General features: G+C 46.5%; 4 protein-coding genes, 1 long non-coding RNA gene, 2 other non-coding genes and 2 pseudogenes across 17 annotated transcripts; 8 read left to right on the top strand and 1 right to left on the bottom strand.

Annotated features, from left to right (window-relative positions):
• The first annotated feature begins 31177 nt into the window (after nt 1–31177).
• LOC136465296 (histone deacetylase 5-like) lies at nt 31178–32577 on the top strand. Its single transcript, XM_066464088.1, has 6 exons — nt 31178–31231; nt 31334–31437; nt 31511–31710; nt 31805–31869; nt 32234–32410; nt 32500–32577. The coding sequence occupies exons 1-6, from the start codon at nt 31178–31180 to the stop codon at nt 32575–32577; spliced, it is 678 nt and encodes a 225-aa protein (XP_066320185.1).
• A 2475-nt stretch (nt 32578–35052) lies between these two features.
• Nucleotides 35053–37498, top strand: LOC136465295 (uncharacterized; annotated as a pseudogene).
• Nucleotides 37499–40145: 2647 nt separating this feature from the next.
• Nucleotides 40146–42578, top strand: LOC136462964 (uncharacterized). 3 transcript variants are annotated; one of them, XR_010760857.1, is made up of 2 exons: nt 40146–41150; nt 41970–42578. It is a non-coding gene; the product is annotated as an uncharacterized lncRNA (long non-coding RNA). The 3 variants fall into 3 exon arrangements; XR_010760856.1 differs by having other exon boundaries at nt 41648–42578; XR_010760858.1 differs by having other exon boundaries at nt 40146–41906.
• A 1255-nt stretch (nt 42579–43833) lies between these two features.
• On the top strand, nt 43834–44588 carry LOC136462963 (uncharacterized). Its single transcript, XM_066462021.1, has one exon. It carries the CDS (start codon nt 44013–44015, stop codon nt 44283–44285), a length of 273 nt encoding a protein of 90 aa, XP_066318118.1. The 5' UTR covers nt 43834–44012; the 3' UTR covers nt 44286–44588.
• Nucleotides 44589–45459: 871 nt separating this feature from the next.
• LOC136462962 (uncharacterized) lies at nt 45460–60291 on the top strand. 2 transcript variants are annotated; one of them, XM_066462019.1, is made up of 22 exons: nt 45460–46211; nt 46762–46849; nt 46945–47035; nt 47139–47204; nt 47290–47424; nt 47530–47651; nt 47840–48004; nt 48090–48195; nt 48314–48419; nt 48514–48627; nt 48733–48905; nt 48989–49106; nt 49329–49553; nt 50070–50260; nt 50346–50513; nt 57467–57572; nt 58104–58232; nt 58314–58472; nt 58553–58756; nt 58874–59068; nt 59152–59223; nt 59367–60291. In XM_066462019.1, the coding sequence occupies exons 1-22, from the start codon at nt 45618–45620 to the stop codon at nt 59478–59480; spliced, it is 3441 nt and encodes a 1146-aa protein (XP_066318116.1). In that variant the 5' UTR covers nt 45460–45617; the 3' UTR covers nt 59481–60291. The 2 variants fall into 2 exon arrangements, with proteins under 2 accessions (XP_066318116.1, XP_066318117.1); XM_066462020.1 differs by lacking the exon at nt 47290–47424.
• Nucleotides 60088–62312, top strand: LOC136465294 (uncharacterized; annotated as a pseudogene).
• A 3060-nt stretch (nt 62313–65372) lies between these two features.
• LOC136468303 (small nucleolar RNA R11/Z151) lies at nt 65373–65472 on the top strand. Its single transcript, XR_010761816.1, has one exon. It is a non-coding gene; the product is annotated as a small nucleolar RNA R11/Z151 (small nucleolar RNA).
• A 108-nt stretch (nt 65473–65580) lies between these two features.
• LOC136468305 (small nucleolar RNA Z152/R70/R12) lies at nt 65581–65678 on the top strand. The gene has a single exon (XR_010761817.1). It is a non-coding gene; the product is annotated as a small nucleolar RNA Z152/R70/R12 (small nucleolar RNA).
• Nucleotides 65679–66462: 784 nt separating this feature from the next.
• Nucleotides 66463–69454, bottom strand: LOC136462961 (ADP-ribosylation factor GTPase-activating protein AGD12-like). 8 transcript variants are annotated; one of them, XM_066462013.1, is made up of 10 exons: nt 69234–69454; nt 69028–69121; nt 68874–68936; nt 68487–68571; nt 68083–68158; nt 67669–67832; nt 67348–67465; nt 67139–67255; nt 66971–67066; nt 66463–66801 (listed from the first exon to the last, which is right to left on the bottom strand). In XM_066462013.1, the coding sequence occupies exons 3-10, from the start codon at nt 68884–68886 to the stop codon at nt 66520–66522; spliced, it is 951 nt and encodes a 316-aa protein (XP_066318110.1). In that variant the 5' UTR covers nt 68887–68936; nt 69028–69121; nt 69234–69454; the 3' UTR covers nt 66463–66519. The 8 variants fall into 8 exon arrangements, with proteins under 8 accessions (XP_066318110.1, XP_066318109.1, XP_066318112.1 ...); XM_066462012.1 differs by having other exon boundaries at nt 69044–69121; XM_066462015.1 differs by having other exon boundaries at nt 69028–69107.
• Between the last annotated feature and the right edge of the window lie 659 nt (nt 69455–70113).

Raw genomic sequence — 70113 nt, 5'->3', positions numbered from 1 at the left:
GTTACGATGCCTAGCTACCGCCACCAAATGAGAACATAGAAAGCGGTACTGCCTTAGTTTACCACAAGTGCATGTGAAATCTTGAAGGATTACCACATGCATCCTCGACTCTCGGACCTTGTCGTCGGATGTTGTACCGCCCCTATGCTCGACCTAATAATTTTCTGTGGTGTGGTCAAAACATGTAACCTCATGTGTGCCAGCCCTTTCATTTGCCTTCTCTAGGTGTGCCTTTGGTTTCAGAGCCCATATCTCTCCATCACTCCGCAACTTCAATGCATGGGCGTGTCTATCATTGAACCAGGCAATAAGCTTGTAGAAGGTGAATTGAATGATTGCATTCACAGGCATACCATGTATCCCTAATAGCAATTTATTAAATGACTCTGCCATGTTGCTACACTGAAACTCGTACCTCCATCCACCGGCGTCGTGAGCTCTTGTCTATTTCTCCAAATCCCTCATCAAACCTATGAGCCATTGTCTACCTTGTACATTTGATGCGGTTCTGACCTACTCCAACTTTTTCTGAAAATACTTGTCCTCAAGCTGTCGAGTAGTCTCCTAGAACAGATCAAAGTTATTCTTCACACCATCCTTCCGGAGTAGATTCTCAGCAAGGTGCTGAGTACACCAACGATGGTGCAAAGGTGCATACCCCTTTATCTGCTCTCGCATGGCATTAAGTATGCCCTAGTACCTATCAGATATGATGCCAACCTCCCTGCCAGGCTCAACCACATGTATCCAGACTAGCCTCAAGAACCATCCCCAACTGTCATTGTTCTCCTTCTCAACCAAAGCAAATGCCAAAGGAACCAACTTGTTGTTCGCGTCACAGGATATGGCTATAAGAAGTGCGCCCTGATATTTGCCAATCAAGAATGTACCATCAATGGAGAAGATGGGACGATAGTGCCTAAAGGCCTCGACACACTGAGGGAAGCACCAGAAAGCACAGAAGAATATCTGCCTCCCATCCTTCCATGCATTTTGTTTTGGGATGTACTCATAATGCATGCCTGAATTCACCGCTTTGATTGCATTGAAAAGTACTAGCAGCTGCTCATACCTATCCTCCCAGTCCCCATATATCATCTTCCACGCTTACTACTTAGCCCTCCAAGCTTTACCATAAGTTATCACATAACCTCCATACAAAGCCTCAACGGTCCTGATAATTGTCCTAACCTTCATGTTGGGTTCTCCCTGCAATATTCCCATCAACCACTTGGCAATGAGGGTAGATGTCAACTGCCGATGCTTCAGTGTCAGCACATGGTCAGCACAATTATGTGGCCCGACAACTTTTGTGATCTTCCACTTTTCGGTGACCTTTTGCTTCCTTGCACAAACCCTCCATGGGCAGCATTCCTTGTCACACACAACTGTGTAACAGTGCTCCGCATATGAATGCAAGACCTTGTAAGGTCTCTTTCATATCACTGCAAATGCCTGCAACCACCTCTTCAATGCAGTGAGGTCCTTGAATACCCTACTCTTCTCAATTACCATGTTCGGGCCGGTCTCATGAGCTTCTAGGAGCTCATCATCATGTCCTTCTGCACATACCTGATCGGAATGAGCAAGATCGATGAACTCATGAACTCTTGGATCACGGCGATCGGGAAAGATACGCCTCAGCATCTCAACATCACTCTCTGTCAGCTCTCCAACAGGACGACCATCATTAGAATCAAGAGCCCTTGCCATCTCATATGGTTCCGAATCATTCATAATTTCAACACTATTGGAGCAACGGAATCTATCTCCACAGTGCACTTGCACAGCAATAGTGGGCACATCTATATTGTCAGGAATGTCTCCTGCAACATAAGTAGAAAAATGCAAAAAGAATGAAAAAATGGATGTAAGGAAGGGGGCAAGCTCCCAATAATCATGCGGATAAGACACTTACTCGGATAATTCTGTGTCAAAGGGATCTCATGAGGAGGATCTACCACAACATCATGAGTCTGACAAGCATCTCCAACTAGCTCATTGGGGGCAGATTGAGCATCGAGAACCGTAGGTGCAACCTCCACATCCATATCAGGTTTCGAGACGGGAGGGTCGAAGTGTGCCTACTGACCCATTGGTGGGGAAAACCCATGAGGGATGGGATCAACTAACACCCGACGCACAACCACGTCCAAACTTTGGAACTGGCACTTCATAGCCGATCTCACATAGTTCTCCCACTGGTCTGCACACCCAATTAGGATCATCTTCCTTAGGATGTTGGGAGGCGAACCTAGGTGAAGTACACCCTCCACTGCGATGCCATCATCATCATCATCAGCTCTATGGCAATGTAGCTCCTCCCAAGCCCTTACAACCAACTCACTAAATAAAGGCTTCTCATTGAATAACACAGGCACGCTTTACATCTCAACAAACTCAATATATCCATAGCGATCTCTTTCCACGGTGCCTCCATGATATATGCTCACTAGGTTGTCCATCTAGCAGTTCAAATAAAAATTGAAATATAGTTCGTTTAGTCCAAAGTAGCTGCTATATAGTACCTCTTTAATAGATACTAAACAACTACACCCTAAATAACTATGTCACTAACTATCTAACTATATTTATCTAACTAACTAAATCAACTAGCTATCTAATAACTATATCTATGTACCTATGTCACTAGCTATCTAACTATATTTATCTAACTATATCTATCTCACTAACTAAATCAACTACCTACATCATCAAATATACTAGAAACTACCAAATAATCAAAGTAGCACTACAATTCAAGCTAACTAAGTACCTACATTGCATATTCAAAAATTTTACCTGTCCAAGTCAATGCAACGATGTGACGCGGACGCGGACACCGAGACCGGAGCAGGACGGGATCGACAGCAAGGTCGTGGCGCGCTGGGAGCAGGGGCCGTGTCGCGGCTGGGGTCGCCGAAGGGAGCGCCTATGCGCGTGGTGGGCACGGCGAGCCGGGACGGACGAGGCGGCGCGGGCCAAGAGGGGCGGCGTGCGGCCGGCATGGCGGGGGCTGGCGCGGGCGCGGCGGTGCGGCAGCACTGGCGGTGCCCTGGCTTGGGAGCGGGAGAGAGAGAGGAAGAGAGAAAGGAAGAGAGGGTCCATACGTAAGACAGGGCTTGGCGCCAAGATTTACGGCGCCAAGGTGCCTGCTAAGTCACCGCCACGTCTGCGTCGAGCCCAAGATCTGAGCGCCAAAATCTAAGGCGCGGAGACGTGTAAGCTCGGCGCTACCAACGATGGCGCCGAGCTAGAGGTCCAGATTTTAAAAGCATAAGGGGTATGTTTTTGAAAAAAATTAAAAAAAAGAGAGATAAAAAACAAAAATAAATATTCGGGAAGGCCCACACCTGACGGCGTTAGGATTATTATATTACCTCGCCCTTTCCTCCGTGGCTGCTCTCTTCCAGTCTTCCTTCCGTGCATCCGCTCCGGAAGGGTGTTGGTGAAAGGATGTGTCGGCACAGGCCTTCATCTAAACATGACGTGGAAACTCCTAAACGGATCCGTGAGATAGTTGCAAGACTTGAGCAGAAGGATCTCCTAAGAAGGTTAGTATTTCTGTTATCTTAGTCCTCAGATATAATCCTTTGTGTCTGCTAGTCTGCAGTAGAAGTCAATTTAGACTTTGCTTACATCAGCAGTAGGGGTATATGTTGGCAGACGTGTAGTATTCAAATCTGTATTTACTAGTAGCTGGGTTCACCAACAGAACCTGTCCAGCCCCAGTATTCTGATCGTGCAAAGGTTCATATCCAACTGCAGAAATACCGTGGTATGCCTCTATTTACCCATTTTTCTTTTGTCATTTGGACAGCAATAAAACATTAGTTTACAGAATAGCAATTTTGTATGCAGATGCCATTGTTGATTGTAATAGTACCCTTCTATTAGATAACTCGTGTTGTAAGGCCTATTTACGGAAAGGGTTAGTTCTCACATCATTCTTTGTAATGACATTTTTATTAAAAAAGGAAATTCTGTGAACGTGTTTATAATTTAGCTAACAAGTGTTTTTTATTTTGCAGAATTGCTTGTATAAAAGAAAAGTTTGGGACTTAAAGGCTTTGTTGTTGTTGCTGCTGCTGCTGCTTGTATAAAAGAAAAGAGATATTACAGTGCTAAAGAAGCTCTGAATACGTGTTTGCACTTAGGCTATAATGATTCTACTAAATGCAGTGAACTGATTAAGGAGTGCGATGACCACATGAAAGGTGATAATCATATTTATCATTTAACCTAAATCAATTTCCTCTCCATCCCTTATTTATTATGACTTGTATTTTTCTGTTCGAATGAAGGTGAAATCGCAGAAACTGAGTATAATGGATTTGAGCAGAAAATGAAGGGTGAAGCAAACAAATTGTTCATCATTTATGATGAACATCAGCACCCGCATTAACAAGATGGTGAGGAATTGATGTTTGTGTCATATGATATCTTGCATGATTTTTTTTGTTTTGTAACAATTGCATTTTTTGTAGACCCCTCCACCGCTCTATGATTTTGAGCAATGGATCGACACTGAGATTAAGACTAAAGACAATGAATGGATGTAGAAACTGTTGCGGTGAGAGGCAGAGGACAAGGAGATGATGGAGAAGAGATGCAGAGAGAAGGCTACAAAAAAGGAGCACAAGGAAGAGGAGGAAAGGAGCCATGTTGCTGCATACAGGGAGAGAGGGAGAAGAAGCTTGAGCGTGCACGCCGAGCGAAAGCAAAGATGGAGGAGAATCCTGATGCCCTGAGGAAGGGAAAGTGGCCTCATTGCACTCAGTAGTCTCCATTACTTGCTAGTTCTATGGTTTATTCATGAACAATGTTGTCTATTGTTGGACTTTTCATTGTGTTGTCATGTAATGCACTTTAAGTATGGGCATGCTTAGGTCATGTACTGCGTTATTTAGTTTGTTGGCACATCTTTCTAGTATTATTGTGTTGTTTAATGTGTCATAGTATTGGACTTTTCATTATGTAGTTGTTTTCATTATTTGTGGTCATAATATTCAGTTTAATATTGCGGATGTAGTGAAATATGATCACGTGCTACAAACAAAACCTAACAAAGTAGGGCATTATATAATTCAACACACAAAACACATGAAATGGCATGTGAGAACATGTACCGAACTAGGGTACATAGATCATGAACTAAACCTAACATACCTTAGGTAATTGAAGCGAACAACAAGCACAAGAAATGGCATGTGAGAACATGTACCAAACAAGGGTACATAGTTTCTTCGACTAAATCTAACATGCCTTAGGTAATTAAACCAAACAATAAACACATGGATGTGCCATGTGAATAAGATAGGGTCGACCTAGTAGTGTTGAAAGGTCCTTGTGTGGTTTTGGTAATTGAGTGAGAACCTAGGTGGACTAATGGTGTTTATGTGAGATACACAGGTAATTAGTCCACAGGTACATGTGTGTGAGCAACATATGCCATGAAGGTGGAAATGGCTCGGAGATGTTACAAAGCTCACACATGTGATGATGAAGGAGCTCATTGCACATGAGATATGACATTGAGTCATGTGATCAAGATGGAGAAGATCAAGACATGACTTGGCTTGATGGACCGGTTGCAAGCGTGAAGGGCAAGTTGGAGGCTTTAGAGCGATGGACCATATGGCGGTGAAGCTTGAGCAAGACTTAGCGCCGATGGACGAAGGCAATGGTGAAAAGCAAGTGAAGTCAAGATCGATGAACCAATATGATCACGTGATGATATGAAGTGGATCATATCATTGTTGATCGTGTTGGTGCATGTGTTGCATCAACATTGGAGGAGATGGAATGGAATACGCAAGGCAAAGGTATAACCGAGGGCATTTCATTTCACCGGTTATAAGTGTGTAGAGAAGTTGATGACTGGGTTTAGGATAGATGGCCGTACTATCAAGAGGGGCAAACTTGTTTGCATATCGGTCATCTAGTGTCACTTGAGTGATCTAACTTTGCATCATCGCTAGGATCGAGTGGCATGGCAAGTTGAGTGGCTAATCCTTTGGGAAATGATTGTGAAAATGCTAACACACATACACATGGTGGTGTACACTTGGTGGTGTTGGCACATTTACAAAGGAGAAGAAGTTGGAGTTGATATGGATCAACTCGGTAAAGAAAAGGGTTTAACACTTCACCGGCAGAGTGTCCGCCTATAGAGTGTGGACAGTCCAACAGTGCCACTAGAGCCCTGTTTAGAAAAGACAGGGTTTCATAGAATGCACTGAATGCTAGTCACATAGTGACCGGACGCTAGGGTCCTACGTCCGGTCAGTGGCAGCAGTGAAGGCATAGGCGTCGGTCTTCGATCGGACGCTGTGTCACATTCGTCATTGAACGCTGGGAGAGTGCGTTTGGTCTTGCTAACGTGGTAATGCAGAGAAGAGGAGAAGGACCGGACATTGATGCTATGTCTGATCATGACCGACCGGATGCATCCAGTCATAGTTAAGCGTCTCTAGAACCTTACTGGAAGTGACCGGACAATGGGGTCCTACGTTCGGTCGCGCTCAAACTGACGCATCCGATCGTGAGTGGAACCTTACTAGAAGTGACTGGGTGCTGGGGTCCTGTGTCTAGTCATACACTGTGTTGCGTTCGGTCACAACTTAACCATTGAGATCGGGCGCTCAGTATTTAAGGCTAGGGATGACGTGGCAGCCATCCATTGACCAGACGCTGGTAGGGTGCGTCCGGTTGATCTGACCGGAGCGTCCGGTCACCCTGAGCTGTGCCTAGTGAAGGGGTACAATGGCTCTATTTTAGTGGGGGCTATAAATAGAAGGAGTCTCGGCCTTGGACTAGTTGCTGAGCACCTTGGGGGACTTTGTGTCCATGCTTGAGAGTGCTTGGGAGCCCTCTAACTCACTCTAGCTTGATAGTGTTCATCCGATTGGGTGAGTGAGCGATTCTAGTGCGATTGCATCGTGAGATTACATCTAGTGGCACTAGGTGGTCATCTTGCAAGCCGGTGGTGCTTGTTACTCTTGGAGGTTGCCACCTCCTAGATGGATTGGTGGTGGTCTCCATTGAAACCCGCAAGAAGCTTGTGCGGTGCTCCAGAGAAGAGCTTTGTGAGGGGCATTGTACTCGCCCTGCGGGAGCCATGGAGAGCAACTCTAGTTGAGCGTGTCATTGAGCAACCCTCACTTTTAGGGTACGTTCTTGTGGTGCCCAATGTGCGAGCTTGGCAGGTGATGCCAATTAGCCGCCGAACCACCAAGTGAGTGGTCGACACAACGGGGACGTAGCGTGTTGGCAAGCACGTGAACCTCGAGAGAAAATCACCGTGTCAACATTGTTCTTCCCGTTGGTTTGCAATCCCCTTACACAAGCTTGTAATTATTTTCATATACATTGTGCTTGTGTAGTTGCTCTTGTAATTAGTTAGCTTGTGTAGCTCACTAGTTACCTTCTTGCTTGTGTAGCATAGAAGTAGCTCCCTTGCGTGGCTAATTTGGTTTGTGTAACCTTGTTAGTCACATTGCTTAGTTTGTGTAGCTAAGTATTTGCGCTCTCTAATTTGGCATTGGTTGCCTTGTTATTGAGCATTGCTAGTGAACTTAGTTGGCTTTGTGCTTTTGCTTACTAGCATGTGTAGGAGCTCCCCGTTGTTTAAAGTACTAGTGACATAGGTTTGTGTGACCTTGCTTCTAGAATTGATTAGGTGAGCTCTAGCTAGCCTGGCACCTTAATTACTTAACTAGGATCTTTGTAAGGTGCTAGAGAGCATAGATAGAGGGGTGTAGTCTTGGCTAGACCGATTGTTTTAATTCCGCACTTGTTTTGGTTAGCCGGCGTGATTAGAATTTAGAAACGACTATTCAACCCCCCTCTAGTCGCCATCTCGACCTTACAAGTGTGGCCACATAGCAAATTGTGTTGCACCTTCTCCACAGTAGCCTCCCATTGTTAGTGGTGGTGGTGGGGTGATGGCGAAGGCCCCTTGTTTTTGTGTTTAGGGTAGGTGCAATATGGATCATTGTAGAGTGCCTCCTATGAACTTGCACCATTGTTGTTGTCGTTGTCTTCGTCTTTCTTGTACCCGCTGCTAACTTCCCTTTATAGATCAAAGATTTGGTTCTGCAGGTAGTAGATATACTGCTGATACGAATAAATTAGTCGAGGATCGACCCACCTAGTGAACCTATAGTTTTCTTCAGACTCGAAAGACTATAATAAGTATGTCCTGTGAGTTGAAAGGGTATTCGAGAAACATATTTAACAAACAAAATGTAATAGCAATTACCCATGCTCGTGGGCATTTGAAGAAGCGATGACCTCCGTTGATCCCCTCAGTGAACATCTGCACTAAACAGTCCTCACCATGCATGCATTTTGGCCAATCTTCCTTCCTGTTATCGTATCCTCTGAGAGGACACTCTTTAGTGAAACCACTCTTGCTCTCAGGGGGAAACTGATACACTGGTTCCTTAAAGAAATCAGGCCCAAGAGACCCCTCCCACACAATGGGAGTTCCCTTCATCCCCCATTTCCTCTCCCACTCCCGAAACCCTTTCCTCTAGATGACCCTCCAGACATTCATACTCCAACAAAACTGAATACTAGTTTGGTTTTCCTTTTGGTTAGCAATGCATCCTAGAACACATATATATAGGAGGAGGCAGGTTTGCAAGCCATTGTATTATGTTGTAAATGCTCCTAGAAAGTCTACTCAGAATCACTAAAAAGCCTACACAGTAGCACACTGGAGAGCCTAGATTCCATGACTGAAAAGCCTATTAGATTTCAGACTTCAATCACTATTTCGAAGGACACTGAAAAGTCTATTCGACGGTGACATGATAAATCACTGTAAAGGCTATTTCTCCTAGATTCCATGACTGAAAAAGCCTATTCAATTTCAGACATCAATCACTATTTTGAACAGGAAAAACTGATGCCGCTGATTAATACGTACTTTAGGCATAAAATTTCACCATAATTTCCCCTATTTTTGTATGCCATCCATACACAAATATGAGATGAATATTTAACCTCAATACAACATGTACAAACATACAAATATATGCCACATTCATCTGAAACCATATACATGAGCATATTAATAATCCACACGATCCATAATTATAGTCCATAGTAGTTCATATTCGATAATAATAGTCCATATAGTCCATAATAGTTCATAATGAAAGTCCACAAAGTCCATAATACTACATAATAGCATCTACCACAAACTCTCACTGCCTCCTAGTCTTACCCTTACCCTTTGTGACCAAGAGCATCGGTGCCTAGAGTGTAAGGGTCAGGTGGACAGCGTCGCCAAGTGCCTGAAGGCTGTGTAGGCTGAGTCGAGGGAGCGTCCTAGAGCTGAGACAGGCCAAGCTCCTCATGCCTCTGGTCCACCTCATCATCATCCTCGTCCTCGTACGTAATGCCTATGGACCCTATAGGTGCTTGGCTAGACTAAACTAAGCCTCCTCTACCTGCGGAAGGAACATGCACGTCTTGCGTCATGGCTGTCCAACAACCACAATGAGCAGCCGCACGGCATAGCCGATGTGACAGTCTATGTTGTACAAAATAATATTAACTAAAAGAATTTAACGTATTAATAATATATTTCAAAGAATATTTTGAATCTTACGCCTAGGAAGCTATGCGTGTCGTCGTCCCTGACTCTCGGACGAAAGCGCTCAATGTCTTCAACTGAGCATTTGAGGGTATTGCCCTGCAACAAAGTTCATAATAAGATTGTGGTGGACATTGAAAAATGAGGACGCTACTAATCTAGTACGGAGTACTAGTTAATTCCGGACCAGTTCCTCAACTCCATCTGTTGTACTGAATTATAAGGATGCTATGACTCAAATGTGCCACTAACTAAAATAGAGACCTCAAATGCAGAATGTATTGGTATGCAACTTAACATAAAAAAAATAAGGCAATTGACTTACCACTCTGTCCAAGATTGGTCCTGCCTCCACCTGCCTTCCTACACGAGTAGTTTGGTCATACGCCATGTCTTCATTATCGGAGGACTCGATATCGGCATAGTCATCTTCTGTCCATTGTAGCCTCAGCCTACAACGTGTCGCATGTTGGTACCAAGCTTGGTAGCGCCTGTACTCATGGTTCATGTGCGGCTCATTGTTCTCGTCCACATTATTATGCAAACAGCTCCCATTGTTCAATGTAGTACTAGAGGTGCTTCTCCCAATAAAAAATATTCTTGTTCTTCTAACAATCCAACCTGCACGTCATGTAAGATGTTAGTTTCCGGCAGGTATGAAATTGATGCTGTAAAATGATGATGCCTAAGCTATATGATGCGATTATTTGATGTAAGCTTCTCAAGAAAGGTACAGAGTGATTGAAGAAATCATACGTAACAGTGTCATCATATGTAAGCTTCACTATGGAAAATGTTACCATGTGGGTTCCAAAGAAAGAAGAGAAAATAGATCACGACATGGGTTGAACCCATAGTCCTTTAACTTGCCATAATGATGAGAACAAGAAATGTCCATACACGCACATTCATCTCAATCCATGTACATGTCACCATATTAAAAGTGCATGTATATCATCATTACTTCATATTATATAGGAATTAATGGAAATAGACCATCATGAGACAATTGAAATAGCAAAACACTTACTTGTGTAAGTCAACGCCAGTCAAGAATGGAGCCGTTGGCCAAAGCTATCTCACTCCAAATTGGCATGTAACTCTATCTGGTAGGTGGAACTCTATAGCATAGAAATAGATTAGAGGGCACCTCATCCTATAGAAGTCATCGTCGCACCCACACATGTTGCTCAACTGAAAAGGAACTGCCCCCTCTCCATCATACAGCTCCCACGACACCTGCAACATGTCCAAATAAGATGTTAGATGCTATACTAAACTATTTCAAACCAGCATATGAAATATAATTTACTTACACTAGACACCATGAGCGTGTCTAGCTCATTCATGAATTCAATGTACGCCCGCTCTAATCTCACGTGCAGAACCCTAACCTGGTCCCAAAGGTACGCCCACGTCAGCTGTCGACGTGGAGGCTGACCTGGGAACCACTCACAACTAGCCAGAACCTCAGGATAGCCGACTAGTAGATGAGCACACATCCACAACTAGAGCAGGTACACGCATCCACCAAGTGACGATGAGGACAAAGTCCGATGACACTCCTCATAAAGTTGTCGATAAAGAAAACCCAACATTGTAGAGCCCCAGCTGTACTGACCCACCTGGTCCCAGTCAGTGAGGCAGTGGACCTAGATCCACGACGTAGTGTCACCCATGGCATTGGGGAAGAGAACGCGGGTAAACAGGTGTAGGATCCACGCCCTGTAGTAGTACCCAACTGTCTCCTCATTTGCCTCATTGGGACACTATGCGAACTCTTGCCAGAGCCAGGAGATTAGAACTCTAGAACTGTGAGCCTCTTGCTCGCCAACCTCACGCCCAAGGAAGGCCTCTACTCGTGCTCTCCAACCTTCTAACCTGCACTGCACAGTCACTGTGTTGCCGTGAATTCTCAGACCTAGCATCTTCTGATAGTCCTGGAGCGTGACTGTCATCTCTTCGAAAGGCAAGTGAAAGCTATGAGTCTTTGGCCGCCACCTACATTTTAGACAAAGCAAGATTATATGTCAAAAAGGCAAGTGCATGAACAAATGGCCATGAATGGAGGCAATGATTGAAGATAATACCTATCAACCAACGCAGTTATGGCCACTGAGTTGAACTTGGGCAACCCACGACGAACCTGAAAAGAGATGACATCTAGGCCAGCTCTTTGCAGGAAAGGAGTGTACCTGTTGTCGTACTGCACGTCCAAGAACCCATTGTGGGTTCTAGGACGAAGGAGCGAAAGGTCCTGCATGGAATAAAACATAGTCTCCCATTACTTCACGAACACATGTACGCTCACAAAAATCTAAACAAGACATATAGATTATTACCTGCCCCTCCGCTATGAGACGTCCTCGGTGGGTCTCCTCATACGTCGGGTCGAACAGGTGGAATTGCGCCATCCTACAAAAAGTCAATAAAATAGAAATTCAATATACAATGAAACATAAATTTAGAAATGTACAAGTAATTGACACAATTACAAGCATAAATTGAGACATGTATAATTAATTGAATGAATACGACAAATATGAAATAATGAAAACAACCAATAGTCGCACCTCACTAATCTGCCAATGCCAAGTACGTGAATTATGGTCCAGTCAACCGCACTTGCCGTACTCGCACTGCTCGGGGTCAGTAAGAAATGGGGTTCCTCTCCCACGCCTTGTTCTTCTGGGTATCTGATCCATAACCATCCTGTGCCTCGTCCTCTTCCTTGATCCATGCTTATTCCAACGGTAAGCTGGATCCGCAATGTACTTTAGCCCATCATATGGAGGCCACTCTCCAGGGTCCTAGAAAGGCACAAAGTGAGGGCTCCATGTGTGCACAAGCGTGTCGACACTGAACTCGTGAGGTATCCTGCTCTCAATATTAAAGTTACGATGCCTAGCTACCGCCACCAAATGAGAACATAGAAAGCGGTACTGCCTTAGTTTACCACAAGTGCATGTGAAATCTTGAAGGATTACCACATGCATCCTCGACTCTCGGACCTTGTCGTCGGATGTTGTACCGCCCCTATGCTCGACCTAATAATTTTCTGTGGTGTGGTCAAAACATGTAACCTCATGTGTGCCAGCCCTTTCATTTGCCTTCTCTAGGTGTGCCTTTGGTTTCAGAGCCCATATCTCTCCATCACTCCGCAACTTCAATGCATGGGCGTGTCTATCATTGAACCAGGCAATAAGCTTGTAGAAGGTGAATTGAATGATTGCATTCACAGGCATACCATGTATCCCTAATAGCAATTTATTAAATGACTCTGCCATGTTGCTACACTGAAACTCGTACCTCCATCCACCGGCGTCGTGAGCTCTTGTCTATTTCTCCAAATCCCTCATCAAACCTATGAGCCATTGTCTACCTTGTACATTTGATGCGGTTCTGACCTACTCCAACTTTTTCTGAAAATACTTGTCCTCAAGCTGTCGAGTAGTCTCCTAGAACAGATCAAAGTTATTCTTCACACCATCCTTCCGGAGTAGATTCTCAGCAAGGTGCTGAGTACACCAACGATGGTGCAAAGGTGCATACCCCTTTATCTGCTCTCGCATGGCATTAAGTATGCCCTAGTACCTATCAGATATGATGCCAACCTCCCTGCCAGGCTCAACCACATGTATCCAGACTAGCCTCAAGAACCATCCCCAACTGTCATTGTTCTCCTTCTCAACCAAAGCAAATGCCAAAGGAACCAACTTGTTGTTCGCGTCACAGGATATGGCTATAAGAAGTGCGCCCTGATATTTGCCAATCAAGAATGTACCATCAATGGAGAAGATGGGACGATAGTGCCTAAAGGCCTCGACACACTGAGGGAAGCACCAGAAAGCACAGAAGAATATCTGCCTCCCATCCTTCCATGCATTTTGTTTTGGGATGTACTCATAATGCATGCCTGAATTCACCGCTTTGATTGCATTGAAAAGTACTAGCAGCTGCTCATACCTATCCTCCCAGTCCCCATATATCATCTTCCACGCTTACTACTTAGCCCTCCAAGCTTTACCATAAGTTATCACATAACCTCCATACAAAGCCTCAACGGTCCTGATAATTGTCCTAACCTTCATGTTGGGTTCTCCCTGCAATATTCCCATCAACCACTTGGCAATGAGGGTAGATGTCAACTGCCGATGCTTCAGTGTCAGCACATGGTCAGCACAATTATGTGGCCCGACAACTTTTGTGATCTTCCACTTTTCGGTGACCTTTTGCTTCCTTGCACAAACCCTCCATGGGCAGCATTCCTTGTCACACACAACTGTGTAACAGTGCTCCGCATATGAATGCAAGACCTTGTAAGGTCTCTTTCATATCACTGCAAATGCCTGCAACCACCTCTTCAATGCAGTGAGGTCCTTGAATACCCTACTCTTCTCAATTACCATGTTCGGGCCGGTCTCATGAGCTTCTAGGAGCTCATCATCATGTCCTTCTGCACATACCTGATCGGAATGAGCAAGATCGATGAACTCATGAACTCTTGGATCACGGCGATCGGGAAAGATACGCCTCAGCATCTCAACATCACTCTCTGTCAGCTCTCCAACAGGACGACCATCATTAGAATCAAGAGCCCTTGCCATCTCATATGGTTCCGAATCATTCATAATTTCAACACTATTGGAGCAACGGAATCTATCTCCACAGTGCACTTGCACAGCAATAGTGGGCACATCTATATTGTCAGGAATGTCTCCTGCAACATAAGTAGAAAAATGCAAAAAGAATGAAAAAATGGATGTAAGGAAGGGGGCAAGCTCCCAATAATCATGCGGATAAGACACTTACTCGGATAATTCTGTGTCAAAGGGATCTCATGAGGAGGATCTACCACAACATCATGAGTCTGACAAGCATCTCCAACTAGCTCATTGGGGGCAGATTGAGCATCGAGAACCGTAGGTGCAACCTCCACATCCATATCAGGTTTCGAGACGGGAGGGTCGAAGTGTGCCTACTGACCCATTGGTGGGGAAAACCCATGAGGGATGGGATCAACTAACACCCGACGCACAACCACGTCCAAACTTTGGAACTGGCACTTCATAGCCGATCTCACATAGTTCTCCCACTGGTCTGCACACCCAATTAGGATCATCTTCCTTAGGATGTTGGGAGGCGAACCTAGGTGAAGTACACCCTCCACTGCGATGCCATCATCATCATCATCAGCTCTATGGCAATGTAGCTCCTCCCAAGCCCTTACAACCAACTCACTAAATAAAGGCTTCTCATTGAATAACACAGGCACGCTTTACATCTCAACAAACTCAATATATCCATAGCGATCTCTTTCCACGGTGCCTCCATGATATATGCTCACTAGGTTGTCCATCTAGCAGTTCAAATAAAAATTGAAATATAGTTCGTTTAGTCCAAAGTAGCTGCTATATAGTACCTCTTTAATAGATACTAAACAACTACACCCTAAATAACTATGTCACTAACTATCTAACTATATTTATCTAACTAACTAAATCAACTAGCTATCTAATAACTATATCTATGTACCTATGTCACTAGCTATCTAACTATATTTATCTAACTATATCTATCTCACTAACTAAATCAACTACCTACATCATCAAATATACTAGAAACTACCAAATAATCAAAGTAGCACTACAATTCAAGCTAACTAAGTACCTACATTGCATATTCAAAAATTTTACCTGTCCAAGTCAATGCAACGATGTGACGCGGACGCGGACACCGAGACCGGAGCAGGACGGGATCGACAGCAAGGTCGTGGCGCGCTGGGAGCAGGGGCCGTGTCGCGGCTGGGGTCGCCGAAGGGAGCGCCTATGCGCGTGGTGGGCACGGCGAGCCGGGACGGACGAGGCGGCGCGGGCCAAGAGGGGCGGCGTGCGGCCGGCATGGCGGGGGCTGGCGCGGGCGCGGCGGTGCGGCAGCACTGGCGGTGCCCTGGCTTGGGAGCGGGAGAGAGAGAGGAAGAGAGAAAGGAAGAGAGGGTCCATACGTAAGACAGGGCTTGGCGCCAAGATTTACGGCGCCAAGGTGCCTGCTAAGTCACCGCCACGTCTGCGTCGAGCCCAAGATCTGAGCGCCAAAATCTAAGGCGCGGAGACGTGTAAGCTCGGCGCTACCAACGATGGCGCCGAGCTAGAGGTCCAGATTTTAAAAGCATAAGGGGTATGTTTTTGAAAAAAATTAAAAAAAAGAGAGATAAAAAACAAAAATAAATATTCGGGAAGGCCCACACCTGACGGCGTTAGGATTATTATATTACCTCGCCCTTTCCTCCGTGGCTGCTCTCTTCCAGTCTTCCTTCCGTGCATCCGCTCCGGAAGGGTGTTGGTGAAAGGATGTGTCGGCACAGGCCTTCATCTAAACATGACGTGGAAACTCCTAAACGGATCCGTGAGATAGTTGCAAGACTTGAGCAGAAGGATCTCCTAAGAAGGTTAGTATTTCTGTTATCTTAGTCCTCAGATATAATCCTTTGTGTCTGCTAGTCTGCAGTAGAAGTCAATTTAGACTTTGCTTACATCAGCAGTAGGGGTATATGTTGGCAGACGTGTAGTATTCAAATCTGTATTTACTAGTAGCTGGGTTCACCAACAGAACCTGTCCAGCCCCAGTATTCTGATCGTGCAAAGGTTCATATCCAACTGCAGAAATACCGTGGTATGCCTCTATTTACCCATTTTTCTTTTGTCATTTGGACAGCAATAAAACATTAGTTTACAGAATAGCAATTTTGTATGCAGATGCCATTGTTGATTGTAATAGTACCCTTCTATTAGATAACTCGTGTTGTAAGGCCTATTTACGGAAAGGGTTAGTTCTCACATCATTCTTTGTAATGACATTTTTATTAAAAAAGGAAATTCTGTGAACGTGTTTATAATTTAGCTAACAAGTGTTTTTTATTTTGCAGAATTGCTTGTATAAAAGAAAAGTTTGGGACTTAAAGGCTTTGTTGTTGTTGCTGCTGCTGCTGCTTGTATAAAAGAAAAGAGATATTACAGTGCTAAAGAAGCTCTGAATACGTGTTTGCACTTAGGCTATAATGATTCTACTAAATGCAGTGAACTGATTAAGGAGTGCGATGACCACATGAAAGGTGATAATCATATTTATCATTTAACCTAAATCAATTTCCTCTCCATCCCTTATTTATTATGACTTGTATTTTTCTGTTCGAATGAAGGTGAAATCGCAGAAACTGAGTATAATGGATTTGAGCAGAAAATGAAGGGTGAAGCAAACAAATTGTTCATCATTTATGATGAAAGGATGTGTCGGCCCAGGCCTTCATCTAAACATGACATGGAAACTCCTAAACGGATCCGTGAGATAGTTGCAAGACTTGAGCAGAAGGATCTCCTAAGAAGGTTAGTATTTGTAACATCCTAAAATTTGCATTCTTTTAAAATTAGTAAATATGATTTATTTAAGCAAAGGTATGTGCATTAAAAGATAGGGAAATAATAAATTTTGTGAATTAAAATTTAAAAATAAGTTTAGAAACTTTTTGATGCATACATGCTGCTGCATATCATTCTGTGAATGTTTGGATTTTGTTAAAGATTTCAAAAGAATTGAAAGTTGAATTTAAAAAGGGTTTTGGAAAATAGAAGAAATAGAAAAGAAAGAATCATTTTTTCCTCTCCTTTCTTGAAATCGGCCCACTGGCCCCCTCTCCCCTTTTCCCCGCTCGGTCCAGCACCGCAGCCCTAGCCCAGCTCTCCCCTTTTCCCCGCGCGGCCCAGCACCCCGCCAACCGCAGCCCAGCCGCGCGCCTCGGCCGCTCAGCCCAGCAAGCCGCGCCAGGCAACCGTCGCCCACGCTCCCCCGTGCCCTGCCGCTGACGCCCGGGCCCCGCTTGTCGGCGCCGCCTTCTTCCCCGCGCGGCTCGGAACCGCTCGAGCCCGGCCTGGCCGCAACTGCCGCCCACGAACGACGTCGTGGGAGCGCCCCCCCCCCCTCGCGCCCCGGCCGCTTCAAATAGCAGCCGAGCCTTTCCCCGCGCACCCTGCTGCTCCCCGCTCTCGTCTTCGCGCTCGCCAAACACCGAGGAAGCCGCAACCGCCGCAGCCGAAGGTCGCCGGAAATCTGCCGCCCGCCTTCGCACGGATCGTCGCCGCCGTGATTCGCCGTCCTCCTTCTTCCCCGCGGAGAGAACCCCCGGCCTCCCTCTATCTCCCGGAACCTCTATTTTCTCCTTTCTTGGCTTCTCGAGCCCTGGCCGCGAGCTCCGCGAGCCGTGGTCGCCGGCCATGGCAGCCACCGCACTACCCGTCGTTCCCGACCGCCGTAACGGCATGGCCGAGACCCCCTTCCTCCCCCGCGTCCCCCGGTGCGCTCGGATTTCTGTTTGGTGAACCCTAGCCCCTAACCGCGCGCGACCGAGACCTCCACGCCGCCAGCAATGGCGCCACACCGCCAGCGTCACTGTGGCCGGCCAGATTTCTCCTCTCTCCCTCCCCAGGTCTAATCCGAGCCCTCCATCCATGATCCGACGGCCGAGATCAGCCGATACCCCTTCGCGTGGCTGTTTTGCAAAAGAGACCCTAGACTTTTCTAAGTCCTAACCCACAGTCCAAGGCGTAGATCCCCGAATGCGCAATCTCGTTTGGAAAGCGTAAACTTCACGGTTTAAGTCAAAAATACGTTTTCAGTATTTACAGAAATGCCATTCGAACTGTTTTGCTCATAAAATTGTCGTTTTAGCTCCGAATTGATCCATTCAAATCGTGTTAGACTTCGTAATTTCATAAGCTACATGTTGGAACTACTGTTAGTCAAGTTTGGAACTTTTTAATTTCATGATTAGATTTAATTAAATATATGGCTATAGGAAAACCCGTTTAAATCATAACTTTCGCATTTTAGCTCCGTTTTTCGTGAACTTCGCGTTGACGTGATCGTAGCGAGATGTAGATTATGTTTACAAACATTTATCTTGTTTTCAATACTATTGGTGTACTGTTCTAATGATAGGAATGTTTGCTTTGCATGAATGCTTTTGGAATGTTGTATGTTGCCGTGTTGGTCACGTTCAGACGGTGAGGAAAACGTTGGAGACCAAGAACTTCTTCGACGACCTAGCAGGACCAGCATGAGTTTGTGAACCAAGGCAAGTATAGCATGGGCCTTCCTTGATGTCCTATTTCACTTTAATCAATTACTCATTTGCATGTGTCTAATTTTGATACCCGTAAGGACAATCCTAGTGATTGTTTATCCTGTTCCTTGTCTCCTATGGGTTAAATGCATATGGGTAGATTGCTAGTGCTCTAACTAAACTTGATATACATGTTGATGAATGATACTATGGAACAAAATGAGTAACATGATTTATAACAACTGTTCCATAGGGCGAAAGTGCAAGTGACCTTTGTTCATGTTGCTCCCGGCCCTCCATAAGGACTTATCTGTCGGCAAAAGCTAGGACTGACGGTGCAACCGGGAGAGTCATATGGCTCTGACTTTAGCTCAGTAATAGGATCTTTTCTAGCTAGTTAGAGGTTACCTTTTTGGCACAATTGGTGCTTGCCACATTGGGTATAGGGCTGCCTCTGTTCCTATGAGTATAGCCGTGATGGATATGTGCCATAGGAAAGGGGAGTCCCTACATCTGCCTGCCAAGGAAACCTAGCGGCCCTAACTTGTTAGGGAAACCTATGAAATGGCTTCATAGTGTACCCTGCCCGCTCACCTTGGCAGTGACATAGGAGTAATTAACCCGGGCATATGGGGATCACGACTCGCGGTGAATGTGCACCACCTCTGTAGAGGGTAACAAACTGTTATAATAGCCGTGCTCACGGTTACGAGCGGCCCAGAAAACTCACAGAATAACTGAATACTTGATGATGATCTATTAAGATGTTCTATGATGATCTATGATACACTTTACACTGATATATGCTCTTATGGGATTAAATGGGAGCTTAAGCATAACTTGATAATACTTGAGAATAAAAGCTTGACCTACTAAAAATGCTAACTGCAGTAAACCAGAGTCAATCCTTTTTAGCTTCATAACCCCATGTTAGCTTGCTAAGTACGGAATGTACTTACACTTGTTTATTTTCTATATTTGGATAAAAATCCCGGATGGGTAACAGATGACAACGGGTATGAGGATTTCCCGGAGGATTTTTAGGCTTGTGGTCAACCAATTGACCTTCCCTGTGATGAAGCCCATGAGAGTTTTATTATCTTTTTATTTTTCCGCTGTGATATATAAGACTAAGTTTTATTATAACTCTGATATATGAGACACCGTGATGATACTTTATGTAATTTGTCAGCTTGTGTGTGTGATTGATTCCTAGGCACACACGAGTTTTGTGCATTCAATTTTATCCTTAAAATTGGGTGTGACAAATTGGTATCAGAGCCGTGTTGACTGTAGGACACAAGCCTAGTTAGAAAATGGTCATTTTAGCATCCTTGCTCCTCTGGTTTCTTGCTTACTGTTTTATTCTTGTTATTTTATTAAAACATTTATGCTTTTCATACCTTAATCTATTATTTAAAATTATTGATTCTAATTCTATCTCACTTTAAATCTATAGATGTCTCATAATCCGAAGACTGCTCGCCTCAGCACCGCCGGCTATCGTGCCATGTTCACCCCGCGTGCCCCACCGGCGGAGAGGGAGGTTGTGATCATCTCCGACGACGAGGAGATGGCTACACCGATGCCTACACCTACTCCTACACCAGTCGCCGTGCCAGTCTATCCTGTTATAGCTATACCTGAGGAGTCAACGGCTACTTCCCCTACACCTGCACCCTCCCCAGCTGCCCCCGTGGAGGATGAGGAGATTGGCTGGAAGTGCAAGTACTACTTCAAGCCAGCTCCAGAGACAGCCTACTACCACGCTCTCCTCACCCACGTGCTGGACGACTACTACCCCGACTTGCACGCCTCCATCAGCTACCACTATGTCGAGTACCAGCACCCATTAGAGGCTACCTTCTGGAAGGTAGAGCTGGTGGTCACCGCTTGGAATGATATCAAGAATGGACATGAGGTGGAGACTGTCCACTGTGCCCCTACCAGGAGAGCCCATGCTTTGGATGGCATAGAGGATGCAGCACAGAATGCCTACATCCACTACCATGGTCGTCGCTTTGAGGCCATGAGGGAGGATCGCTTCAGGTTCCTTCCTCAAATGATCATGAGGGTGTTTGGCTCCACCAGAGAATGACCCAACTCTGGAGGCAACGGTGCAGCATGTCCATGCTATGCAGGGAGGGAATGAGGAAGTCAAAGGAGAATTGCGTGCATCTCAGAGGGCGCAGAGACGTCTTCAGAAACAAGTGGATGAACTTCGAGCACAACTTGGACAGCCTTCCATCTATAAGAAGAAGCGCCGGTCCTTCACCATGATTGACACCGCTCCATAGGTATTAGCTGCCTTAATCTAGATTACCATGTCGTTAGTTCGTGTTCTTATTTAGTCTTGTTGGTCTTGTGAACTTGGTTGATTAGATGTTTAATTTGTGAACTTGATTGATTTGGTATTTTGCTTGATTGCTGAAGTTTGTGGGCATGTCCACAACTTCCTTAGATTGGAACTTTTAGTTAGAATGAAATCTTAATGCAGATGTTTCGCTTTATCTTATCTCTGCTGTGCTGATTTCTGGAGCAGCCTGTGATCTTTATCTGGTATCTCAAAATCTGGGATGATAAAAATTCTGAAATTTTTGTGGAGATAACTAGACCTCTGTATCTTTCAAATGTTTCTGGAATCACGTCTATAGCTGTTCAGGTTTGGGAGATCTAGCTGTCACAAGTTGATGTTCCTGCGCTGTCTGGAACTCAGAACAGTTTCGGTTTAGCTCTACTTTTGACTATGTGTGAGTCCGAATCTGTAAAAGTGGTCTAAATGAAAGTTGTAGCTGATGTCCTAAGCTTTCTAACAAATCTTGGTGCACCTCTGTTGGATCTCTGAAACTCGAGTTATAACAGTTTTACTGAACTGCTAAATTTGAATCTTGTCCAGAGAATTCTCAGCATTGTGTCTTATCTTTTATAAGCTCTCTATAATTGGAAAAATCTCTAAATTTTGCAAATTTGTTAGAAAATAGATGGCTGCAAGAGGAGGAAGAGGCAGAGGATGTGGTCGTGGGCGTGATGCTCTTATAAATCCACCACCGCCACCTGTGACCATGGAACAGATATTGGGAATGCAAGCGCAGCTGATGCAAGCTATGATGCAGCGCTTGGACAATGAACCTGCAAGAGGGCCACCGCCTGTTCAGGTCAGAGATAAGCGTGGAGAGTTCATGAAAGGTCGACCACTGGTGTTCACCCATGCCTCAGACCCTATGGAGGCAGATGATTGGTTGCGTGCTGTGGAGAAACAACTAAACATAGCACAATGCAATGACCTTGAGAAGGTGTTGTACGCTTCCGGGCAACTCCAAGGAGCTGCTCAGGATTGGTGGGAATCATTCTAGTTTGGACGTCCCAACAATGCTCCTGCTATCACTTGGCAGGAATTCAAGGACAGTTTCCGATCATACCATATTCCTGATGGACTAGTGGAACTAAAGCAAGAAGAATTCAAATCTCTCAAGCAAGGATCAATGACTGTGGCGGAATATCGAGACAAGTTCGCCCAACTATCACACTACGCTCCTAATGATGTAGCGGATGACAAGGATAAGCAACGCCATTTCCTCAAGGGACTCTATGATGGACTGCAGCTCCAGCTGATGTCTAATACTTATCCTAACTTCTAGTCTTTGGTGAATCGCGCAATTGTGATTGATGATAAGCGCAAGGAGATGGAAGCTAAGAAAAGAAGGCTCCAAGGGCAAGCTTCTAGAAGCAACACTCGCCCATATGCTTATCCCCAGCAAGGTTTCCAACAGAGGAATCAAGGACCAACTCACCAGGGAAACCGTGGTCAGTATCCCCAGCGGAACCAGTTCCAGCAACGCCCTCAGTATTAGCAACGGTTTGGAAATCAGCGTCCCCCACAACAGACTAGCAATCCTACAACATGCCAGGGAGTGCCTAACAATGCTCCTATGAAGAGTGGTGCACCCAACAATCCCAATGCCTGTTACCGATGTGGAGAAGTAGGTCACTATGCTCATCAGTGTCCTAAGAAGCAGAACCAACAAGCACCTCAGAACCAGACCAGCAATCAGAAGTTCAACGCCCGACCACCTCACACGGCGAAGGTGAACTATGTGTCATCTGATGTAGCTCAGGAGACGCCTGAGGTCATGCTGGGTACGTTCAGTGTCAACTCTATCTCTGCTACCGTACTTTTTGATTCTGGTGCTTCGCATTCTTTTATCTCCCAAGCTTTTGTTAGAATGCATAGCATACCTTTGTGTGCCATGAAAAACCCCATACTAGTGAATTCCCCGAGAAGTAGTATGTTAGCTTCTTATTGGAGCCCCTCAACTAGCATTTCCTTAAGGGGGGTAGACTTCAAAGTGAAGCCTATTGTGTTGAGAACAGCGGGAATTGATCTTATCTTGGGAATGGATTGGATGAAACAACACCGGGTAGTGATTCAGTGTCAGGAGAAATCTATGGTTGTGACATCACTCAATGGAGATAGAATCTGTGTAGAAGTAGTAGTGCAAGCTCAGCCTATAGCCACAGTGAACCAGCTAGATGGTGAAGTCAATGAACAAGATCGTGTCATGGAGGAGTTCCCGGATGTCTTCCCCGATGACTTGCCAGGTATGCCACCTGACCGAGACATTGAATTCATTATCGAATTATTACCTGGAACTGCACCAATAGCTAAACGTCCATATAGAATGGGAGTTAATGAATTAAAAGAGCTTAAGAAACAACTAAAAGAGTTGCAAGAAAAAGGTTTCATACGCCCTAGTTCTTCCCCGTGGGGGCACCTGTGATCTTTGTGGATAAGAAGGATGGTAGTCAACGGATGTGTGTGGATTACCGCTCACTTAATGAGGTTACCATCAAGAATAAATACCCCTTGCCTAGGATTGATGATTTGTTTGATCAGTTGAGAGGAGCACATGTGTTCTCCAAGATTGATCTTTGATCTGGTTATCATCAGCTTAAGATTCAGAACTCGGACATACCCAAGACTGCATTTACTACACGGTATGGATTATATGAGTACACCGTTATGTCTTTTGGATTGACCAATGCACCCGCATACTTCATGTATCTGATGAATAAGGTGTTCATGGAGTTTCTGGATAAATTTATGGTAGTATTCATAGATGACATACTAATATTCTCCAAGACTGAAGAAGAACATGCGGAATACATAAGGTTGGTCTGGCAAAAGCTTAGAGAACATAAGTTGTACGCTAAGCGGAGCAAGTGTGAGTTTTGGTTAAAGGAAGTCTCTTTTCTGGGTCATGTTGTCTCCAATGGTGGAATAGCAGTGGATCTAGGCAAAGTGCAAGATGTACTGAATTAGAAACCACCAACAACTGTAAGTGAGATTCGTAGCTTTTTGGGATTAGCTGGTTATTACCGAAGGTTCATTGAAGGCTTTTCCAAGCTAGCCAAGCCCATGACAGCTCTGTTGGAAAAGAATACTAAGTATGTATGGTCGGATAAATGTCAGGCAAACTTTGAAGAGCTAAAGAAGAGATTGACTACAGCTCCAGTATTAATCTTGCCCGATTTAAGCAAGAACTTCTCTATATATTGTGATGCATCCCGTTTGGGTCTTGAATGTGTGCTTATGCAAGAAGGAAGAGTGGTTGCATATGCATCTAGACAACTAAGGAAGCACAAGTTGAATTATCCTACTCATGACTTGGAATTGGCAGCTATGGTTCATGCTTTGAAGATCTAGAGACATTATCTGATTGGACATAAGAGTGATATCTATACTGATTATAAGAGTTTGAAGTATATCTTCACCCAATCAGATCTGAATCTGTGACAACGTCGTTGGTTGGAATTGATCAAAGACTATGATTTAGAAGTGCATTATCACCCAGGAAAGGCAAACGTCATAGCTGATGCACTTAGCAGAAAGAGCTATGCCAATGGAATTCAGATAACATCTATGTCAGCAGAGTTGTGTGCTGAAATGGAGTATCTTAACTTGAGCCTAGTCACTAATGCAATGGAATTGGTGATAGAGCCTACATTGGAGCAGGAGATACGCAAAGGTCAATTGGAGGATGAAAAACTTAAAGAGATAGTAGAGAATGTAGTGCTTGGAAAGGCACCCGGATTCAGAATGGATGAGAATGGTACTCTTTGGTTCAGGAAAAGGATATGTGTACCTGAAGTGAAAGCTATCCGTGATGCAATTCTGCAAGAGGCCCATGAGTCTGCTTATTCTATACATCTCGGAAGTACCAAGATGTACTTGGATCTCAAGGAGAAGTATTGGTGGTATGGTTTGAAGAGAGATATGGTAGAATATGTGGCTTTGTGTGACACTTGTCAAAGAGTGAAAGCTGAGCATCAAAGACCTGTAGGGTTACTACAACCAATGAAGATTCCTGAATGGAAATGGGAAGAAGTTGGTATGGATTTTATTGTAGGATTACCCCGCACTCAAAGAGGTTATGATTCAATATGGGTAATAGTGGATCGACTCACCAAGGTTGCTCACTTTTTACCAGTCAAGACTACCTATAATGGTGCAAGATTAGCAGAGTTATACATGGAAAGAATAGTGTGCTTACATGGTGTTCCCAAGAAAATTGTGTCGGATAGAGGCACCCAATTTACATCGCAATTCTGGCATAAAGTGCATAGATCCTTGGGGACAAAGTTGAATTTCAGTTCTGCGTACCACCCGCAAACTGATGGACAGACTGAAAGGATCAACCAGATTTTGGAAGATATGTTGAGAGCCTGTGCACTTTAGTATGGTGATAGTTGGGATAAGAGCCTGCCTTACGCGGAGTTCTCATACAACAACAGTTACCAGAAGAGTCTCAAGATAGCACCTTTCGAGGCGTTGTATGGACGTAAGTGTAGAACGCCTTTGTTCTGGAATCAGACTGGAGAAACTCAAGTGTTTGGTCCCGATGTCCTTAGGGACGCGAAAGAACAAGTAAGAATGATTAGAGACAATTTGAGAGTAGCTCAGTCCCGACAGAAGAGTTACGCTGATACCCGTAGAAGAGAGCTAACTTTCGAGATTGGTGATTTTGTGTACTTGAAAGTGTCACCAATGAGAAGTGTGAGAAGATTCAATATGAAGGGAAAGTTAGCACCAAGGTATATAGGACCTTTTAAGATCCTAGAGAGACGTGGAGAAGTAGCTTATCAGTTGGAACTGCCTGAGAGCTTGTCCGATGTGCACGACGTGTTCCATATTTCCCAGTTGAAAAAGTGTCTGAGGGTACCAGAAGAACAAATTCCTTTGGAAGAACTTGCTGTCAAGGAAGATCTTACTTATGAAGAGTATCCGATAAAGATCTTGGAAACTGCCGAAAGAGTTACGAGAAGCCAAACAGTAAAGATGTGCAAGGTGCAGTGGAATCGTTATACAGAGGATGAGGCTACTTGGGAAAGAGAAGAGGATCTGAGAAAGACTTATCCCCAACTGTTTGAGTAAGCAATCACCCGAATCTCAAGAACGAGATTCATCTTAAGGGGGGTAGAATTGTAACATCCTAAAATTTGCATTCTTTTAAAATTAGTAAATATGATTTATTTAAGCAAAGGTGTGTGCATTAAAAGATAGGGAAATAATAAATTTTGTGGAATTAAAATTTAAAAATAAGTTTAGAAACTTTTTGATGCATGCATGCTGCTGCATATCATTCTGTGAATGTTTGGATTTTGTTAAAGATTTCAAAAAGAATTGAAAGTTGAATTTAAAAGGGTTTTGGAAAATAGAAGAAATAGAAAAGGAAAGAATCATTTTTTCCTCTCCTTTCTTGAAATCGGCCCGCTGGCCCCCTCTCCCCTTTTCCCCGCTCGGCCCAGCACCGCAGCCCCAGCCCAGCTCTCCCCTTTTCCCCGCGTGGCCCAGCACCCCGCCAACCGCAGCCCAGCCGCGCGCCTCGGCCGCTCGGCCCAGCAAGCCGCACTAGGCAACCGTCGCCCACGCACCCCCGTGCCCTGCCGCTGACGCCCAGGCCCCGCTTGTCGGCGCCGCCTTCTTCCCCGCGCGGCTCGGAACCGCTCGAGCCCGGCCTGGCCGCAACTGCCGCCCACGAACGACGTCGTGGGAGCGCCCCCCCCTCGCGCCCTGGCCGCTTCAAATAGCAGCCGAACCTTTCCCCGCGCACCCTGCTGCTCCCCGCTCTCGTCTTCGCGCTCGCCAAGCACCGAGGAAGCCGCAACCACCGCAGCCGAAGGTTGCCAGAAATCCGCCGCCCACCTTCGCACGGATCGTCGCCGCCATGATTCGTCGTCCTCCTTCTTCCCCGTGGTGAGAACCCCCGGCCTCCCTCTATCTCCCGGAACCTCTATTTTCTCCTTTCTTGGCTTCTCGAGCCCTGGCCACGAGCTCCACGAGCCATGGTCGTCGGCCATGGCGGCCACCGCGCTACACGCCATTCCCGGCTGCCGTAACGGCATGGCCAAGACCCCCTTCCTCCCCCGCGTCCCCCGGTGTGCTCGGATTTCTGTTTGGTGAACCCTAATCCCTAACCGCGCGCGACCGAGACCTCCACGCCGCCGGCAATGGCGCCTCACCGCCGGCGTCACTGTGGCCGGCCGGATTTCTCCTCTCTCCCTCCCCAGGTCTAATCCGAGCCCTCCATCCATGATCCGACGGCCGAGATCAGCCGATACCCCTTCGCCTGGCTGTTTTGCAAAAGAGACCCTAGACTTTTCTAAGTCCTAACCCGTAGTCCAAGGCATAGATCCCCGAATGCGCAATCTCGTTTGGAAAGCGTAAACTTCACGGTTTAAGTCAAAAATACGTTTTCAGTATTTACAGAAATGCCATTCGAACTGTTTTGCTCATAAAATTGTCGTTTTAGCTCTGAATTGATCCATTCAAATCGCGTTAGACTCGTAATTTCATAAGCTACATGTTGGAACTACTGTTAGTCAAGTTTGGAACTTTTTGATTTCATAATTAGATTTAATTAAATATATGGCTATAGGAAAACCCGTTTAAATCATAACTTTCGCATTTTAGCTCCGTTTTTCGTGAACTTCGCATTGACGTGATCGTAGCGAGACATAGATTATGTTTACAAACATTTATCTTGTTTTCAATACTGTTGGTGTACTATTCTAATGATAGGAATATTTGCTTTGCATGAATGTTTTTGAAATGTTGTATGTTGCCGTGTTGGTCACGTTCAGACGGTGAGGAAAACGTTGGAGACCAAGAATTCTTCGACGACCAGCAGGACCAGCACGAGTTTGTGAACCAAGGCAAGTATAGCATAGGCCTTCCTTGATGTCCTATTTCACTTTAATCAATTACTCATTTGCATGTGTCTAATTTTGATACCCGTAAGGACAACCTAGTGATTGTTTATCCTGTTCCTTGTCTCCTATGGGTTAAATGCATATGGATAGATTGCTAGTGCTCTAACTGAACTTGATATACAAGTTGATGAATGATACTATGGAACAAAGTGAGTAACATGATTTATAACAATTGTTTCATAGGGCGAAAGTGCAAGTGACCTTTGTTCATGTTGCTCCTGGCCCTCCATAAGGACTTATCTGTCGGCAAAAGCTGGGACTGACAGTGCAACCGGGAGAGTCATATGGCTCTGACTTTAGCTCAGTAATAGGATCTTTTCTAGCTAGTTAGAGGTTACCTTTTGACGTAAATGGGGCTTGCCACGTTGGGTATAGGGCTGCCTCTGTTCCTATGAGTATAGCCGCGATGGATATGTGCCATAGGAAAGGGGGTCCCTATATCTGCCTGCCAAGGAAACCTAGCGGCCCTAACTTGTTAGGGAAACCTATGAAATGACTTCATAGTGTACCCTGCCCGCTCACCTTGGCAGTGACATGAGAGTAATTAACCCGGGCATATAGGGATCACGACTCGCGGTGAATGTGCACCACCTCTGCAGAGGGTAACAAACTGTTATAACAGCTGTGCTCACGGTTACGAGCGGCCTGGAAAACTCATAGAATAACTGAATACTTGATGATGATCTATTAAGATGTTCTATGATGATCTATGATACACTTTACACTGATATATGCTCTTATGTGATTAAATGGGAGCTTAAGCATAACTTGATAATACTTGAGAATAAAAGCTTGACCTACTAAAAATGCTAACTGCAGTAAACCAGAGTCAATCCTTTTTGAGCTTCATAACCCCATGTTAGCTTGCTAAGTACGGAATGTACTTACACTTGTTTATTTTCTATATTTGGATAAAAATTCCGGATGGGTAACAGATGACAACGGGTATGAGGATTTTCCGGAAGATTTTTAGGCTTATGGTCAACCAGTTGACCTTCCCTGTGATGAAGCCCACGAGAATTTTATTATCTTTTTATTTTTTCGCTGTGATGTATAAGACTAAGTTTTATTATAACTCTGATGTATGAGACACCGTGATGATACTTTATGTAATTTGTCAGCTTGTGTGTGTGATTGATTCCTGGGCACACACGAGTTTTGTGCATTCAATTTTATCCTTAAAATTGGGTGTGACAGTATTTCTGTTATCTTAGTCTTCAGATATAATCCTTTGTGTCTGCTAGTCTGCAGTAGAAGTCAATTTAGACTTTGCTTACAGCAGCAGCAGGGGTATATGTTGGCAGATGTGTAGTAGTATTCAAATCTGTATTTACTAGTAGCTGGGTTCACCAACAGAACCTGTCCAGCCCCAGTTACTTTACTTTTGCTCATTCTATAGCTGCACTTCCAACATTTATATGAATTATAAGCTTCAATGCTAAGTATCCTTTTATTTTGGTAGGTGTGGATTGTCTACAAAGGCTTCTTCCGTAGAGGAAAAATTTGCTCTACAAGTTCATGATCAGGAATACATCAAATTTGTTCGGATGTTACCATTAAAAGTTAAAGATTTGAAGGCTTACTACAAGTATCTTCCAAAACATCCTCAACACAGGAAATAATTTGTTTCTAGTACTGGAACTCCACAGGCTGTATTCCTTGCCGCTGGAGCAGTGGTTGAGGTACTCCTGCAAATTTAAAATTTAGGGCAATTTTTCTATGTACCATTTGCTAAAATTTGAATTCCTAATCTTCCATCTAAAAGGCTCATATCTTGTCAAGTACATACTTTTTATTCTCTTTCATTCAAATGTTGACTATACCGCCTGTGACCGGAAGGTCCCGGGTTCGAGTCGCGGTCTCCTCACATTGCAGAGGCGAGTGTAAGACTTGGCACTGACACCCTTCCCTAGAGACGCCCTTTTTATTCAAATGTTGACTATACTTCTGGTAGTTGTAGCTACGAGACACGTCAAAATGACGCATTTGCTCTTCACCTCAAGTGGACTTAAATTTCAAATGATTTATTATGGCACCAACTGAACATAACCAATTGCATATTAATACGATCACAAATTCTGTCATAGGCTCTCCACAGTCCTAGCACTGCTTTGCATTCACCAATCACCATACATCACTGTCAAGTTTCTGTTACAGTACACTGAAATAAGCTTCCAAAAACATAATCAGGCTCCTTTACAAAACATCCAAAATAACCACCAAGGTATTTCAGTCGATTCCAGGTGGAGCATGCCTTTATGATCTCCGAACTAGATCAAGCAAGTTTGAAGTATCACAAAATAGGATCCAGGCTGTGAAGAGCATCTGTTTGCTTGCTGTCTCACAGTTAACATCATTGAAAGACGGGCACAGGAAACTGGAAGTAAATGCTAATAAAACTCTATGCATATCGGATAGAACCAATTTAGGTGCATGTGCTGTGTTCCCCCTTTTCAGATTGCAGAAAGAGGCACTTTTTTTACAAGTTAGAAGTATACCTTGTCAACAAAAAAAGATTAGAGAGAGATGGTTAATGAATCTGTAGTTTTTGTGCTGTCAATTCCCCACCAGGACCAATAAAAATAGGCACTACGCATAGGGGACCTGGTTTGGGTTCTTGGCGGTGGCCCTGCTAGCTAATGTCAACAGGGAGTGGGTTGAGGGGGTGAGCGGGCAGATGCACTGTGATCCTTGGCATCCAGCCCTGCGAGGCCCACTTGGCGTGATGCGCAAGCCTGAGACAGCTTGGTTGGTGGAGCATGTTGATTTGGGAGCAATCCCTTCTTAATGCAATGATACGCAACTCTCCTGCGAATTCTACCAAAAAAAATGGTGGGATTAGAGGCTTGATGGGGGAATTGCGCCTTGTGATCTAGAGATGCTGGGCACAGGGGCAATGTAGGCATTTCCAAGTTTCCCTAATTGAAGCAATGCCTGTGGCACAAAGGGTTAAAGATTTAAGACCAGTGGCATCTACAGGAATTGTTTTCTAAGGTGGCAGATCAAGGATTTAGGTTTATGTGAATGACAACAAGGATTTTTCTCTAGAATTTACCATTATATGCATTGAAACGATATTTGATACACTTCTGCATTTTTTGTTTTGCAATTTTGTTAGGCCTGCCGCCAGGTGGCCATTGGCAATTATCAGTCATCTTTTGCCATAGTGCGCCCACCAGGCCACCATGCCAAGTCTTCGGGAGCTAGTGGCTTTTGTTTCTTTAATAACATCGCAATTGGTGCTAGGTACCTTCAGCGAGAGCACATAAGAGTTTCTTAGCGAGACATTCTTTTTGTCATTGAAGTTTGATTTTTTTCTATTCTTTAATTTGATAATGTAGAACTTGAAGAAGATAATGGTGATCGACTTTGATGTTCACCATGGAGATGGTACGCAGGAGATATTCTACAGTGATGATAGTGTTATTTTTTGCTCTGTGCACAGGTACTTAACTAACCTCTTGGACGCTGAATGCATTAACTGTGTACAAGTGTCTAATTTCTGGTTTGTTTTGTAGGAAATCTATCTTTCCCAAACATTTAAGCAAGGGCCACATGTCTATTGGTGAAGGCAAAGGGAAAGGGTATAATGTCAACATAAATTTGGAACAGGGTCTGAAGAATGGCGATCTCCTGGCCGTTTTTGACTACGTGTTTGTGCCTCTGGCTGAAGAATTCAACCCAGATATAGTGCTTATCTCTGCTGGGTTCGACGCAGGTAACTCTATTCTAGTTAAACATGATCTATGACATTATTCCCTGTTGCAATGGAACTAAGGGGTTACATATAATCTTCATTTTTTGTTTGATAGCAATTGATGATCCATTGGGTGTTTCCTATGTGACACCTCGTTGTTTCGGGGAATTAATTTGCAGGGTGAGTTCTCTACTGTCACTTCAGTAGAAAGCATTTGAGTTCTCAAAAGTTTCCAGCTGCTATGCTTTGCCACTAGTTTACACATTGCCTTTCTGTTCATTATTGCTACAATATTTATGTTCATTTTACTGTCATTGTCAGCTTGAGTATAGAGTTGCACTAATTGTTTAGTCTTGTTAGATGACTAAAAAATAGATTGGTGTTTATTTGAGATTGTTAAATCTACTGATTTTATGTGTAAGGTTTAGTCTACTGAATTTAAGATCGCCACTAATCTACTATATTTCTCATCAATTGCTGTTCTATGATCTTAAAAATTAATTATTTGATAATATGACTTGTTTTTTTGTTATCGTTGACTCAGGCCAAAACTATTTCTCACGGAAAGCTTGTCCTTGCTCTGGAGGGGGGCTATTGTACAGAATCACTTGCTGAGTCATGTGCCGAATGCGTAAATGAGCTGCTTGATGAAGGAAGCACACAAATTGCGAAATGCAAATACGAAGATGCAGATAGCTCCATGTGGAAGGTTATCGCTGAGGTATGCGACTGCCCATTGCTTAATTTATGTTTCTCGTTTGTCTGATAACTTGTTGAATACCTTTATTTGGCAAATGGTTTTGGGCACAGGTTTGCTCCGTGCTAGGAGAGTACTGGCCGTGTCTGAAAGGAGTGGCTCCGCATGAAGATGAACCTTCAGACCCATAGCATGTGCCTTCTGTAACTGGCCACATACTGCTGGATTTGTACCTTCTGTGTTGGCCTTCATCGGGCAACTAGCTCATGCCTTCCAACGTTTTAACTTTGAGATTTACAACGATCTAGAGCTGCTATTTCACTTGTGTTCCCACTTTATATTAGCTTTGACCAAAGATCAAATGCTATGGTTTTGTTCGATTATCCATTTCCACATATTTTGGAGTATGAAATGTCAGACTCAAGGAATCTACAGTCACCTTGTGGGCTTTTTGTATCATTGCATGAATGGCGCTGGTGGGCGAGGAGGGTTCCTCGAAGCGTGGCCTTTTGGAGCTATTTGGTTTGCATTCAAATATGCCTTGTCGCCAAGCTTTTGGCACGGCCAAAGTTTAGTCCTCAAATTGGTTGCCAAGGTTTTGTTCCATTATTATCTCCCTTGCCTTCCTTCCGATAACCCTTTTCTTTAGTTTTATATATACTTGAACCTCTATTTTGCTATCCCAAATGCTTGTTTTCGGACGCGCGCGCGTTAGCGCTGCAGAATATCGGAATGAAAATCATCGCCTGATCGCCAGCAGGCCGGCACACGTGGAAGCTTCCGCGTGTGTCACCTGTCGCCGCCGCCGACTGCGACACCGCACCTCTGGTCTCCATCCGCTTGCTCGCGCTTGCCTTGTGCGCACCACAGCACCGCACCCCACCCCACCCAGCAGCAGTAATTCTTCCGGAGAGGCCCAGACAGCGGGCGAGCGAGCGATATGGCCGGCGGCGGCATGGTGTTGGAGGCCCACGCGGGCGTGGTGGCGGCGGCGACTCGTGTTCTGCGCGGCCATCGTGTGCCTGTCGCTCCTGTCCATGGTGATCTTCGCGGCGGCCGGCTCCTCCTCCGGCGCCGGGGACGAAGGGAAGTCGCGGCGGCGTGGGCGCGCCAACGGGCCGGTGTTCGTGGGCGGCTGCAGCGGCCCGCCCTGGGCATTTTTTAACCGCAAACCGAACCGAACCGAACCGAACCGAAGTGTCGGTTTTTTCGGTTTTCGGTTTGCGGTTCGGTTTCTACTTTTGCACTGTTCGGTGTTCGACTTCGACTTCGGTTTTATACTCAAACCGAACCGATTAACCGACAAAACCGATGCGCACACACGCTCCGTCGCTCCCCTGCCTCCCCAGACGGCCTTCCCCAATCTTGGATGCAGCCCACCAAGGCCCACGACGCACCGCTCTGGCCTCTGGGCACTTGGGCAGGCTCCTGTCCGACTCCCTCTCCCTCACCCCGTCTCACTGTCTCATATCCGAAACCCTAGGAGGCGGTGGTGGCGCGACTAGGAGGCGGTCTGCCCCCGGAGACGGAGAGATCCCCGTGCCAGCCCCGCCCCAGCGTAGCAACGCCCGCCCCCGCCCCACCTCGCCGCCTCTCAACGCGACCCGCTCGACGCTGCCTGCCGCCGCAGCCCAAATGCCCGCCCAGAAGCGCCCGCCCCCGCCACCCTCGCCCTCCCCCTCTGCGGCCCCGGGCGTCGGCTCGCCCCCTCCTGCGTCTCCGCCGCTGCCGCCGACGGCCGAGCCCGCGGAGAAGAAGCCCAAGCTAGAGGAGGACGGCAGCGGCCCGTGCCCGGCATAAGGAGGAGCCGCGGAGGCATGCTTGGTGGCTGCGCCACGGCGCGTCGCGGATGCGAGCTGCGAGCAGGTGGCGGTGGCGGTGCTGCACGAGTGGAAGGTGGCGTCGGCGACGCATCCGCTGCTCGAGGCGGAGTTTCGTGCATCGCGGATTCGCGGATGCGTGCGACTGCGAGGCCGTGGAGGTAGACTCGGGTTTCTCGGTTTAAACTGAAAAAACCGACGTAAAAAACCGAAACCGAAATGGTCGGTTTTGCATTCTCTAATTAACCGATCGGCTTCTCATTCTTGAAAACCGAACTTTCGAGGAACCGAAAAAACCAAACCGAGGTGTCGGTTTAAACCGAACGCCCAGGCTGAGCAGCGGCTGCAGCGCGGGTTGTCTTGCAGACGAAACAATAGAACTATAGAAGCAGCAAATTCGAACAAATCAAAGCTTGCGCTTACATTGGGGAAAAAAGGGAACTGCCGATCGAAATGCTGGGGCTGTATAGCCTGAAGAAATTGTACGTACCACGGTGTTTTTAAGTTGTTGTATGTATCTCTCTTTCGTGCACGTAACATCTAAACAATCGGGTTCTGAAAACGAAGTTTTTGCGCACTAGTTAGTTCATTGACCTTGACGCCCGAGGCCATCCAAAACCAAAAGCCGTAGCGTTTCCGGCAGGACTGCAGGAGCGTCGGATATATCTATCTACCTATATCTATCTTCAACTAAGGGTCTGTTCGGAAGCCCTGTAATCAGTCCAAAACATCTGTAAATTATAGCCCGTAATTTTTTTTCAGCCCACAACGAAATTTGCTGCTTGGATGACCTGTCAGCCTACTAAAATTACAGGTGTTTTGGGCTGAAACCGGCGGAAAAAATAAATGTCCCTGGAGGCCCGAAAAGAAATACGACAGCTATCGGGCTCGCTTGCTCGTCTCGGTGGCGGCGCAGTGAGCGCAACACCGAGCGGCGGCATCAGGGAGAACGGGCTCAACGACTGCATCAGGGAGACCGACGGCGGCGTCCGCGGCGATGAGCGAATCTACAGCGACGGTGTCCAAATCCACGGCAGCGGCTGGGATGAGAAGTGGATCTACGGTGATGGCGACCATGGCAAGCGCACATGTTCCTCGATTCTCGGCAGGTACCTTCCTCTCCTAATCACCATCTCTTCTTCTTGCGTTGGATGCTGGATGTGTGAAACCTATCTGAATGAGGAGCTAATCTGGATGTGATGCACATGCTTCTTTGCCTGCACTTGCTGATTATGTGTGAAACCTATCTGAATGAGTGAGTGAAATGGCACGGTTGAAATTGAAACCAAATTGAAGTTGAATAATTCAGCTCTGTATGTTTCCATGGCAGCTCTGTATGTTTCCCCAATGCACAGTTGAATGATTGGGACCAATCGATTTTGCTGATTATGCATTAGACATGTATCTTAGATATGTTTGGTAGATGATATGTATGCTGAAGCTGCTCCCATGGCATTGCTGCCGTACGTTAGATTTGTAGCTGCTGTATTAAGAACATGTGAACTCCGATCAAACATTGTCGACTTCGGCAGGTATCCGCATGGATGCTGAGTATTTTGGTCCTGACAGAAGCATGCAGCTTCTCATCAGAAGAACAAATTGAAGCAACGTGTGTGCAAGCCATCTGTAGTGTGCGTGCATGACTGCATATACGTATATGCGATTAGAAGAGGTGGAAGGAAAAGAAACTGATCTAGAGTGTAAGTGCACACGACATATCTAAGATACATATATATTATGAAGTAGCTCACTGTCCCCTCCTGCCCTCCATTTTCATTTTTCAGATATATATTGTGAAGTAATTAACTTGTTATAAGCGTCATATATTTGAAAACGGAAACGGATGGAGTACTTGTGCATTTTGTGTAGAGCCGTACTAGCCTTGGATAACACTGCAGCCTGCATTTGTTGTTTTTGCATTCACGTGTATAACTTCAGAGGAAATGTGCAGTGTGCTACATATAGGCTGTTTGGTCATGCTTTGCTTTGCAATGTTCTATTTTCTCAATTCTCATGGCCTGGTTCGTGAAGAAGAAGATGATGAAATGATGATGCTTGTTTTTCCGGCGCTATATTTAGCTTCTATCAAAACTAGAACAAGAACTCCATGTTACACTTCAAAGCTTAGTGGTTCAGAATATACATGTGAACTTCTTGAGGGCCATCCACATCGTTCTTATCATAATTTGCGTATGGAGCCATGGATTTTCAAAGCACTTGCAGATTACCTTAGTTCAAAAGGGCTTTTAAAGAGTACAAGAGGGGTTACTGTAGAAGAACAACTAGCAATGTTCATGTACATGCTTACGCGAAATGCAAGTTTTACTGCATTGTGTGATAGGTTTTAGCACAGTGGAGAGACAATACATAGACATATCGTAGCAGCCTTTGATGCAATCTCTTCATTGGCTTTTGATTTTGTGAAGCCCCCATCATCTGAGACCCATTGAAAAATATCGACCAATCCATATTTTGCACCTTACTTTTAGGTACATATAACAAATAGGTGTACTGTTTTAAAATTCTTACTTTTTTCTTACATATATACTAATTAGAAATAGCACATCTTCTCTCCCATGCAGAACTGCTTAGGAGCGATAAATGGGACTCATGTTCCCATCACAATCAGTGCAAGTAAAGCAGCACCATATCGAAATAGAAAAGAAACTCTTTCTCAAAATGTGATGCTTGCATGTGACTTTGACTTGAACTTTGTTTATGTTTTCACTAGCTGGGAAGGTTCAACATCAGACGTCGGGGTTCTACGTTCTGCCATTAGGTCTAGGTTTCACGTACCTATTGGCAAGTATTATCTAGTTGATGGGGGATATGCAAGCACAACATGCTTCCTTGCCCCTTATTGAGGAGTAAGATATCATCTTCAAGACCAAGGCCGAGCAAATTGCCGACCGAGGGACTATAAAGAATTGTTCAATCTTCGCCACGCTCGCCTCAGGAATCACATGGAACGAGCCATTGGCATCTTAAAGATGAGATTTCCTAACTTAAAAGTAGCCACACACTATCCCATTGAAACCCAAGTGAAAATTCCAGCAGCTATAGTATGTTGCATAACATTATCAGACTCCACAAGGGTGATGATGAGTGGCTAAGCAGCCAAGAACCTCTAATTGACCCTCGTAAGTTTGTGGCTCTTCCTACTGACAGTGAGGGGTACAGAGATGATGATAGACAACTAAACAGTCAAAGAAATGAGGCTAATGCTATGAGAGACGACATTGCGAAGAGGATGTGGGCAGATTATGAAAGAAATAGGAGGCGAAGAGGATGAGGATAATTGTTTAGTAGATAGGGCATATTTATGTACTGATGCTTCAGTGAAAAATAGAATTTTGAATACTTATGTTGTCTTATTTTGTAGAATCGCTGTAATAACAGACATGCAAGTTTCTAAGTTAGATACTTATGTTCCTTGACTTCTCCGTGCTATGTGGTTGATGAAGGAAGTCAGCAAACTTGAAACTCAATGAACTGGAAGTAAGTGTACTGCCTATTATTTATGTCTCTGTAGTTTTTGGGCCTTAGGCTGAAACAAAATTAAAGTTCACGTGTCAAATTCCTCATACCAGTAGACTAGGACCTGTGGTTTCTTGACCAGAATATCCCAGCTTTACTTATTGCGTTAATCGGCTTTGAGGTACACAATATACAATGAGATAACAAAGGCTGCACCTCTAGATCATGTGGTTAATGTACTTTAATTTTGTATCCATGAGATTATGCTTGCTGCTCCACCCTCATTTTGTTCACTAGAGGGTCCAATTTATTTTTCGAAAGTGTTGCATTTTAATTTGTCCATATTTTCTAGAACCAGTAGACAAACTCATTGCTTATATTTCTAAAAGCGCCTATTTCTTTGTAATTTTAACAATGTTTCATGCTCAAATTTATAACTTTGTGCTGCAGGTTAGAGGCTGCAAATATGTGAAGATCTTGAAAGGTTGTGGCCTAGTGTGAGTTTTGGAGAAGTTCTATTGGTGTTTATCTGAACGGTATCTATCTATGTTGTTCGGGTCTCTGCTAGTGCTTAAATTATGATGTTGGATGTATCTCGTCCTTTCTATGTGATCGTCGGAGGAGGTTTAATGCGAATGATTTTGTTTCTAGGTTGATGTGTTAGTATCTATTGAGATATTCTAGACCTTGATGGCTTGATGTGTTTATTCTAGACACTGATGAGATACTCAAATTGCTGCATTGCTCTTCTTTTCCCAAGATGTGTCTGTTGGCTATGTACTTGTATCTGAACTTTGAGGTTCAGTCTTGCAGCAGCTATGAACAGTGAACTAATATGAGAAGTGTCACTTGGTTTGAAGAAATGGGTGATGGCTTGCATAATCTTGTTTCTAAATTTGATCATCAGAATGGTGTTCCTAGTTACTGATGATGTGATCTTATATCGATCTTGTCCTTGTGGTTTATGTGATTGTGTATTTCCATATTTGTTAATTTTTTAAACTTGGTGAGATTTGCAATGTAATTTGCTGAGAAATTGCTATTTGTGCCTTTGAGATACGAAGAACATCAGAGAAGCAAGCGACTCAGTAGCTGATACAACCTGGAAGCTAGCTGTTACCCCAACAGCGTTTTCCAAGTGTAAGAAAATTCAGTGGTATTCTTGTGCACAGTATATTACAGGCGGAAGTGATTTACATCTGAAAAACTATATGTTACTCCCAAACAAGGCCTAAAAAGCGATAAAAATAAGGTTAATTGGATCTGTGCCATTATAAACATATCATTATTATTTAAGAAATTATGCCACTGCCATTATAACCACTGCAATTATATTTTACAGATGCTTGAGATACGCCATTATGTACGTTTGAAGGCGACTTGGCCCCCTGACAGACTTATGAAGGGCACAGTATATCCGTATGGACAAGATTGTCCCCTTCCTCTTCTCTCACAATCACTGACACATGGGCCCCACTCGTCAGCCTTGCACACTTTCTCTCTGTGTTGTCTTCTTCGTCTTCGGTCACCTGCTGGCAGCGGGGCTGCGACTCCGCCGCCCACACGCTCGCCTGGCTGCAGCGGCGTGGTGGCCCAACTGCGCCCCTCGCCCGCGGCGACCCACCCGCGCGCAAGCCCGGCGGCGGCGCAGCAGCTTGCCTGCGCGTGCGCTCGCCGGTGATTGCGCGGTTGCCTCCTCGTTCGGTGGCGTCACAGCAGCGCGCACGGCCTTGCCCGACGGGGCAGCCCCCTGCGCGCTCTCCCGGCGGCAGCGCGGCGGGCCGCCCGCGTGCGCTTGCTCGTCGGTGGCGGCTCGGCTGGACCGATGCGGCAACTCGCCCACGCGCGCGCTCGGCGATGGCGCGGCAAAGCCGGTGGCGCAACAGGGGCGCGGCATCTCCTGGCGACCATGGACAGGGGTAGCCAAATCCGTAGCACGACGATGCCAGCTCGAACGGGAGTGCGCGAGGGAGAGGAAAGGGTCGCGGAGCTGTTGGTGGTGGCTGGGGCTGTGCGACAGGCCGGCGGTGGGGAAACGAGCGATGGCCGCGAAGCTCTGCTGCACGGCCATGGCGGTCGTGACTGCGCTCGTGGACAGAGGGCGAGGGAAGCGATGGGGAGCGGCGAGGGCGAGCAATAGGGAGAGCGCTGAAGCTGGGGCACGGAACAGCAGCCGAGGCCAAGCTCCTCGATGGCGGCGTTGACATCGGCAGCTTAGGGGAGAGGAAGGGGATGACAGGAGAGAGAAAGGAGATGACACATTGGGCCCATCTGTAAGTGAGATAGAGTGAAGGGTTATTTTGATCCATATGAAAATACAAAACTGTCAATGGACCCGAAGACGCTGCATACGTATATAATGGCATGTTCCAGCTTTCGTAAGAATTACGATGGCATTGGTATAGTTTCACAAACAGTAATAATATGCTTAAAAATAGTAGAGTTATAATGGCACATATCTCATTAACGCAAAAAACAATCGTTCACTGCGGCAGACCCATCCCGTCGGCTACCCCGACTTCCTCCGTGCCACCCTCCCGCATCGCGAGTTCGCGACTCCGGACTCCCTACGCGCCGCCCTTCCCCGTCGCTACTCCCTAAGCACCGCCTGGCCCCGCTGAACTCCCCCACCGGGACTCCCTCCGTGCCGCCCGAACGTCGCCCTCTGCGCCGCCCGGGCGCAGGTCACGTCGGCGTCCGACGCTCAGCCGCGGTGGCCGGCGTGCGGCGGTGCCGCCGCCTACCTCCGGACGCCGCCCGGGGCGCCGTCCTGCCGAATCCATCCAGGCCGCCCATCCCGCTCGGCCGCTGCCGGCCGGAGCGCTGTCCGGCCGCCTACCTCCAGGACGCTCAAATACATGGGCTTCTCAGATTGACAGTTTGAGGTATGCTTGTTCTTCTGTGATAAGTTCTGTTAGTGATATTGTTTGACAGCGGTACGGCTCAGATCCAGATGCCCTCTGGCCTTCCCCGTCCCTTCTCCTGCTTCCATTTTTTCTGATTTGGATCTTGTGTGTGTGGTTATGGCTGGCTGTTTGTTTTGTCGGCAAGGGAGGACTGGCAGACTTAGACCTGCTTGTCAACTGCATGCTCTGCCTTCCGGTAAGTTTTTCTCTTTTCAGGGATAACACAAACCCATTATCAACATTGGAAAGAGTGTGAATCATTTTCCATTAGTATCTAACTTAAATGTCTGTGCATTTGGTATGCTTTTCTAAGTGTCAAATTTACATACTTAGTAACACTTCTGATTGTTCTTGTTTTGGGTAATTGAAATATCGGACAAGCCTAGGCAAGGACAAGCTGAACCAGCATTCATGGTTTGTGGTACCATTTTCTTGAAGGCGATTGAGTGGGGCTTTTCTTTTTGGAAATTTGGAGAATAGAAATAAACTTTTGGTTGGAGATTTCCTGTGGTCATCGAAACCCAAAACTCAAACATGGTCCGCCCACGGCCGCATAGGAAGGTATGGATCTTGTTAACTCGACCTGGCAAAATGCATCCTATAATTATGGAGTGCAGTACTCAGAACAAAATGCAGCCTAGAATTATGAATCTATAATAGACAGGCATTTTTTGCTTTCTGATGTTGTCGTGAATTGTGATGGGAGAGAAAAGAGTTGCAAGGGAGGACTGCAAGCTTCATCGTGAATTTATGAACAGTTCCTTTTAGGCTTAGCATCCTTCAGACAATGTCATAGTGTTGCAAACCTACTCGCACCAAAAATTAAATTTCACAACTGTTGTAAACTCCATTATCATTGGGGATATGCATTATAAGTTTTAGATGTAGTGATAAATTACAACCACTACAAATGTGAAATCACAAATTTAGCTTGACATGGGTTTCAGATGTAGTAATAATTTTTTTGATGAATCATTATTTACATCTAATGATGGTGGATTCCTCTGCTCTGTTTGGCCATGCTTACACCTGCATTTATCATTACATTGCATGAACAGGTGGCTTTTTCTTGGTCCTGATTGAGTCTCAAACAAACCAGCATGTAAGATATCATGTAGACCCGAGTCAGTAATACTCACTTTCCACTTGTTAACACCAATTTCCATATATTATACTTTAGCTAATGTTACCCAAGGAATCATTGAGATCCAGCTGATTGCAAGTACACTCATCAGCACCTCCAGAACTGGGCATTCCATATATTATGCTTTATACTGATGTTACCCAAGGAATCAATGAGATCCAGTTGATTGCAAGGTACATTTATCAGCAGATTGTCCTCTTTGAAGCTAAGCTGTTGATTGCCTGTACTTACTGCAGATTGTCGAAGAAGGAACTTACCTACTGAAAATACAGAGCGACAATGGCTTTGACCACCAGGTGGGAATGACATAGCCTCAGTAACAGAACATTTGGAATGCTCTTGGTTCTTGCCTTTACGTTTATCCCTGTTTTGCAATGCCCAATGTGTGGAGGTGATGTGAATGACAAGCAAACTTGGCTGTGCATGTTGAGCATCAGTGAGGATCGAAGCATCAGATAGCAGAAAGCTGGTGGCATGTTGGTCATTTGAGCGTGCTCAATGGCAACTTTCAAATAGCTAGCTAGATTGGGCTTAGAAATAATAAAAAAAAGAACACCGTAGTGGAGAGTTATTTAAGCTGTGAGAGAGTTGTTTTTAGGAGATCATGTTAGATTAGCTATTTGGGAGTCGCTATTTATTTGATCTCTTTCCCTGATAGCTAATATAATTTTTCGTAGACTGGCTATTTGGGAACCATTGGGGATGCCCTTAGAATGGGTGTTGGTGGTGGTCTATTATGTTGATCAGGAGGAAGAGATTGAATATTTCTCATGTGTAATTTAGAAAGTAGCAAAACTGGTTTGATGAATATTTCTCCCTGATGTCTATGCTTGCTTTGGACTTATGTATCTTAATGAAACTCAAATTAGCATGTTTAAACTCAAAATAATGTGACAATAGTTTTTTTTCCCGTGGCAAACGCAAGGGCATGATCCGGAGAAAAAAAATGTCAGCTGTCGCCCCGCCCGTCCCTCTCCCACTCCCAGTGGAAGCACCCAGTCCCAGTGGAAGCACAAGACCATCCGTTCGGCTGCCCTGCCCATCTGCAATCAACCATCATGGCATCATGCGGCGGCGTATGGGTATGGCTGCCCGTTGCCGCCGTCCTGCGTATAGTCAACCAAAGACTGCGCGCTCAGTGACCTGATCGGGAGCCGCGCGCACGGCAATGTTCGTCCTGGCGCCCGCCGGCCAACCCATCCGTGCCAGCAGCCCAGCAAAGACTTGCTCCGTCTGCTCGCCTGCGCGCGCGGTGGAGCCGCGTGGCTCGGGAATCTGGACCGGCCGGGCGCGCGGAGCACGTCAAAGCGAGGACACATCCTCAACTCGTAATAAAGACTTGGCGCGGAATTAACAAGCCCAATTAATAAATAAACCTGCATTTAGCAGTAAGGGCACTCCCAATGCAGAAACCACTATAGTTTCTATGGGCATTAATTGTACTGCCACCTAAGCATTTTGCTGATGTGGCAAGGTAGTTATTGAAGAGAGAGAACAAAAATCATAGAAACCGGGTCTAAGTTAGAAACCATGTCTACACGAGAACCAAGACACGAAGGGACGTGATTGGTAGCGAATAGAGAGAGAGTGTATGTGATTGGATAAAAAGTTGTTCTGTAGAAACTATCCATTGAAACCATGGTTTCTATAGACAGTGTCTATGAAAATTAATAGGTATAGAAACTATACGTAGTTTCTAGCATTGGGACTGTCCTAATACACTCATACTCCTATATATTATGCATTTGCAATTGTCATGATAACAGTAAATCAAAGGTAGTTAAAGCTTAAATCCATCTTTATCATCCACCGACTAAACGTAATCTGACACCCCATTATAGGATCAGGCGGGCCCACTGCACACAGTATATGTATATATATGTATATAGTGTACATTATATAACTCATTCACATCACGCTACCACCATATTATATTAGTACGTATACTAATACAAATGCATATACTTATACCACGTCATAACAATATATCTTTTAAGAGACCGGAATGACAATCATCGCCAGTGCCGCAGTACGCGAGGGAGCACCTCCTGGTTTTATCCGACCGGGGCAGGCCGGCACGCGTGGAAAGCTTCCTCGTGCGTCACCTGTCGCCGACGACGACATTAATCAGTGCGGCAGGCGGTCAATTCGCCTTTATAAGCCGCGCGCAGCTCTCGCCTCCATCCGCTCGCTCGCGCTTGCCTTGCCCTGTGCGCACCCAACCCAGCAGCAGCAACTCACCCTCCAGGAGAGGCGCAGACAGCGAGCGAGAGAGCGGTATGGCCGCCGGCGGCGGCGGCATGGTGTTCGAGCCCCACGCGGGCGCGGTGGCGGGCGGCGACGTCGTGTTCTGCGCGGCCATCGTGTGCCTGTCGCTCCTGTCCATGGTCATCTTCGCGGCGGCCGGTTCCTCCTCCTCCTCCGGCGCCGCTGGTGACGAAGGGATGAAGCCGCGGCGGCGCGCCAACGGGCCGGTGTTCGTGGGCGGCTGGGGCTGCGCCTGCGGCGGCTGCAGCGCGGGCGCCGGCGTCTGCGGCACCTACCTCTCCTGATCGCCCACGGCCCCGCCCGGGGCAGAGCACCCGCCGCGTCAACCGATCGACCGGGTGGACTCGCCTCATCGGCGGCGTGCACGCTCGCTCGCATACGCGGCGCGGCAGAGCATGTCGTAATAAGAAGCACAAACCCTTTGCTTCACTTCACTGAGTAGTTCATGGGCATGGCTGCTGCGCTTTAATTTAGCTTTAATTTTCTTTTCATTTCAGTGTTATTCCTGCTAAACATCATGCTGTAATTATTATAATTATTATCTTATCATCATATAAAGAAGAGACGGCTCGCTTTTTATTTTCTTGAAGAATTGTTATTTTCTTCTTCTATCCATCTCCATGTGCTCACTGCTCTGCTGATAATCCCGTGACTCGTGATTTGGATTCGGTTTGAGTTGGACGGAACAAACGATTAGATGGATCATGCATGCAAACAAGATGTTGAAGATTAGTTGCATGCAAGCATGGAACACAATGACAAGGACGTCCAAGCTACTCCTACCATTACAAGGCAGACCAAATACTAATTATTGAGGCTCATAATTATATTCCTTCAAGAATCGCGATCAAGTCACCAACAACTCGGTCATAAGTGGGCAGCGGTACTTATTACGTAGACCTCCGGTTTATTTTACACCAACTACTCAGTCATCTAATTTATGAAAGCATTAAAATATATTTTTACGATTTTAAGTAGTTTATTTAGGTTTCTTGTGTCCCAATCTATCTTAGGTTTTTTTTGGAAGTTTTAGAAACTTAGAGATATTTTTCGTGGTTTAGAAACCTTATTAGTTTTTTACCAAAAAAATTTAATTAAAAATAACAAAACCTTCTTGAAACCCATTTAACCGGTGTAAAGAGGTAAAAAACTGTTTTATTAGTAATTAATTGAGGGATGCAGTTTATTGGATTAAAGTTTGACAAGAAAAACCGAAACTACGATGATAGTTTATTTAGAGGTTTTTTTAGCAGAGATAGTTTATTTAGAGGTAAAAGAGACTTTTTAACAAACACTGAAAGTGGGCCCTGGAGTCCAGCCCGGCCCAGGCCAGGCTTTGCTTTCCAGCTCAGCAGCGTGCAGCGTAGATCCCTTCAAACCCGCGCCCGAGGAACTAGCCGTTGCCACCCCACACTTCCCCCACTACCTCCCAACTCCTGGTCTGCTCCTCCTCTCCTCCTCCTACCCCCCTCCCGATTCCTGTCCTTCCTCTGCTCCTCTCCAATCCCCAACCAGCTGCCCTGAATTCGCCGATCCCCAGTCGCGAAGCCCACTCTCAACAATCCTCTACCGGAACCCACATCGCCTCGCCGCAGCTGAGCAGACCGCCGGCGAAGATGACGTTCACGGAGGGCCTCGACGAGTCGGCGATCAGCTGGATCAAGCAGGGCACGGACTCCCTAGCCCCCGCCCGCGCCCCCGCACCGGTGCCGCCGCGGTCGCCGCTGGGGCAGGTGGCGCCGCCGCCGAGGAGCCCCGCGGTGCATGCCAGGCCGTGCGGGGCCGGCGCAGGCGTCGGTTTCTTCTCCTCCAAGGGCCTCCCGCCCGTGCGGGTGAACGGGACTCGCCACTCGGGCCTGCTCGGCCGCCACTCCGTGCTCCTCTCGGCCGCGGACTCCGACGAGTGGGAGGACGAGAGCGTCGCGTCGTGGGGGATGCCCGAGGACTGCTACGGCGGCGGCAACTTCTCCGAGACCGCCGACGAGGCGTGCTCCAGCGACTCCAGCCTCATGCGGAGGGCCATGGACCGCTGCGGCGGAGGGTGGGACGAGGAGGTCACGTCGCAGCTGAGCAGGAAGGGCGGCGGCGGCGGGATCGTGCGGGGGCAGTCCAAGGAGTTCCTGCGGGTGGAGGTGCGAGCGGCGGGCGCGTTCGCTGCTGGGAAGTGCTCCGGTTCCGGGGCACAAGATCCAGTGGACTCCATCTCGCAGGTACGGCTTCTCTTCTGTAGCCAGACACCAGTGAATATTCTCCTGTTTCCGCTACGAACATTGCGATTATTCAGTTCTGTTAATCCACTTCTGTTTAGATAAAATGGCTCCCCCGCTTTATTTCTAGGAATTATAAAACAAACAGTTCTCACGCTCTTAGCATATAAGCATATTCGAGGGCGCCCGCCAAAACCAAAATTACCCAAAATTAACCTCACAGGTACTTACTACTAGGGATAGTGTCCTGAACTCAGTCTCACCACAAGCGCAGCATATCAATCAAACTCAATCTCCAATGGGTATGCTTCACACCTACCCAAGGTTGCCGAATCTGGAAGTTCCTCTTGCCACCATGTCAGTCTTGGCTGTTGCTTCCAAGAATATTACCTCTCTTCAGCCTCCCAATTGCTTTGGGCAACACCACCTTAACATCTGTCAGACACCTGTCCCTGAAAACACATATCATTCCTTAGTTTCCAGTAGTCTATAGAACATCAGAAAGTCAGGAGTCAGAGTTGCATAACCGTGCGAGTTCCCCTTTTATGCACAGGGACGCTACTTTGAGGGTCAGGTATTGGGGACTCATAGTGCCCCTCCAATTGCAGGGGGCGAGGAGGAGGTCATGTTTGATGCAGTTGGTAAGAACATCAGAGACTTTGTAATAGTAATTCATTTGATTTAACTTGACCTGGAAGTGGTGATTTCATTGGCATTCATATGGTATTGCAAACAGAAACGACTGAAATGGATGGAGGGCTTGAGAGGAATGGAGTATCATCAGTAGCAGATATACTGGCCCAAGATGCTCATGAGTTTCCTACGAGGTAAGTTGAAATTGTAGATTGCTGACAGTTATAGTTTTTATTAAAGCTTGGGGCAAATCTGGCTAACTTTTGTTCTTTGCCTGTTGAAATTATGCAAATTCAGCTCAATTGTTCATGAAGATGGCTTTCAGAATAACTTATTAGCTCAGATACCGAGCTTCACCATTAAGTGAGTTTTGATTTATCTTTGACCTTATACATTTGAGTATGTTATTGTCTGCTTCCAATTCTTACTGCTTGCTTGCTCTTGTCAGTGTCCAAAATGCATGGCAATCTTTTGTTGCATATGATGCATGCTTCAGGCTATGTCTGAATGCATGGGCAAGAAACTGCATGGAAGCTCCAAACTTCCTTCGGGATGAGTGCATGGTGCTGCGAAGTGCCTTTGGGTATGCAACAGCTTATGCATGAGTACATGTTCTGAGTGATCTAGTATTACTTCACTACATTTTTGCCTTTGAGCACACAGCTTATGTGCTCCTTTTTATGAACAGAATACAGAATTTCTTGCTTCATCCAAAACACAATAGTCAAGTTGACGGTAAACAAGTGTATGATAAGGATGTAAGTTGTACTATAAAGGGAAGGAAACTTGTTAAGCAGATTGAGATTGAAGGTATGTATAAGCAATAATTTTCAGTCATCAGCAAGAAACATTACTCACCTTGAAACATTACATTGGAAAATTCTTCAGAAAAAGGCTAGCATATTACAATAAGGACTGTCAAAACTGTAAACTTGTAGCCGACTCACGCATTGTTTGAAAAACAAAGCAAGCTTACACTAACATATTTTTATTAACAGTAAAAAAGATACGGGTTGTACCTCAAAGGCCAAAGCTTCGGGCAACATCGTCCTTTAGAAATCTCTACATGCAAGCTGGCAGTGAGTATGTCAGACATATTACTAAGATTCTGAAGAGCCAGGTTACGATGTTGACATCCACATCATCTACATCTTTGCCGGAAGGTTAATATGAAAGATTAAGTTTTCCTATAGCAAACCCCAGTCACAGTTTATTTACATCGACAGTAACACAGTGCCATACTTTCAGAAATGTTCACGTGCACTTTAGAATTGCAAAGTTCTTGCAAAGGTCATCAGAGAGATTCAATTTCACCACAATATTTGAAGCCAGGGACTGGTGAATCTCAACTCTTGTAAGTTCTATCCTTAGCTGTTGTTCTGTGATATACTTGCATATTCATTCTATCGCTGGAACTATGAAAACTTATACAGATAGTGTTCTTGAACCATCTGTTATCACTTATGTTTCAGTTATCTAGAGAGCCAGGGGGATGTTATTCTTGTTGAAGTACAAGACAACAATAGGGTTGTCATAGGCCGTGCGAAAATTCAAGTTTCATCATTGACTGATACTCAAGTATGTCTACACAAATTCATGATTTAGTGCAAATGTTTCATGATAATTCTGTAGTCACTGAAGAAGTTTGTATTTGCACAAATTTGAAAAGCAGCTGGATGAAATCATCAGGTGGTGGCCTCTATATCTTGATGATCAAGATTGTGTGGGAAAAATTCAGCTTTGTATGAACTTATCCATGTCTTCCAACGATTATGGGTCCGAAAAGGTTAGTTATTCTCATCTTTTCTTTCTCGGAATCCATTAGACACTGTCTTAACCTTGTGTCATCTATATTCTTATAAGAAAGCATTTTGTAACATTGTTACAACAGATGCTGCAAGGTGGTCCCGCAGTGGATACCATCATATATGACATGGTTCTGGAAGCGGCAATGAGGGCTCAAAATTTCAACAGCAAAATGCTTCATATCAGTGGTCCATGGATTTGGCTGTTAGACGAGTTTTCTGATTACTATGGAATATCTGATGCATATAGAAAATTGAGGTGAACAATTGTTTTGCTTGTGTATGATGATTGGTGAATATAATTGTACATGATAGCATCGCATCGTCTATTACTTTTTACAGGTACTTGTCTTACATAATGAACGTGGCAATACCAACCAATGATTGTTTGGAACTTATATACGAACTTCTTGTTCCAGTCACAAAAGCACGGGAAGATAGAACTTTAACAAGACAAGAGGTATTTTCCAAGCTCCGTGTATATACTGTCTGTTAGCTTGAATGTATAGGCCAAGAACTCGGAGATAACATTGCAAATATTAAAAATACTCAGCAAAATATTTACCAAATTATGTCCATGTTCATTTTATTGGTAAAAAATAAACTGGGCAAAATGAGAACCTTCTACAATTCCAGGTTTCAGTAGTACACATCAGTTATGGTGTTTTGTTCTTTGTTACAGAGAAGTATTTTGATAGACTGTGAAGATCGGATTAAGAGCCTCCTTGCAGCTCTGTTTGAAAATTACAAGTCACTGGATGAACATTCTCCAACTGGCTTGTCAGATTTATTTGGCCCCATAACAGATTCTGCTGCACCAGCTTTGGCACCTGCTGTTCAGATATTCAGTGTACTGCACGACATTCTCTCCAAAGAAGCACAAGACATACTTAGGAACTATTTGCAGGTCAGACATCACAGACACTTGTTTTGATCATTTTCCGTTTCAATGCCATCTTCAGCAATGATCAGTAACATGTGATAGATCATGATGAAACTACATTATGTGAGTGTTTAAGCATAATGCATGGTGCAGAGTTCGAACAATGAATCTAAAACAACTTCATCTATGATCAGTAACATGTGATAGATCAATATCAGTAACATGTGATAGATCATTATGAAACTACATTATGTGAACATTTAAAACATAATGCTGTAATTTCCCATAAAGTTAGATTAGATGAAGTTACCATGATGAGGCGGGTGCATTGTAGCACATAGCATTTATGGTTTTACACGTATGGTCATTTGAAATTATCCTATCGATCCTTGTCAGAATAGATATATTTAGTCCAATTAGAAGACTACACTGATGTATTATTTACTTGTTATGGTTATGGTGCAAAATTACAGTCAACAGAAAATTTGTTTTCTGTTGATTCCTTTTCAAAGGCAATAACATAAAGAAATTCTTTTACAGACTGCTGCTGCAAAAAGGTGCAGGAGGCATATGATCGAGACAGATGAATTCTTATCAAGCAATAACGACAGCCTTCTTACAGACCCTATGACTATATCTGCTGCATATCTTAAAATGAAGACACTGTGCATTAACATAAGTCACGAAATTCAAGCAGACATTAAGATTCACAATCAGAATATACTTCCAAGGTAGCATATATGATTCCAAGTAATAGGATTTTCTTCTGTTTATCCACACGTTGAACTTCTCTCACAAATTTCTGTTTTCTTTTAGTTCCATAGATCTGCCAAACATAGCAGCATCCCTATATAGTACCGAACTCTGCAAGCGGCTGAAAGGTTTTCTTTCTTCAAGTCCCCCATCAAGACCAGTACAACATGTTGCTGAACTGATAATCGCAACTTATGAGCTTGAGAGAGATCTTGAATCTTGGCAAGTGAGGTAAGCTATCCCTTTCTGGCAGTGGCGGAGCTCGTTAGTTTTCACGCCTAGGGCCGCTAGAAAAGCATGTGCACTATGGCTGCCAGGTCAAAATACCATCCACACGGGATCTAATAAACTCATAAACTCATAAGTTCATAAGTTTAGATGATATATCTCTATTCCATGTTTAAATCCAGAACATAATTGATGGAAACATAAAAATAATTAGAAAAACTTAACTAATGATGGGTTGGCGTAGGAGCAAGAAAGAAAAAAGGATTTTAATGTCTTCATTGTGCAGCTCTACAAGAATCGACTAATCAATTAGTCATTCATGGAAGTTGAATCATCCAGGCAAGTTTTAGATCGGGAGAAGGGGACCGAAGAATGGGTTATGAGAACCGGAATTTACCATGGCTCAGAAATCAGACTGTCAGATGAGTAGCCTGCACTCGCGCTCGTGCGGCTGGCGGGCCTGGCGCACTGGCCACCATAAACAGCTCTGGCGACTAGTCCGGCTTTGGCCTACACCCTGCGGCTTGCAGCCAGGCACCTAGGCGGGCGACAGCCCAGCCCCAACGCGCCTCCAACGAATAGGTGCTAATCTAGTGACAGCCGACAGGGGTCGAGTTGTTGGCCGACGGATGGCTGCTGCCTGCTTGGTTGACGAGAGGCGGGCAGAGGCGCGGAGCGGTGGAGTGAGAGATTGCAGCGCGGCATCAGACGCGGAGACGCGATCGCAGTAGCGCAGACGGACTTGTGGAGTAACTCGGGATCCCTCTCTCGTCTCTGTGCCTGGGCCGGTAGAATTTGGCCCTGATGGATAAGTCTCATGTGTGGCTGTTTTTCTGTTTTTAGGACAGCATTTTAGAGAACTGCATCTTAGACTAGAGGACAGCATCTTAGCTAGGACAGCATATTAGCATCTTAGACTAGCATCTTGGCATATGCTTGGCTGGCTAGCAGCCTATAAATATGTAACCCCAACCCCTCAGGTTGGTATGGCATTTGTGTGAGTTTGTGTGAGAAATAGACAAGAAAATTACCCCAACTCCTAGTGTCATCCTCTCTCGATGAGAGTAACAATTCTCCTACTACCAAGAGTGAGAATTCAGCGACTAACAACTGGTATTAGAGCCGTATTATCCTGTAGCCTGAGCATCTCTTGCTCATCTTCTCTCCCAGCCCCACAACAGCCCCAGTTGTTGACAGCAGCAGCTCCTCCGGCCGCTCCTGTTCACTCCTCTTCCAGCTCGTCTGAAGCAGCCCTCTCCCCACGCAGCAGCCCCCCGATGGCGTGTCATGTCCGCAGGGCAGTCTCAGCACTCGGTCGCCTCGAGCACGCGGCGTCGGCAGAAGGCCGAACTTGCCGCGGTAGAGGAATGCGAGCGAGCGGCGGCAGAGACCGCTACGGCGGCGGCAAGGGCTTCGAGGTTGGCAGCGGCGGAGCTGGCAGCAGCCAGAGCGGAGGCGGAAGCGGCGGCGGCGGCGGATGCAGCGCGTGCGGCGGCAGCGGAGGTCGAGTTTCTGCGCGGCAGCGTCAGCAGCTCCGTTTGTGCTGACGATAGTGCCGACGCGGACCTCGAGCTGCTAGAGAGGGAGGCAGCGCGAGCGCGGGCGGCGCAGTGGGCAGCCGCGCACGCCCACGAGCGTGGCGGCAGCCCAGACAGGCATGGATGCGCTGGCGGCGCTCCTGGTGGAGGCGCGCACGGCGGTGGCGCTCCTGGGGCAGCCACGCACGTCCACGAGCGTGGCGGCAGCCCAGACAGGCACGGACGCGCTGGCGGCGCTCCTGGTGGAGGCGTGCACGGCGGTGGCGCTCCTGGGGCAGCCGCGCACGTCCACGTGGCGGCAGCCCAGACAGGCGCGGACGCGCTGGCGGCGCTCCTGGTGGAGGCGCGCACGGCGGTGGCGCTCCTGGGGCAGCCGCGCATGTCCACGAGCGTGGCGGCAGCCCAGACAGGCGCGACGCGCTGGCGGCGCTCCTGGAGGAGGCGCGCACGGCAACGGTGGCGGACAGGTCGATGGAGATCATGGCCTTCACAGGCAGCGTGGCTCTCTCTCCCCGGATCGGTACCGTGGTTACCACGGGTTCTAGGCTGTTGTCAGGGACGTCGGCCCCGGCGGTGGGTAGCCTACCCTCACCAAGACCAACTACGTCGAGTGGGCTGCGGTGATGAGGGTAAAGCTCCAGGTGCGGCACATGTGGGAGGCAGTCCAGTACGGCGACGTCGACTATGACCTAGATCGACGGGCGCTGGATGCTCTCATCGCTGCAGTCCCGCCCGAGATGTAGTTCTCGCTTACCAGCAAGCGGACTGCCAAGGAGGCTTGGGACGCCATCCCTACGGCACGCATCGGCAGCGACCGCGCCCGCAAGTCCACACTGCAGGCACTTCGCAAGGAGTGGGAGAACCTGGCCTTCAAGCCAGGTGAGGACGTTGATGACTTTGCTCTCCGTCTCAACACTCTGTTGCAGAAGATGATACAGTTCGACGACGACACCTACGGCGAGGAGAGACCTGTCGAAAAGCTCTTCCGCTGCATCCCCGAGAAGTACAAGCAGATGGCTCGCTCGATCGAGTCTCTGCAGGATCTCTCTACGATGTCGATCGAGGAGGCGATAGGTCGCCTCAAGGTCGTCGACAGCGATGAGACACAGTCCCTCTCGGGGCCCATCACCACTGGCGGAAAGCTCCTTCTCACTCGGGAGCAATGGCTTGCCAGCCAAGGTGACCGGAGGAAGAGGGAGCCCTCTTCCACGACAGGCGGCCGCAAGCGTGGCAAGCCGCGCAAGCCGCGCAGAGACGCCCAGGCCGGGGCGCGAGGACGTGTCGAGGGTGATGCCCGCGGAGGCGCCCAGGGCGGCGCCGCCGACAGGCACAAGCCATCACGAGACGACACCTGCCGCAACTGCGGTCAGCTTGGCCATTAGGCCAAGGACTGTCGACAGCCACGACGCGGCCAGGCCCACGTCGCACAGGCGGAGGAGGAGCCGGCTCTGTTCATGGCACATGCCAGCATCGAGCTACCTCCAGCGGCACCGACCGCAGCGGCTCTCCTCCACCTTGACGAGCGCACCGCAAAGCACACGCCCTCCTCAGCGACAGCTCCGACAACGACAAGACTGACGGGTGGTGCCTCGACACCGGCGCCACCCATCACATGACCGGTCGACGGAAGTTCTTCATCGAGCTTGACTCTAGCGTCCGAGGCTCCGTCAAGTTTGGGGATGCCTCCGGCGTGGAGATCAAGGGCGTCGGCTCCATCATCTTCACCGCCGTGTCTGGTGAGCACAGGCTGCTCACCGGAGTCTACTACATCCCCGCGTTGAGGAACTCCATCATCAGCTTGGGACAGCTAGATGAGAACGGTTCACGCGTGGTGGTTGAGGATGGAGTCACGAGGATTTGGGATCGCCGTTGTCGTCTTCTTGCCAAGGTATCCAGAAGCGCAAATCGACTCTACGTCCTTAACGTGCAGGTGGCACAACCCCTCTGTCTCGCTGCTCAGTCGGGACGACGAGGCATGGCAGTGGCACGAGCGTTTCGGGCACCTTCACTTCGAGGCCCTGAAGCGGCTCAATGCCATGGAGATGGTGCGAGGCCTGCCGTGCCTCGACCATGTGGAGCACCTCTACGACGTCTGCGTGTTGACGAAGCAGAGGCGACTCCCCTTTCCCCAGCGGGCGAGCTTTCGAGCCAAGGAGAGGCTCGAGCTCGTGCACGGGGACTTGTGTGGCCCGGTGACACCGGCCACACCGGGAGGACGACGCTACTTCATGCTGCTCGTCGACGACTTCTCTCGCTACATGTGGGTGATGGTCCTCGGCAGCAAGGGAGAGGCTGCGGACGCCATCAGGCGCGCGCAGGCTGCTGCGGAGGTGGAGTGCGGCCGCAAGCTGCGCGTGCTGCGCACCGACAACGGCGGCGAATTCACGGCGACTGAATTCGCGTCGTACTGCGCTGATGAGGGCATTCAGCGCCACTACTCCGCGCCGTACAGCCCGCAGCAAAACGGCGTCGTCAAGCGGCGCAACCAGATGGTTGTGGGGATGGCTCGGGCCCTTCTCAAGCAGAGGGGGATGCCGGCTGTCTTCCGGGGAGAGGCGTTGGTGTCGGCCGTCTACATCCTCAACCGCTCGCCTACCAAGGCGCTCGACGGCAGGACGTCGTACGAGGCTTGGCATGGGCGCAAGCCAGCGGTCTCTCACTTGCGGGTCTTCGGCTGCCTCGCGTTCGCCAAGGAGTTTGGCCACATCAGCAAGCTCAACGACAGGAGCACTCCGGGAGTGTTCATCGGCTACGCGGAGGGCTCGAAGGCCTACCGCATCCTCGACCCGAAGACACAGCGTGTGCGCACGGCGCGCGACGTTGTGTTCGACGAAGGGCGAGGATGGGCATGGGACAAGGCGGTGGACGATGGCTCGGCTCCAACGTACGACGACTTCACTGTTGAGTACGTCCACTTCGAGGGAGCTGGGGGAGTAGGCAGCTCTTCTTCGGCGAGTGCGTCTACCCCAGTCCCCGAGCCTCCACCGACCCCGGCGCCTGCTACTCCGACAGCACCACGCTCTCCAACCAGGACCTCGGCTACGATGAGTTCTTCGCCGGCTCCACCACAGCCGGCAACGCCACGCACTCCAGCATCGACAGGCACCTCTCCGGGCACGTCTACTCCAGCTCGTGTCGAGCACAGCCCGGTTGAGCTCGCTACTCCGTTCTCTCACGATGAGGAGCGCATCGACGAGTACCACGATGGCGAGCCATTGCGGTACCGTATGATGGAGAACCTTCTCGGCGACCAGCCGGTGCCGGGACCGGTGCCTCACGACCTGGAGGCGCAGTTGCACCTTGCGTGTGACGATGGCGAGCCTCGGTCGTATGCAGAGGCCGAGAGACACGCGGCATGGCGCGCCGCGATGCAGTTAGAGATGGATGCGGTTGAGAAGAACCGCACATGGGAGCTTGCTGACCTTCCTCGTGGTCACCGCGTGATCACCCTTAAGTGGGTGCACAAGCTGAAGAGGGATGAAGCCGGCGCCATCATCAAGCACAAGGCTTGCTTGGTGGCACGAGGTTTCGTGCAGCAGGAGGGGGTCGACTTCGACGACGCCTTTGCTCCCGTGGCACGGATGGAGTCCGTGCGACTCCTCCTTGCGCTAGCTGCCCTGGAGGGCTGGCGTGTTCATCACATGGACGTCAAGTCGGCGTTCCTTAACGGCGACTTGAAGGAGAAGGTCTACGTGCACCAGCTGCCGGGATTTGCGATCCCCGGCAAGGAGGGCAAGATACTCCGCCTGTGCAAGGCCATCTATGGCTTGCGGCAGGCACCGAGGGCATGGAATGCCAAGTTGGATTCCACGCTAAAGGGGATGGGCTTCGAGCAAAGCCCGCACGAGGCGGCCATCTACCGACGGGGCAATGGAGGAAATGCCCTGTTGGTGGGTGTCTACGTCGACGACTTGGTGATCACCGGCACCAAGGATGCGGAGGTGGTGGCATTCAAGGAAGAGATGAAGGCCACCTTCCAGATGAGTGACCTAGGACCTCTCTCCTTCTACCTGGGAATCGAGGTGCACCAGGATGACTCTGGGAACACGCTTCGACAGACCGCCTACGCCAAGCGCGTCGTTGAGCTAGCTGGGCTCACCGATGGAGGAGAGGCTGAAGCTGAGCCGCGACAGCACGACGGAGGAGGTGGACGCTACGCAGTACCGGCGTCTTGTGGGGAGCCTTCGCTACCTCGCCCACACACGGCCGGACTTGGCATTCTCCGTCGGCTACGTTAGTCGGTTCATGCAGCGACCGACGACGGAGCACCAGCAGGCTGTGAAGAGGATCATCCGCTACGTTGCGGGGACTCTCGACCATGGCCTCTACTACCCGAGGTGCTCTGGGGCGGCACACTTCGTCGGGTACAGCGACAGCGACCACGCCGGCGACATCGACACCAGCAAGAGCACGAGCGGGATCCTCTTCTTCCTCGGCAAGTGCCTCGTTAACTAGCAGTCGGTCAAGTAGCAGGTGGTGGCCCTGTCCAGCTACGAGGCCGAGTACATAGCGGCCTCCACCGCTTCGACTCAGGCGCTCTGGCTCGCTCGACTGCTTGGTGATCTCCTCGGCAGAGACACTAGAGCGGTTGAGCTCAGGGTGGACAGCAAGTCCGCTCTGGCCCTGGCAAAGAACCCCGTGTTCCACGAACGCAGCAAGCACATCCGGGTGAGGTACCACTTCATCCGAGGCTGTTTGGAGGAATGGAGCATCAAGGCGAGCTACATCAACACCAAGGACCAGCTTGCGGACCTGCTCACCAAGCTCCTTGCGAGGATCAAGTTCCTTGAGCTCTGCTCCAGGACCGGGATGGTTCAACTCTCCCACAAGACGACGCACAAGACTTAGGGGGAGAATGATGGATAAGTCTCATGTGTGGCTGGTCTTTGTGGGGCTGTGCTGCTCACATGGTCTTTGTAGCTGTTTTTCTGTTTTTAGAACAGTATCTTAGACTAGAGGACAGTATTTTAGATGACAGCGTCTTAGACTAGAGGACAACATCTTAGCTAGGACAGCATATTAGCATCTTAGACTAGCATCTTGGCATATGCTTGGCTGGCTAGCAGCCTATAAATATGTAACCCCAACCCCTTAGGTTGGTATGGCATTTGTGTGAGTTTGTATGAGAAATAGACAAGAAAATTGCCCCAACTCCTAGTGTCATCCTCTCTCGATGAGAGTAAGAATTCTCCTACTACCAAGAGTGAGAATTCAGCGACTAACAGGCCCCACACCTAGGGCCACTTTGAATTGGGCTAAACATTTACATATGCTTTACGAAATATTTTGGCCCACGCCTAGGGCCGTGGCCCTAGTGGCCCAAGGCCCATATCCGCCCCTGCTTTCTGGAACATGAGTTATGCAATACCAGCCATGTTTAGCTGATACATTTTTGTTCTGTTCACACAATTGTTGTAGACCTGTTCATGGCGGTGTAATTTCGAGACAGCTGTTTCATGACTACATCATGGTGTGGATTGAAGACACTCGATTGCAGTTACTTGATAACTGCAAAGCTGAGAAGGTATAAACACATACTACCTCCCTTCCAAAATTTAGGTTGTTTTAGTTTGTCAAATCAAAAGGGCGTACCCAGTGCAGAGAGCTCCCGCTCTGTGCAGGGGTCTGGGGAAAGGATGTCAGTGGCAAGCCTTACCCTCGCCTGTGCAATGCGAGTAGACCGCGACTCGAACCCGGGACCTTCCGGTCACAGGCGGTAAGACTCTACCGCTTGCACCAGGCCCGCCCTTCTAGTTTGTCAAATCAAACTTGACTAAATTTGATCTAGTTTATAGAAATTCACCAACATATACAACATCAAATTAGTTTTGTTAAATCTACCATGAAATGGTAGGGGCTTCTTGCCCCTCCTGATTACTCAAAAAAAATCTAACATGAAATGTCTTGTAGACGTTAACATATTTTGCTGTAAACTTGGTCAAAAGCTAGAGAAGTTTGACTTGTGTAACGGAGGTAGTACAAGGCAAGAAATATAGATCATATGGCTGACCTTTAGCAGTTGAACTTAATTGATTTCACTCACCATTCTTTGCAGATATCATGCCCTGCAGTGTCAACAATCTCACCATTTGTTGAGCAAATGTATGAGCAAATAAAAGAGAGCATAAATGAGTATGGAGTGGTTATCAATAGATGGCCCCAATATCTGATGAGTTTAGAGAGTGTATGTACACACCTGCATTCTTTGAACCAGACCTCATATTTCTCCTACAGTGGAGTCAATTTATATTATTTTCTTATTCAGGCTGTTTCTGATGTTGAGAGAGAAATTATGAAGGCACTGGAGAAGCAATACATGGAGATTCTGATGCCTCTAAGAGATGGCATACCAGAAAAAATTGAGAAGCGGGTCCAGAGATTAACAAGAAGACGATCTATAGCTCCCTATGTTGTGCCAAATCAGGTAGATATGCGTGCAAGATACTATGGAGCTTGATGTGGTGGTTAGTTCGTTACTGACCAGTTTGCTGTTCTTAATCACAGTTAGGAGCATTCATGAACACAGTAAAAAGGATGCTAGATGTGTTACACTGCCGAGTCGAAGACATTCTTAAGTCATGGGGAGCGTACCTCACTATATCAAGTGGGAACACTGTTTTTGGAGAGCAAATGAACTCCATCACAGTCATGCTGAAGAAGAAGTACAAGAAATACCTGCAAGTGATAGTGGACAAGCTTGTCAGCAATGTAAGAATGATTTTGGCACGCTTTATAACAAGTTCCACTCTTGGTCCAGACTACACAGGTAACTAAGGCAATTTGCATATAGACAGCGCTCATAGTTTTTCTTTGATATTTTTTCAGGCACAAGCTAACCGGAATACGAGGCTCAAGCGAATTCTTGAAGAAACAAGAGAGGCTGATGGTGAAAGTGATGTACGGGATAGGATGCAGGCTGTCCGCCTCCAGCTCTCGGATTCCATTCACAATCTGCATGAGGTCTTCTCCAGCAGAATATTTGTTGCTATTTGCCGAGGTTTCTGGGATCGGTTAGGCCAGGTAATAAATGTGCCAACAACAAGAGTACTCTGAATATTTCCTTTGCTGTGAATCCTTATATGTCAAACTCATTTTTTGAGCAGATCGTGTTGAGATTTCTCGAGAGCAGAAAGGAGAACAGGATTTGGTACCGAGGATCTGATTATGCTCTAGGGGTATGACTCGACTTATATTAGGACTAGCAGCAATGCCAATAAATGAAAATTGGTTGAGTTGGAGGCTTGGAGCTATAGCATGAAAAATGGAATTGAGCAGCATGACCATCGCGATCTGCTAACCCTGACAATTTTACATGCAGATCCTTGACGATGTCTTTGCATCAGAGATGCAAAAGCTGCTGGGCAACGCCCTGCAGGACAAGGACCTGGATCCACCGCAGTCAGTGATCGACGCCCGCTCCATCCTCTGCTAGGGCGTGTGGCAAAAGTGTTTCTACAGATCGCTTCAGCAAAAGGCCGGCGTTTTTTTTTTTTTTTTTAGGCGAAAGGCCGGCGTTGGTTTAGTTTTTTTGGTTTTATATATATTCTTTGGTGTGCAGAATATGTACAGGTGGACACGACCGATTATTCCTGTTCATAGTGTTTTATTGAATTGTTCCAACAGCGGTTAAAAAAAGCTGTAACTGGTAAACAGTTGAACAGGTTTTGCTTTTCAAGAGGAACACAATATGTACTTGATTGTGCAGTTGTGTTACTAGGGGGACTGAAAGTCTTATCTTGAACTGTATAAGAATATAGTAACCATTCTTATCTTGAACTGTATAAGAATACAGTAAGCATGATCCTTGCTGATATTGCATTTTTGTTACAGAGTTCTATAGAAGCATAGTTTCTGACAGTCCCTGTTGACCTGCTTCATGTGTTCTGAACTTTTGGTACCACGGCACTGAGCACTGGACCTCTCGCAGGACGGCACGAGAAATTGACTTGATCATGAGGCGAGCTCGAATCCGCCTCCGCCCCCACCCGCAATCTCTGTTTCTTCTTCTGCTCCTTCGAGTCCTAAACTAATGCGGGTAGATGAGAAAGATGGATTCGAAAGGGGGCAGGAAAATATCCGCCTTTATAACAACGTATACCCAAAAACCCGGAGACGACGGCGACGACGGTCCGGACTTGAGTCGAATTGATTCGATGCAGGGCGGCGAGGGCAGAGGCGAAATTGATTGCCGGCGACCGGACTCCACCATGGAGGAGGAGATGGAGACGGCCGTTCCTCCGTCCGTCCGCAAGAGGAAGATGGAGGATGAGCCGATGGAGGATCAGCTGGAGGAGGAGGAGGATGTAATCCGGGCGTGCGTGATTGAGGGCAGCAAGCATGCTGACGGATCCATCTACAGGCAGGACACGCACTTCTTCCACAGACTCTAGTGGCTCGACGACACCCGCGAGAGTAAGCGCCTCTGTTTACTACTAAAATAATTTTTGTTAGTTGTTTCAACCAATTAATACTCCCTCCCTATATTCTATTTCTGAGATGTTTTAGTTTTTCTAGATTTTTCTATGCACTTCAGAAGAAAAAAAGCAACAATTTAGAATAGAGGGAGTAACAATCTGAAAGCACATCTAGCAATCCAATTTACCGCATCCATGCTATCTTATTGCATGATCAAATCGATTTTAGTCCTGGTTTAAATCTAGGGCGTGAAGTTTTGAGGTGTTACATCAAGGTGTTACATGGAGTGTTCGGATACTAATAAAAAAACAAATTACAGAATCCGTCAGATAAATTTATTAAGCCTAATTAATCCGTCATTAGAACATGTGTTACTGTAGCACCATATTGTCAAATCATAGACTAATTAGGTTTAAAAGATTCGTCTCGTAAATTAGTCATAAATTGTGTAATTAGTTATTTTTTAGTCTATATTTAATACTCCATATATGTGTCCAAACATTAAATGAGATATGGAGTAAACTTTAGAGGGAGAAACTAAACAATACCTTAATTTTTCTTTTCACTCTGCTACACATACACACTAATTTTCTTAGTTAGCTCAACCAACTAATCATTCTAGACAACATTTAGCAACCCAATTTATGCTATATTGCATGATGATCCAATGGATTATCTTTTGAGTGACTTGTCTAGTTGTTTGCTTTTAGTTGAGTAGTTTACCTTACACGGCTGTAAGGTTTTTGAGTCCAGTTTTTCCTTAAAAACTAAGCTAATCTCTTCTATAAAAAAAAAAAGCAAAGCTTTTCCCATCAAAAAAGAAAAGGACATTTTCTTAGTTAGCTCAGCCAATTATTCATTTCAAAGAACAGTTAGCAATCTCATTTACCGCCTGTATGCTACCTTATTGTATTTTTTTTCATCCTGCTACAAACATACTAATTGCCACTCCGTTGGATCCATGCACGAACCAATCTCAGCTCTCATGAAGCCCACAATCTTGGTGGATCCAGTCACCAACAAAATTGTAACGGAGGGCAGGTCACTCAACGGATGTGCCCTGATGCAGATCTTCTCGCTGAAGCTAACAAACCACTCCGCTGTTGCCCCCGCTGCCGCCCCGATCATGCCGTACGGCTTCGTGGCTGCCCGGGACCTCCTGCAGCCTCTACGCAACTACGTGTTCAACCGCACCCGCGACGACCCTCTCGTGCTCCACCGCAATCCAGATCGAGTACGGCTTGCCGACACAGATGGCCGGCCCTAAGAGGGGCATCTTCCTACAAGCTCGTGCCATGATCGAGTACGACTTGCGGATCAAAGTCTCATTCGCTTATGATCCGTCTTTTTCAGCTTATTTTTTTAGTCGGAACAATATTTTTCAATGTTTCGGCTTATTTTTTCAGCGAAGCGAACAGAGCCCACGAGAGCGACGGAGGACGAGGACCTCCAGCTCATCGACGGCACTGCCACCTTCAGCGAGCTGACCGCTTTCCATGGAACCTACACGCAGCGGATCCGTGGCGACGGTGACCATGGCGCGGCGGTGGACATCACCCTGGCGCTGCTCCGCCACGCGGTGGAAGCCAGGATACAGGTCAGCGTGACGAGAGTGCCGGCGACTGGCCTGAGCTTCTCGCTGTCCTGCTATGGCAGTAGGATAATGCATGAGATCAACCTCTTCGACGGCGTCGTTGATCGGCCAGGGAACATCAAGAGATCAGGCGACGTCAGGAGCTTCGTGGTTGCCGTGGTGCACATGTCTCCTCTGATCCTGTGCTTCAAGGTTGCGAAAGCCGGTGGTGACGCGCAGAACGGCGCTGATCAGCTGGGACTCCATCCCAGTTGATTTGGGCGCTATAGAGGTGTACATTTCTTGGTCGAATTTGGATTAGCCTGCAGCGTCCCAAGTATCTTATCGCATCTTCTGCAAGCTTTGTGGTTGATTGTTGGTGCCTGTTTAGTTGCACTTCATTTTGTAAAAATTTTCAAGATTTTTCGTCACATCGAATCTTTGGACGCATGCATGAAGTATTAAATATAAATAAAAAAATAAAACTAATTACATAGTTTAGACGAAATTCACGAGACGAATCTTTTAAGCCTAATTAGATTATGATTGGACACTAATTACCAAATAACAACGAAAGTGTTACAGTACCGTTTTCAAAAAAAAAATCGCAACAAGGCCCAAGGCTATTAAGCTGAATGGGAAATACCAAGACATCTGTGAACTTATCCTGCCTTGTGCCTTCTGGTGAATGTAGACTGTAGAGTGCCCTGTTTCTAGCAAAGGCATATGTAATGCAATATTTTGGCGCCAAGTTGGTATTTATATTAGACAAGTATGAATGTAACCTTCTTTTTTCTGACCCGGGGTGTAAGCTTTAACTTATTTTTATGCATCGAAGTTTCTTAATTATGTCATGTGAGTATATATAGTATATACAGAATGTTGGATGTGTGATCTTTGGTTGATTTCTTCGTTGATCTCAAGTCAAGTACACTTTTATTCAAGTTTTTTTCTCTAAAATGAACATAATTTTATTTATCGTGATTTCCTGAATTGTTTAAGACCCAACGTCAAGCCGAGCTTAATGAACTGAGCCGAAGTCAAAAGTCAATCAAAATCAACTTATTTTTATTTTATTTAACTCAAAATCAACTTATTTCTATTATATTTAAAAGAAAATGAGTTCAAAAGGAGCATTTTTAAACGAGCCACTGAGCTCGCTCAACGAGCTTTTTGTCCGGTCCTCAGTGCAGCCAGTTAAGACACAGATTCCACGTTGGCATGTTGGTGTTTCTCTCAATTAGTCTGTACATGACAAGGGCCTGAAATAGTTACTTGTTGATGCAAAGTTATGAGAAAACCCTTTCGGTATTCGATACCAGTCTTGCAGTTTGGCCACGTTCGGACGTTTTAGTATTAGTCTATTAGATGCACTATACCTGAGTAACAACCAAAGTTCAAGTTGCAGGCGGGGCGGGTTGTTAACGTAACCCGCCCGCTCGCCCCCACAAAACTGGGCTTCGTGACTGTTGTGGACCGGCTGCAATTTTTTCGTGGCCTAAAGACTTCCAACCCTCCAAGCCCGTTGGACGAGCGAGAAGCCTCGCAACAACCCGCAACACCCTCCGCTTTCCCTTTCGGCTCGTCCTGAACCCTACCGGCCCTCCCGTTCAAGCCGTGCCGGCCACGCTCGCCGTACGCGCTGGCCGCACCGCCGCAGGCTGCGCTCCCCGTTCGCGCAGGTCGCGCGCCCGCGTCGTCGCCGTGCCTCCGCCCCGGCTGTGCCACTGGCAGGCTGCGCTCGGGCGTGCGGCCATGCTCGCCTGCTGGCCGAGCTGGCTGTGCTCGGCCGCGCCATCGTGCTCGTTCGCTGGCCGCACTTGTCCGTTGTCCACGCTCGCCCGCGCTCGTTGGAAAACGGCAGTAGCCCTAGCAGGCATGCTGGGTGACCAGCGGTACGACGGCGATGTGGTACAGCGGCAAGGCAACAACGGCACGACGAGCATGGGATACAGGCGGCAGGGAGGAGAACATACCGGCTGAGAAATCCGCGGCCGTCCGTGCCGCGCTGCTTTCGTTTTGGAACTCGAGATTTGGAAGAGCACGGGAACCTCTGAGGTCTGAGCGTTGGGGACGAACTGAAGAAATCGCTTTTGTGGAACGGGAAGAGTCACTGAAGAACTACAAGGGCGAGAGGGATGGTAACCAATATTTGATCAACCTTATTGACTCACCTGGGCACGTCGATTTTTCTTCGGAAGTTACAGCTGCTCTTCGCATCACCGATGGTGCTCTGGTGGTGGTTGACTGTATTGAAGGTGTCTGTGTGCAAACTGAAACTGTGCTCCGCCAAGCGCTTGGTGAGAGGATTAGGCCAGTCCTTACTGTGAACAAGATGGACAGGTGCTTCCTTGAGCTTCAGGTTGAGTCTGTGGAACACTTGTCCGTCTTGCGGGTCTTGTATATAAGTTTGTTGTGTCCGCGGAACACTTGTCCGCGAGATCCGCAGCTTGGTGGCAAGCTGCAAGCCCGCTAATAAACTTTGTGGCAAGCGAGGCGGGTTAGCGGCCGGCCGCGAACGAGCCCGCCTGCAAGTCGAACCAAAGTTAACAGCAGTGGCGGAACCAGGGGGCAGACCCTCCCCATGCACAGTAGATTTTGTTTAATACCTATATAAATATTTGAATTTATAGCATAAAAATATCAATTTTCACCTATTTTTATTAAAACATTATAATTTTGGTTATAAACAGTGTAAAAATATTTAAAAAGTTGTTGAAACATATAATTATGTATATTTTATCATACTCAAAATGTGATTATATTTGTCAAGCCCCTCCTAATCAAAATCGCTGGTTCCACCACTGGTTAAGAGTTTCGAAAATATCTTTGCACGCATTTAGATCCTTGGTTTGATTTTTCTGAATTATCCGCTCGATTGAATCAACGTGCGCTCTCAAACATTCGTGGATTCAAATAGTTTTGGGCTAGGTAGCAAGTCCCCATTTGGGCTGGCTCGGCCCATTCCAACTGAAAAGCCATTTGGAATCGGTTCCTTTGGAATCCAACAAGCGGCCCGTCCAACTATTCCGAGATCGCTCTGTCGAGGAAACCCTAGGGCCCGCCGCCGCCTCCCACCCCACACCTCTCCGACTCTCTCTCTCTCTACCTATATAACCTGACCTCCCGAAGCTGCACAGAGCTACCTCAGCCTAAACCCTAGCCTCCGCCGCCGCCGCCGATCGCACGAGCTCGCTTCTTTGCGCAGGATTTGCTGTTTTTTTTCCTTCGCGTGCTGTTCTCCTCATGTTCGCTCGTTGTGCGCTTCTGAGTTTTTTTCCCCATTAACTCTGCGAGGGATGAATTCGTTGCTTGGGAGGGATGAATTCGTTGCTTGGGCTCATGATGATTTGGATCCGAAAGGATCTTAGCGGATTTCGGTGAGGCGGATTCGTCCGCCGTTGATCGCTTTATGTTGTTACACACACTGAAGCCCTTTTGACAAGTCTCGGATATGTCTCGCAGATCGTTTCTTTTTTTGTTTCGTCTCTTTGTCAATTCTCATCGGATCCTTAACTATGGAAGATTCATTGGGTGCCATGGCAATGCGATGATGATTCATAAATGGTTTTGGCAGTGGTTAGCCATTTGGTCACCGTGAGCCGTCAAACCAAAAAACGACTTCTCTTTCCACTGAGCATTGTGAATTTGTAATCCTCAGAAATTCTCCTGTTTCTGTTTTTTTATTTCTAAAACCATTTTAGTGTTATGTTCCGTTTTTTGCCGAGGGGTTATCTTTTGCCTTCTGATTTGTTATCCAAACAATTGCAATGACGTGATAAGTGAATGACGGCACTTATATAGAGGACGAACAGAACATGGCTATTATCTTTGAGAAACACTGCCACAGCAATTTTAAAGTATTATATCTATCAAAATTTGAGACAACATACTACAGCGTGAAGATATAATCAGCCATTGGTAAACACAATCGCGAAAATAAAACCCTATACTCTGAATTCTGACAATTATGAGAACCTGCCACTGACAGTGCACATCATTTTCTGATGCCAGCAAAAGCAGAACAGATTCACAGAGGACAATAGAATTTATCAACGAATTCAGAGGGCAGTTAGAATTTATCGCAAGTGCATAGTGGTACCACTTTCATTTTAGAAGAAAAAAAATTCGTGTGATGCATCACCGTGTATAATAGAAAACACAATCCAGCTGTCAATTCAGATCTTTATTTGATGAACTTCCGCCCGTTCCACTTCTCTCGCTTGTTTCAGCTTATTCTCAACACAGCCAGAGCCAGCCAGAAGTAGTTTTGCGTACCAGCCGAACGGGCTACTTTACTAAGCACAGCATATTTTTGCTGCAACAAAAGCAAAACAAATCCATTGTACAAGGGGCAAACACAGCATATTCTTGCGGCAACGAAAGCAATCCAAATCCATTGTACAACACCCATTAACTGGCAATAGGCAGATAATTCTGATTTCAAATTTCATAGTAAAAGTTGCATCTTGACAGCAGATTTCTACACGTTGAGCGGCATCCACTCCATCTCCAACTCCAGCTCGCCGGACTCGGTGTGCTGCAGCTTCAGGGCCACCCCCTGCTTCACCTTGCCACCAGAAACCACCACGGCGCTGTCCCTGACGAGAGCGTTATCCTCCGACTTGAGCCACCGGCCGATCTGAATGTCGCCCAGCAGCTCTGGGTCGCCGATTGCTGCGGCAGCGTTGACCATCGTCTGCAGGTCGATCTCGGCCTCTCCCATGAGGTCGTCCTTGGACACCATGTCATGATCGAACACTTGCTGCGTGCATTGTTGCGTGAGTGAAAGAAAGAATCAAAGGGTTTGTTTAAGTTGGCATTGCCAAATTCAGTAAGCATTTGTAACCCTCAAAATTTAGATGGCGTCATCTGATACGTTTCAAAGCTCAAAGATACTGTGTGTGATGTATAGTAATCGTGTAGTTCATTACCAGCTTCAGAGGTCCATAGTGCCGGGGAACAGAGAGCTTTAGTTCCTCATTCCAGACAGGATTTAGGTTGCCATTGATTACTGAAGTTTGTGCTTTCTGCAATCATAAAATTGATAACAAAGAATTTGTTTACTCTGTTGTGATTATAACAAAAACGACCAAAATTACCTGCTGCCCTAGCGTCAGGACAACATAAGGGTCACTGCTTGACATATCCCTGATGGCTAGGTTGGTGCCTCCAATCACCTTTACATTCAATATTCCAACGAACTCGATCATGCCGACCTGCAAATGTGAAAAAAAGAATCACTACATCTGAATACTGGGCAACAGATTAATAATCGTATAGTAAATGTTCAGCTTGGGGACAGCCTTACTTGACTCTTGGAACCATCAGAATGAGAGGCGTTGCTTGCATGTTTTCCAGAGTCACTAGGATGATGAGAAACAATCCGCAAACTTGGCTTCAGAAATTCCTGCAGCTCATATTTTGACCTGAAACAATGGGAATGCATGCTTCAGTAGTTGACTACCTATGACAGTGAGAATATGGAGCTCATTAGTACACCACGTGCTTGAATCAAAATGCCTTCTGCAGATCAAGTTCGCAAAGCAAACAATAATAAAAATCTCCAAAGAGCTCGATGAAATTTCTTGTGTCCACTGAAAAAGAATATCCTTTCCAAATAATCACGAACCTGATGAATTTTTCTCGCTCTTCCTGGGTAGAATCTGGATGTGGCTTCTGGTAGCCCTCTGGCAGAAAGGCCTCATATATTGCATTTGCCTGAGAATTCCCACCAACTTCTATCATGGAGTCAACTTCACTGTCAGTCCACTTGTCCAGTGTCACCGACAGAACCTGTGCCAGATAAACATTAGGTTCATGGTGATGATTATATCTTAAGGACGATATTTCCATGGAGTAACACTGTAGACTATCTAACTGTTATATTTTGCATGTTGTATTGCTATATGCAAATAATGGCATCATTGCTAGCAGACAGTAATAAGCTCTAAAAACAAACAAAAAACAGGAAAGGGAAATCGAAAGAAAGAAACATGTAACTATGTAAGATTATTTCTGGTTTTGAGAATGCGACTATAGAAACCTTTGAAATATGTGTACCGAGACTTCTGTGGACGCCAGAACATTTTACACAAATGAATACCCCAATATTAGCTGATCTGCAAGGATAAAACTCAGTTATTTGTGTTTCTCCAGAGTCACAAATGTTTGAAGCAAAGGACTAGGCATATAACAGACCTGGTTATGTTCAAAAGAAAAGCATGGGGAACAGACAAAGGACTCTCCTGATTTTTATTGCAAGGTTATGCATGATTTTTTTTTAGGAAGTTATGCATGATTTATTATTGCTCTATTCTGCTAATATGTCTTCTACAAATGAATTTGCCAGTGGCCAGAACTGATATCCAAAGGGGAGAAAAGACAGAAAGTTCAAGCAAACTGAAATTGAGCACATGGTGACCTATTCATGCTCACGTGAATACTTACGCCCATTTGGGATCAGGCGCGCTGCAGTCAGCGCAAATGTGGTTTTCACTCCTTTGCAACAACTCCTTTAGCTTCGACATGTTAGCTGGAAGGCAAAGGTGAATGTGAGATCATAAAGCAACACCTGAGAGCGGAGTGAGATTGCTGCAACCTCAATTTGATAATATAAGTACTTCAGAGAGCAATCTAGTGGCTGTACCATACATGTAGCAAAAATGACAAAAAAAAAAAGGGAAAGCTTTCAGGGATTTTTTTTTTGGTATTTTTGGCTGATCGTGTGTGCATTATTGCCGAACATATATGTTGTTTGCTCAAGGACTTGATTTTGCTACAGGATTTTCCAGTGTGAGCACCAGGATTTTGCTACAGAAAGCCATTTGCGCATACCTGATCCACTCATCTTGGGTGAAATGAAAGCTCGGCCGCAAATGCGTCAAACTGTACTCAATCCTGGCAAATGGATGTCGAATACGAAAAAAAATGTGAATTACTGAAAGCGGAGAGTAATTACTTTTCAAATTCCTAGCCAATGTGGCCGCACAATGCGTCGACTTTACTGTGAATGGGGACCAAGCGCAGGTCGCAACCCAATTACTCGGAGAAGAATCGCGAATCGCAAGTCTACAAAGCACCAACTGCTCCATGCGATTCAGCATCGGAGAAATCAGAAGCCCACGCGAGCGCGATTGTTGGGGCCGAATGAACCAGAGATTACCCAAACGAAGAAAGAAGTGCAGGATTGCTTACCGGGAGAGAGCGACTGCCGGATCAGCGCTCCGATTCCTTGCCCCCTCCTGTCCGCGATGGGTTCGGGCTGCAGCCCTGAGAGCCCGACGAGATCTTCCTCCGCTCCCCTCTGATCGCTAGAACAGCTGGTCCACGTGGCCTGGTCGGCTGTTCACACGTGCGAGTCGTGCGACACTGTGGGTCGGGGCCAGATCCGCCCCCGGCTGCCACGGGAGGCTGACGGGCTGGCCGCAGCTGCAGGGCTTTTTATATTTTCGAGGCAACTTGCAATTTATTGTTTCAACTTATCAATTAGTCAACAACATTTTTTTTTATAACAAACCAGCATTAATCAAATTTATCGAAAAAAAACCAACCTCCTCAAGCCGTTTGCAACGCGCTTTACTGTCGTGCGATGCATGGTTCTTCTTTTTGCCACTCCTTTTCGTTTTGGCGCTAAAAATCCGGGAAGAAAGTGAGGGTGTGCCACGTAACGTGTCACCACCGACATTGACAGTGAGTTCCGCCTATAAGTTATGATTATTTAGCCAATGAATAATATTTTTCTTTCCCAATAAATCAGTCAACAGAATTTTTAGTCATAGCTTATCAGCCAAGCGAACAGGATATTTATTGCTACTTGACTGTGCGTGTTTGGTGTGCAATGACCTGGTTTATCATGTAACGTGGAGTTTAGGCCCGGTTCGTTGGGAGGAATTTGTAGAAATCTAGATAAATCTATGAGAGAATAAACAGTATTTTTCATCCGCACATGGTGAAATCCGGCTGGTTTTGTGAGCAGCCGAACGAGCCGCCGTCCGGGAATAAACATGCTACTCCCTCCGTCCGGGAATAAACGTACGTTTCCGGTTCAAAAAATTTCCCATAATAAAAGGTTATT

This window comes from Miscanthus floridulus, chromosome 7 (genome assembly GCF_019320115.1).
Source record: "Miscanthus floridulus cultivar M001 chromosome 7, ASM1932011v1, whole genome shotgun sequence".
NCBI lineage: Eukaryota > Viridiplantae > Streptophyta > Magnoliopsida > Poales > Poaceae > Miscanthus > Miscanthus floridulus.
Note: the sequence above shows the minus strand (reverse complement) of the source record. Positions and strands in the feature narration are given on the sequence as shown.

What these genes read in the sequence shown, in the direction of transcription:
- LOC136465296 (XM_066464088.1), top strand. Translation starts at nt 31,178, where the DNA reads ATGCCAAGTCTTCGGGAGCTAGTGGCTTTTGTTTCTTTAATAACATCG. An exon ending in TCGGGGAATTAATTTGCAGG is followed by an intron (nt 31,870 to 32,233) that starts GTGAGTTCTCTA and finishes TCGTTGACTCAG; the next exon opens with GCCAAAACTATTTCTCACGG. An exon ending in TGTGGAAGGTTATCGCTGAG is followed by an intron (nt 32,411 to 32,499) that starts GTATGCGACTGC and finishes TTTTGGGCACAG; the next exon opens with GTTTGCTCCGTGCTAGGAGA.
- LOC136462963 (XM_066462021.1), top strand. Translation starts at nt 44,013, where the DNA reads ATGGCCGCCGGCGGCGGCGGCATGGTGTTCGAGCCCCACGCGGGCGCG.
- LOC136462962 (XM_066462019.1), top strand. Translation starts at nt 45,618, where the DNA reads ATGACGTTCACGGAGGGCCTCGACGAGTCGGCGATCAGCTGGATCAAG. An exon ending in AATCAGAATATACTTCCAAG is followed by an intron (nt 50,261 to 50,345) that starts GTAGCATATATG and finishes GTTTTCTTTTAG; the next exon opens with TTCCATAGATCTGCCAAACA. An exon ending in TGGACAAGCTTGTCAGCAAT is followed by an intron (nt 58,757 to 58,873) that starts GTAAGAATGATT and finishes ATATTTTTTCAG; the next exon opens with GCACAAGCTAACCGGAATAC.
- LOC136462961 (XM_066462013.1), bottom strand. An exon ending in GAGCGAGAAAAATTCATCAG is followed by an intron (nt 67,466 to 67,668) that starts GTTCGTGATTAT and finishes CCATTGTTTCAG; the next exon opens with GTCAAAATATGAGCTGCAGG. An exon ending in TCCTGACGCTAGGGCAGCAG is followed by an intron (nt 67,067 to 67,138) that starts GTAATTTTGGTC and finishes TTATGATTGCAG; the next exon opens with AAAGCACAAACTTCAGTAAT.